We start from the raw sequence: 72,089 nt of genomic DNA, 5'->3' as shown, positions 1-72,089 counted from the left end.
TGTTGCCACTCTGCCCAGACCTACTCTACCAGGACCATGGCAGCCTCCTCCACGCCAGCCTGGCCACCCTTCATTTGACAGTGTGGCTGCTCAATGGCTAGATGCGGAGGAGAGACGGTGTTCAGAAGGGGTCAGGCGTGTCCTCCTAGAAAGTAGGAAGCTATCCACGCGCCGGGCCTACCTGGCAAAGTAGTCCAGGTTCTCCAGGTGGGCTGGTGAGTGGGGAAGTACATGCTCTGCCCCTCTCCAACTTATCCTTGAGTACCTCCTTCACCTTAGAATTCAGAGTCTGGTACCTTCCCCTGTCAGGGTGCACCTGGCGGCTATATTGGCATTCCATCTGCCGGTCCAGGGCTGCTCAGTTTTCTCCCATGCCATGACCGGGCATTTCCTCAAGGGAATAGACCAGTCCTTTCCGTATGCTAGAACCCCCGTTCCTCAGTGGGATCTAAACTTGGAGGTGTTCCGCCTTACAGGGCCCCCATTCGAGCCCCTGGCCACATGCTCCTGGTCTCACCTTTCATGGAAGGTAGCCTTCCTCATGGCTAACACATCAGCCCGACGGGTTTCGGTTCTCATGGCCCTGACCTGCGACCCCCCCCACTACACAGTCTTTCACAAGGACAAGGGTTCAGCTCTGCCCACACTCTGCATTCCTCCCTAAGGTGGTCTCTGCCTTCCACATGAGCCAGGACATCTTCCTGCCTGTCCTCTGCCCCAAACCTCATGCCTCTGAGGAACACCACCTCCATATGCTCGATGTGCGCAGGGCACTGGCTTTTTATCTGGATAGGACTAAGCTGTTCCACAAGTCTTCAACTATTTGTTGCTTCAGCTGAGCACATGAAGGGTCAACTGATCTCCACCCAGAGGCTTTCCTGGTGGATCACACAGTGCATCCACACATGCTATGATCTAGCAGGGGTTCCCTCACCACCTATTATCAGGGCGCACTCAACAAGGGCTCAGGCCTCGTCGGCTGCTTTGGTGGCTCATGTCCCTATCCAGGTCATCTGTAGAGCTGCTACCTGGTCCTCAGTTCACACGTTCACCTTGCACTACGCGATTGTCTCCCACGCCAGGGATGATGCTGGTTTCGGTAGAGCTGTGCTTCAGCCCGGGAATCTGTGAATTCCTACCCACCTCCATCAGACACAGCTTGCAATCACCTACTGTGGAATACACACGAAGAAGAAAGGACAGTTACCTGTTCCGTAACTGTCGTTCTTTGAGATGTGTTGCTCATGTCTATTCCACATCCCGCCCTCCTTCCCCTCTGTCAGAGTTGGTCCAGCAAGAAGGAACCGAGGGTGGGGGGAGTGCGCGGCTCCCCTTATAGTGCGCTAGAGAGATGCCACTCCAGGGGTCGCAGCAGCACTCCCCCTACGGGTACTGCTAAGGGAAAAACTTCCAGCACCAGTGCACGCGGTGAGTACGCACACCTACTGTGGAATAGACATGAGCAACACATCTTGAAGAACGCCAGTTACAGAATAGTAACTGTCCTTTTTCTTGCCCATAGTTTAATGAGCACCTTCAAAAAGCAGTTTTCAGTAGAAGTGCTAACAGGATCCTAAGTACATTGGAGCAGATTATGCTTTGTAATGCATGTGTGGCGTGTGATGTGGAGATAGCACTTTAGATCTCCACTCAGCAGATTATGCCAGCTGTGACTCGAGCGATAGCTAATGCATTAATAACAGAGGTTTTCTTGCTGCATTTTTACTGTTTGCTTTTTGGAATAAGCATATTGTCTATTCAGACTCGAGGAATAGTCTGAAAGCTAAATGCTTTGTTTGTCCTTGTCCCATCAGATAGATGTGGTAAAGCAAACTAAAACTGCATTGATCTTTACAATGACTATGAAGCCAGTGAACATGCAATGGGGTGGCATCGATCCCCTTTAGCACCATGCTTTTAGGCTTTGTACTAGCCCTCTCCGAGTGGCAGCAAGCAGAATAGCCATGCAATTTAAGATTGGTTTTATATAGCTTTTTAGGGGGAGCATGTGTGAATTTTTTTCATAATGGCTTTATTATTTGCCTTCCTCTTTTGAGGATTTGAAAGACTGGCAGCAGTCGTTTCTCTGGCTGGTCAGTGACATCTTTGGGGAACAGAGTGGGGTTAGATGTACCTTTTAAAATAACTGGGTGTGCCCTGAGTGGCAAAGTTTTGATGTAGCCCCACAGGTTTGGTGTAGTTCATGGGGACAATGGTAGCTACTCTAGGATATGATAGGGAGATACTTTTCCTCATTCCTTGTGCCCATCATGGGTGCATATTATAAACCAGCCCCATCAACTGTGGCCAGCAGTTAGCATAATAAAGTTACCTCTCTAGTACATGCGCTTTCCCACCAATGAGGTACTTGAGAGACCTGGCTGGAAGAGACACTGGGTAATAAAAGTAGTAGGTGACACAGGCCTCTTGCACTGCATCAAAAAATCGTCAAGCTTTGCAGTGTGGTAAATTACCAGTGAGCCAGTTCCAGTGGAGGCCTTCAGCCATCCATCTCTGCCACCTACCATCAGGAATGCAAACTTGGGCACAGACAGCAAGAGCACTCCTGTGAAGGGCAACTGAAGTATGGGGACGTAGGGGCTGGCTATCATTTTAGCCTGTGACTTGCCTCAGAGAGACACTTTGCCCCCTTCCATTAACTTGGAGTGGGTTTGGAGCCCATACACAGCATAGATGTGGCTAGCAGGGAGGGAAATGTGTTTCTGGGGCCAGATATATGTGGGCAATGACAACGATTTGAAGCTATCTGCTGGAGTCACTGTAACAGCTCATACTTGCTCCAGGGTAAGCCAAATAGCTGATCCACCTAAGGCCAAGATCTTGCATGAATGCCCCTTTTCCTGCCCATTCGGTTTCACTCTGCTTACACTTTTCACAAACTCATTCTCACAATTTCTCCTCATGGAGGACCGGCCACCTGCTTTATTACTATGAAGGTTGCTTTACAGCCTTTTTTTCTTTGATAAACAGCTTAGCACAGACTCGTTTTTACTGTAGTTTCACTCATTGCCTATTAGATCCCACATGACTTAGATGCATCTATCTCGCATCTATCTATAGGGTTTTAACCTTACCTAAAGCACCAAACACAGTAGTTTAGATCCGCATAGGGGACGTCTTAGCGGATTCTGAAACCTAGGAAAATTCTCACTCTGTTCCCTTAACGTTCTTGTATTGTCACAGCCTAGCCTCTCTGGGAATAAAGGGCACAAGGATAAAATGCAAATTCCTACCCTGGAGTGCAGAGAAGCTGACCACTGTAAATCTGCTTAGGAACCATCATGTTTGATTCTAAGAAAATGGGTCAGCCTGGACTAGGTAATTCAAGGAGATATAAATGGCCGCATGATAATGAGCAGACACCTATTTTAAGCATGATCTATGTTTTTAAGAAAATTCATTACAATAAGTCTTAGGATACCCAGCTCTTCAATGAATTTTTCATGTCTGCATACCAAGATATATATAAAATGATCATAATCATACACCTTTGGGGCAATGCTGAGCACCAGCTGTTTCACCGATGATTTATAGGTTGCCATGCTCAAGGTTAATAATCAGGAGAAACAGGTTACAGAATGCAATGTATTTATGTCAGGTTAGAAGTTCAGTAGTGAGGATCCGATGTTAGGAAGATGTACACTGTTTTAATTAGCTGTAGCCCAGCTTTCCGGCTGATCAAATGCACCAACTGTCGTACAAAGGTGAAGTTTAGCAACATTAACAATGTTACATTTATATAAAACTTCACTGAAAGTAAAACACCAGTTCACAATGGCACACTTTGTTCATGTGGCTTGTAGGAAATTATGTAAACTGTTCAAACTTTCATGTCCCATAACATTTCAATGGTAAAGTAAATGGAGATTCTACAAGAATAGAAAAAGAAGGGTGTTTTCAACTCTGAATTTAGTTACCCCTCAAATGTACAGTGAGGGACTTCTCTCTGTCAGGTACAGAAAGGCTGACAAACTTCAAATAAAAAAAAAACCACACAAGCTCAGGTTCCCATGAGAAGAATGATCCTAGCCATTTGATTGCCAGGATTTGTGTGTGTGCATGAAAAACAAAAGCTTAAACAATGAGCCCTAATGGGCAGGAAAGTTTTTGTAGCTGGGGTTTGCTGCCACAATAGAAATACAGAAACTTTCCCTGGTGGATTGATAGTCCTGTGAAACTTTTGCTACTTGTAAAGAGTTTGAAGCCCCCATACTGTCCTTATACTGTCAGAGGCTTTGTGAAAACTTTTGCTTCCTCCCATTCAGCTTACCAGTACTCCCTCCAAGTAGAATGTTCCTTCCTTGTATGGTCCGCCTTAAGGAAACTTGTATTTTGATGACCCTGGACCCCACTGCTTCCCCACGCATCCCTTTGGCCCCACTGCCTCCCTCCTCCTCCATAACCTTGCATCCCAGGGCCACCCCGCTTCTTGTCCATGGTGCCTCTCTGACCATGGTGCCCACCCCTATGGCCAGCCCCGCTTCCTTGATTCTGATTGTCTCTTCTAAGCCACCTTACCTAGCAGAGTCCTGTTTGGATAAAACAGTTGATTCCACTGTCTCTTCCCCATGTCTCCTACCATATCAGACACCAGACTGAAATTGATTGCAAGGCTGGCAGTGACCTTTACTCCAACTAAGTGTCAAATTTCACACACAAGTCACTGGGTGAAATTCATCCCAGTGTAGAGGGACAGGACAAGGCCAGCACAGGACTTCAATCCCGCTTAGACCCTATTCTGAAGCTTTACGGGCTGCTCAGGCTTGGTGCTAGCCCTCTGCCCAGGAATGAATTTTACTCCCTGGTCATTTTATTTTTACCCTCTGGGTTAACTGTCTAGTTAATAATGGTGTATGTTTTCTTAGGCTGTACACATATACTCAAGTCCAATGTTCACCAAGCCTAAATCCACTTCTCACTCTGTAATGATATATGCTAAACAATCGAACATAAAATAATGAATTCAGTCTGCCCTTGAAACAAATGGGAAGGGGAGGCCTGGATTAATAAAATCACCAGAGTGAGGGCAGAGTATAGGACTTGGAAAAGAGTGTGTTTCTCTTAAAATGCTTCAAATACACTTTTGAATATATTCAAAATGGGGCACTCCAAATAAGATAAGAAAAGAGGCTAATTCATTTAATCAGCATGGCTTTAAATTGCAGTCTGTACCAATACAACAAAATTGTATAGGGCCTTGATGGATGAAAGGGGAAGTTACATCAGTAATGAACATCACCATATCCTGCTTTCTCACAGACTAGAGGTATTCATAAATGTTGGCAAAGCAAAACAAGGAGCTACCAGAACACACATGATTTGGTGTATGTACTGGTTGCCTGTAGATGTAAGCAGAGTTATTGCAAACCTGTTTAAACGGTGTTGTGTCGTGGTGGATTTTTTGTTTGTTTTGAGTCCCAGAAATGCAGGCGACACCATTTAGGCAATTGGGCAGATGGTGGAAAAATGCTGGTCATAAGTGGCATAACAAATACTAAAGTTGAGTAACCTCAGTAGCAAGTAGTCTTAGGACGCCTACACTACCTGCTGGATCGGCGGGTAGTGATCGATCTATCAGGGATTGATTTATCACATCTAGTATAGACACAATAAATCAATCCCTGATCATTCTGCTGTTGACTTTTGTACTCCACCATAGCAAGAGGCGGAAGCAGAGTTGACGGGGGATTAGCAGCAGTTGACCTCACGCTGTGAGGACGTGAGGTAAGTTGACCTAAGATAAGTCAACTTCAGCTACACTATTCTCATAGCTGAAGTTGCGTATCTTGGGTCAATCCCCCCACCCCAGTGTAGACCAGGGTGAAATCCTGGCTCCACTGAAGTCAAAGGCAAAACTCACCTATACTACAAAGGGGTCAGGATTCTGTTTTTGCAATCTGTGTTGTGGAATCTGAGTCCTAAGCAAAAGAGAGGTTTTACCTTTGCATGATATTGGATTATAGCTCTTGCTTATCAAAAAGGCTGGTGTTAGTGCCTTGTTTCACTTGTGTATGAGTCCACATATGCAAAGACTAAAATAGATTCTGTGACAAAGTTCCTGTGCTACCTCAGTGGGTCTTGCGCTTATTGGCGGATTTGCTCACCTTGGAGCTTCACGGTAGCCCTCAGCTTGGCCGTTTTTCTGAATTTACAGTCCTGGTCGACGACTCCTGTGTCTGACCAGGAGTTGGGAGGATTTGGGGGGAACCCAGGCCCACCCTCTACTCCGGGTTCCCCCCAAGTACTCCCCTACAACTCCCTGGGCTACTTCCCCAAGACCTCCTCCCAACACCACCTTTATCCTCACCATAGAACCTTCCTCCTGGTGTCTGATAATGCTGATAATGTACACCTCAGTCCTCCAACAGTCCGCGTTCTCGCTCTCAGCTCCTAGTGCCTCTTGCTCCCAGCTCCTCACACGCACACCACAAACTGAAGTGAGCTCCTTTTTAAAACCCAGTTGCCCTGATTAGCCTTCCTTAATTGATTCTAGCAGCTTCTTGATTGGCTGCAGGTGTTCTAATCAGCCTGTCTTAAATGTCTCCAGAGGTTCCTGATTGTTCTGGAACCTTCCCTGTTACCTTACCCAGGGAAAAGGGACCTACTTAGCCTGGGGCTAATATATCTGCCTTCTATTACTCTTCTATAGCCATCTGTCCCAACCCTGTCACAATTCATTATTTTAATAAAATCTGTATTTTCTACTTAACTGCCACTGGTGTCCTCTCCAACATGCAGTGTCACCAAGCATAAAATGACAACTGTTTCTTTGTGAATACAAAGTTAAGCATACACTGAGAACAATGCAGTACAGCTTTCCACTTTTCATAGAGTAATCCTGGACGAAAATGGGCATCTTCTGAATAACTCTAAAGAGCACACATACATTTTGGTGCTGTAGTTCTCATACACATCATGGCTGGAGGTGGCTGGTGATTCATTATGGATTATATATTTGTGTTGGAATAATCTGAGATTCTGACAATTGAAGGCACAACTCCATCTTCTCTCTCTGACACCTTGATTCAGCCCTTCCCTTGGCTCCCACCATCCATAATACTGGCACTGTCCTTGACCTGATCTCTCTCCCTACCACATGTCTGTAAATCTTTCTCTCACCAGCTCTGCAGATGTGCCTCTGTATATCACTATTCTGAATATACTGTCTTCTGCCAAATTCTTCATCCACACATTCATCTCCTTTTACCTTGAATACCATGTTCTTCCACACTATTCCCAAGGTGCCAGCTCTTCAGGCTCCTGCCGTGTATTGACTGCTGCTGCCTTCTCACTTGTACAATGAAGTCGGACCACGTCACCCTTATTCAGATATCTACTGGCTGACCATTCATTTCAGGATCCAAATCATGACTGCTTTTAAAACTCTCCATGGATTTTTTTCCATCCTACTGCATACATGAAGTCTCTCTATTATCTTCACCACCATATCCTTTCTTCAGAGAGCACAGGCTTCACCCCTGTGGTTATTAAACTTTTATATAGTACCATAAATTTACATAATAGTTTACAGAACCTAGATAAGACTCTGTCCCTGCCCAGAAGAACTTGCACTCTGCTCCTTTCTGTTATCTTTGTACTCGTGACCGCATTCTTCTCCACAGCTCCTGCCTTCTCGAATAGCCTTTGAGTGTCTCCACCTCTTTCAACACACCTCTGCTCCATTGCTTCTTCCTCCTGGGGTCCAATCTTGCTCCTGTTCGAATGAGAGGAAAATGCTTCGAAAGTCCTGCTTAGGGTCACCAGATAGAAGTGTAAAAAATCGGGATGGGGGTGGGGGGTAATAGGTACCTATATAAGAAAAAGCCCCCAAAATCGGGACTGTCCCTATAAAATTGGGACATCTGGTCACCCTAGTCCTACTCAAGGCCTTTAAACCTTTAATACAATATGTGCATAGTCTTAATTATAACAAACTACATTTTAAACATCAAACTGAAATGAGAGACTTCCCTCCAGGTTTGTTCTCCCATCTCATAGAAAAGTAACTGATATTCTTGGACAAATAGTGCAGGTGAGAAGATTTCTACTGTACTGGAAAAATTATTTCATTCTCCAGTTCTCTGCCATGATCTGAGATTGGGGGTTTGCATTTCTTATGCATGAATTCATGATCTCCTCACTTACACATAAAATAGATCAAAGAGCTGCATGTTGACACTCCTTCACCTGCAAATGAGCTCAGCCATGAACACTAGCTCCCGCTTTTCTAAGCCCAGTGGCCCCTGTTGATTGCAGTTGCAGCAGTATTGCCCACATCGGAGTTCCCAACTCTGATAGGACTTTGAGTCAGTGCTATCATGAACTACAATAGCCATGTTGAATGACACAAGTACATTTGGTGATGTACTATGCTGGCCTTTTTAATTACACTTGCTAAGAGTTCTGATGCTGCAAGGTGCTGAGTGCCCTCAACTTCCATTGAAGTGAATGTCCAGTTAGGAGGTGGGAGACCATAAATCACATAATTCAGTCATTTGTAGTCTGCATCCCAGTCACTTGTGTGAGCTTGGTTCTTCCTGTATTTTGTTTTAAAACATATAGTATCAATTTTGAAGTGTCATGCATTTGGTTAACACCTAAGTTTAAGGTCACACACAGGTTTAGTATGTCTCTTTACTGAAAACACTTCAGTTCATCTTTACATTCTTTCTCCTCCTGATATTGTTCTTATGTCTCAATGCATGTCTTTTATGATGTTCTGTTGGGTAATGGAAACTAATGTGTATAAATTGGAGCTGCACTGGAGGTCTTACGTAAATATATTTTGTTGTGCTGAAAAAATAGTAAAGACACATTTGATAGCGAGTGAAAAAGAATTGCCAATATTTTCATAAGAACAGCCATAATGAATCAGACCAATGGTCCATCTAGCCCCGTATCCTGTCTTCCAGCCATGGCCAGTGCCAGGTGCTTCAGAGGGAGTGAACAGAACAGGCAATGTATCAAGTGATCCATCCCCTGTCATACAATTCCAGCTTCTAGCATCCAGAGGTTTAGGGGGCACCCAATTTTTGACTTAACTATCTTGAGTAATTTTGTATCAAACTTTACCACCTCATTGTTTACCCTTTTTTCCAGATCATTTATGAATATATCGAACTGCACTGGTCCCAGTACAGATCCTTGGGGGACCCTGCTATTTTCTCTCTCCACTGTGAAAACTGACCTTTTATTCCTATCCTTTGTTTTCTATTTTTTAACCAGTAACTGATCCATGAGAGGATTTCCCCTCTTATTTAGGTGTTTAAAGCAGAGCACCTAAATGCATCTGAAGGCATCTCACCTGGGGAGGAAGGAAAATATATACTTTACAAATTTCTAGGTTTTCTAGTCATAGCTAAAGTAGCAAAACTGGAAAATTTGTCTGGTAAGTCAACAGATTTTCAGCTAGTACGAGCCACGAGGGACGTCTGATACTTTGTTTTTCGATCACCTTTAGCTTTCTTTTTTTAAAAAGACCTAATCTCCGCAATGTGCAATAAAAACGTCCTAGCTGTTTAGTTACTATGTGCCGTGACATTCTCAGTACTTGCAGAGCTTCAGTGCCACTCCTGGTAACCAGAGTTTCTTTTATCCACCTGCTTTTTTTTTTTTTTTTTTTTTAAATAAGTGATAGGATTTTGGGTTGGGAAGGAGGTCTTTAGCATCTGTGCAATGTGCCTCAGGTGATGTGACCACGATTCATCACCTTGGTCCATTGACTGGATCATTAGCTTACCTGACTCGGGCCGGATACTGATGGGAGTAGGACGTGAACACTGATTCATGCCCCCCAGGAGGTCCTTGAAAAAAATTTAAAGCAGAACCTGTGATCTAAGACGTGATTAAGTTTGAAATTGGAAGGTAAAGGCAGGAACTGCGAAGTTCCAGTAGCAAGGTTCGTGAGGGTATAGTTGTGTAACTTTATATACCTGTAAACTTTGTGCAGTGTGGCTGAATTAATACTGCTGTGTGAACCTGAACGTTTACATTTCCTACCTTTTGTTTTTTATAGTTCAAATCCACGGCTTTCCATACCGTGGCTGTACAATGGATGCTTCATTAATTGAATATCTTCCTATTCTCTGAATTCCTCCCTTGTTTTATCCTGTCTCGGCAGGGGCAGGCTGCTGAACAGACTCCAGTGCCGCTCCATGTTTTACTTGATTTTTTCCATTAGCTGAGTCAGCATGTGTCTCTCTGTATGAGGGTATGTCTACACTCCAATGTAAGCTCTGGCTCATCCTCAGGCTTGAGCCCAACCCCCTTTCTGGCTACACACAAATTTCCCAGAGTCAGGCTCAGACCTAGAGTGCTAGGGCTCTGTGGGTGTGGAGGGTCCATGCCAGAGTCAAGCCAGGACCCAGGGTTTGAGCCCTATTTTTTAATGTAGATGCAGCCCTACTTGACTCAGGTCCTGGGAGTCCACCAAAAGTATCCCACAATCCCATTGGGTCAACTGCCTTTCTCCTCGCTATCCCAAGAATCTCCAACTAACTTCAGTGAAAACAGAAGCAACCCCCTTGGTGTACAGCAGCAGCTTACCTAGTCAGCATTAACCCTTCCATTGTCTTCTCATCACCGAGGTGCAAACACACCAGAGAGCTTTCTGTGTTTGCAATGGAGGCCGACCAGAACAAGCCTTTTGCAAAGCACACTCTTTCATGGTCACAGGAACACAGCCAGAATTGGTGAATTGATGTGAGGCCAGCAAGACTATGGATTTTAGTAAGAGTACCAGGAATGACCACACATACCAAAAAATTATGAAGAAGTTGTCAGTTTTGCAAATATACCAGACTGTGGCCAGTGCAGGGAGCGGATTAAGCAGCTTGAGAAAGAGAGTATCTGCAAACCAAGGATTGGAACTGCACCTTGGGTGACCCACTTGCGGCTTGGAATAACATCTCTCTTTGTCAGTAGGACACCACAAGAACAATTATGTCCTCCAAAATGTGAAAGGCCTGAAATGTATAGAAAAAGCTTTGGTTGCAAGGCCACCGACACCCTCATCCCAAATAGTTATACAATTTTTATAAAACTAAAACCACTTTGGATTTTTAACTTACCATTATCTCTGTACATCTTTAACTGTGATTAACCAGCCTGTGTCCAGGGAGAGTCTCTGAAGTGTATATATATACTGAAGTTCACTTTTGAAATGTAATGTTTTGTCCTTGAAAATCCACAAAAAATTATTTCTGTTCCTCCACTGAGCTATTTGAGCCAATCACCCTGTGTGTCTTGCCCTATTGTAGGCCCCTCTACCTCTACCGTTCCAAGAGGAAGCATTTCTATGAAGAAAGTTATAGTTGAAGCTCTGGAGAGGGCCCACAAGCAGGTCCAGGATCAGAAACATAGGGACTTGTGGCTAGAGGAAAGGCATGCCGAGAGGAAGAAGGAAAGGCTCAGATGCAGTTGGGCCATGAGAGTAGCTGGGCAGGGCAACTGAGCCCCATGCAGTCCTCCATCTTGATATCCTCTCCTGTGGATGCCACCGCCACCACCTCCCTTTCCCTGGCACCAAGTGGATGGAAAATGGGGGGCGGGAGGAGAATAGGGGGCTAGGGGACATGCAGCATAGGGGGTTTCTGTTTGCTCTTGTTCATGCACTTTTTGTTTTGCTTTGGGAAAGGTACCGTAGTAACTGGCGTTTTGGTATTGTAATAGCAGTTGACCTGTCTGCCAACGGGTGAAAGTTGTACTGCTTTAACTCCATGTTTATAAATAAAGCTTTTATGTCATCAAGAAAGTTATTGCTATCGCTGCATCTCATCATACAATCAGTATGTGAAATAATCTTAAATTCATGATCAGGAACAAATAGGAATTAGTAAGAAGACATTATTCCTCTATATAGTTAGGTACAGCAATCCACACTTCAGTCACTTCCTTGTGTGAATACATAATGTGAATCACCCCAAGCCCCATTTCACAAGTTGTTGCAATCAAGCCCCCTGCCCTATTCCAAGTACAGTATTCCCCCACCAATAGCCCCATCCCCTCCCCAAGCCCATTCATAAAGGTACTATTTCCCCTCTTCCACTGGGCCATGCAAGTCCATAACGTGGAAGCACAAAGCATCCCACACTTCTGTTGCCAAGGGGCATCCAGCTCCAGCTGTGGAAGGTGCACTTTCTGGCTAGCGGAACCGGTTCAGCAGTCCCTCGCTGTCACAGGTCTATTCAGAGGGAAATGGCTCAACTCTGGCTTCACAGAAATTGTGAAGAGCACAGCAAACCACAGTGAGGCAGACAGCATTGATGACACTGGAATCCAAACAAGTCTGTAAACATCTCCAATGGGATTTCAATCTGCCAAAAGTACATTCAACAACCATTCTGCACCTGCTGAGAGTGTAATTACACCTTTGAAATTAGGGTACGGTTTCATATGCCAAGGCAAAAGGGGGAACAGGAGGTCCCCCAGAATAATGGTGGGTACAGTAACTCCATTTATGACAGTCATTTGGTGGGAATAGTGTCCCAGCCTGTTCATGAATGTAGATTTCTGATGGGTGAAAACCCTTGGCATCATGAATTTTCCCAGTGCAGCCCACGCTGACATTCATAATTATAAGTTGACCATAATGGTCCATGAGGGCCTGCATAACAATGAGTAGTACCCACTGCAGCTTATGTACTCATGCTCCGGAGGAGGACAAGCTATGGGCACATGAGTCCCATCAATGACGCCAGTGCAGTTTGGAAACCCCAATCTCTCAAAGCAACCTGCTTCTGGACCAGCAAGGGTGACTCATGCATGTGTCTTTATGCTGGAGGGTGAGGGCAAGCTGTTCACAAAGCTCCAGAAATGTAGCTTTCTTCATGTGAAAGTTCTGGACCCACTGCTGGTTGTCCCAGGTCTGCATGATATGATCCCACCAGTCTGTGCTTGGGGCCCTGTGGTAGAGGCATCAGAAGCATCAGTCTACATAGGGGCATCAGCGACTCTGCCAAGTGTACTGAGTAGCCTCAGGCAGTGTGGGTCTGTCATACCTGTGTTCTCTTCTTCCTGCTTCATCTTAAGCTCTGTCAGATGCCTTTGGTGGGTCAGAAAATGCTGCTGAAATGTCCACAGCTGTTCAGGAAAGCTTTGCCTGTTTCCTGACGCAGGAGGGAAAGTGCAAGCAACAGAACTTCTTGGAAGGGATCTCCTCCATGTTGTGCAGCCGGCTGCGTTGGGGGCTGTTCAAGCTTCCTGTAATGTGAGGGATAGGCAGTAAAGTTTTCCCACAGTGCACCATGCTCAAAAGGCTCTGGTGGCCATGTTTTGGGAGGACATTAAGGAGTCTGGGCTATGGTTTGACTCAGGACAGTGTGCTGCAGCATGGGTGCCAGAGCCCCAGGTTTGAGCCCGGGTTAGAAAATTCTTTAACATAGGGTTAAGAATCTGTATAGATGCCCATGCCTCAAGTTTTCTAACATGAGTCAGCTGATTTGAGTCCCACGAGCCCAGGCTTACATTGCAGTGTAGACAAACCCAAAGATGGCAGCTCTTTAAAGCCCATAGTTATCAGGGAAGCATATTGCTTCCTTTAACCAGGCAGAGTGGCTGAGCTAAGCAATGGCAGTTGAGGGAATATTTGTGACTCATGAATACAACCAGTCGGGCTGGGAAATAATACATTTATTGTATGGAAAAGATTTAAACAGCAGCTCCTGTCCCACCAATTATTTGCTCCTGCATTGAAACCTGCTCTGGTAACTGTCCATTTCAGGGAGAGACAGGATCAGCACTGCAGAGGAAAAAGACCTGTTGCATCATCAAGTGCAGCTCTTCTCCCCTCTAGATAAGCAGGATATAATCCTTCTGTAGAGGATATTAAATTATTACTCCATTTAGCTATAACCACATGCAATGGTAAATGTTTAAAATGAGATTGCTCCTTTTAAAGATATGATGCATGCACCCTGTAGTGGGGTGACTGCCCCACTCCATGAGGAAAAAGGCTAGAATACGCCAGAGAGGCTGCGCAGACCAGCAGCCAATCAGCAAGGGCCTGTGGAGAGCCAAGCAGGGCTGGGCTGGGCTAGGCCCTATATAAAGGCTGCCTAGCGGAGGAGAAAGTAGTCTCTTCCTGACTAGCAAGGGAGGAGGACTGGCTCCTGATGTAAGGAGGTAGCATCTTGGCCAGAGCAGTGCTGGGGGAGCAGAGGAGAGCTCCGGTCCAGTTACCTGCCAGGCTGCAGCCTTTGCTAGAAAGGGCCAAGAAGGTGCACGGGGCCAAAGGGGAAGTGGCCCAGGGAAGCTAGGCAGACAAGAGGGGTGCGAAGGAGGGCAGAGAGAAGCTGCTGCTAGAGGGTCCCTGAAGAGGACACCGCTGAGTGGAGAGCAATGTGGGTCCCAAACCAGCAGAGCAGACGACGGGTGGGACACCACGCGCAGAGGGTGCTCTGCAGCTGACGAGCTAATTCCCAGAGCAGCGAGCAGGAGGTGCCATTGATGATGAGTCTTGACCCTGTCACACACCCCAACCATTCTAGAATAGTGAGAATTAGTAGGCTCATGAATTGAGGAGGTATCAAGAAGGTTCACTTGGGTGACTATTCATTTCTGGCCACTCTATCTGGAAGATATAACAGAAAAGGAAAAGGGTTCTGGGGCAGCTGATGAAAATGATTAGAAGTACAGAAAGCTTCCACACAAGGACAGTGTGAAAAGAGTAAGATCTGTTGCTTCATAGTTAAGAAAAGTGCAGAGGAGACCTGGCCTGTAAAATTAATAAATGGTGCAGAGAATGTGTATAGGGCACCTGTTTACCCTTCTCAAAATACAAGAACAAGAGGATGTCCAATGAAATTGAGACATCAAATTAAAAACAAATAAAAGGAAATACTTTCTTACATGATGCATAATTAGCCAATGGAACTCAATGCCACAATATATCACCGAGCATGCATTTAGCAGGATTCAGAAAGGAATTGGGAAATTTGCATATGAATCCTGAGAACAAATGTAAGCCAACCTCTAACTGGTGGAGGATAGAGGGAAATTTCCTCGATAGGTCAGAAATGCCCATTATGACCTCTTTTGGCACCTTCTCTGAAATATTTGTAACTGGCCACTGGCCAAATACTGAACTAGATGGACCACTCACCTGATCTGTGTGGCAATTCTAGATTGGAAGTGTCTGCAGTGCAGGTAACTCTCATGATTTTATTAGGAGTCTTGCGATATTTGTTCAAAGCCCCAGCTCCTGTAAGCAAAGATTATGTGAGACTCCTAGCTTTCATTTAAAAGGCAGAGTTTCTAGCTTGAAAACATGATCTGAGTGAGTCCAAAAAGGCTCAAAACCCAGAAACAAACCAACAAGAACCCAAGATGTATACATTGTTTTAAAATCTCATGATACACCTTGATTTTTGAACTCTTAAGGTGGGCAGTACTCTGTAATCACTGCTCTCCATGCTCAATCCCTGGAACCTGGTTTTTGTGCTGGCTAACTATGGGGATGCCCAGAATTGTTTAGAGGACACAAGAAATACAATTTAACAACTTTTGTGATACTAACATGATATGTTTGTCATGTCACGCCTGATGAAGCATGACAATATGCGCCCTCCAGGAAGGAGTGTGCCGCTCACCTTGCCTTTCTATTCCTTCTCTGATGTGCAAACACCTTGGTGTGAAAACTATTATGCTTTGCTGTCCTGAAAAATATAGTGTCTTTCTAAGGGCTGTATAATGCCTTGCCAGAGGCTATCTCAACTCAAGGACTAAGGGCCTCTAGAGCATTAGTTCCTAATCTCTTAGCTACTGCCCATCACGTTTTAGACTGCAGCCTGGCTACCATTTCTCTGGCCTTGTGTCCTTTTGTGCCATTTCGTGCTGTGTCATAGACTCCAGTTTGCTTTTTACCTGTTCATTCCCTTTCTGAGGCCTAGCTATAAGATACAGGCACTGGTAGGTGTGACATGTGCAGAACCTCATTATGGTCTGTGGGAACAAACAGCTTCCTCTTGCTTGTATGTGTGGTTTTGAGATGAAGTCAGCTCTATGTCTTAGGGCTTCTTTGTCCCTCTCAGTAAAACTCCCAGATAGTTTTGTGTCTTGCATATCAGCTGGAGGTGCCTAGACCTTGACCAGTCCCGGCTCGTTAATTACAAGGCATGGCATAGAATAGTTATAACAACAGCCCCGTGGCTACAGTGGGAATTGACTTCTACCATGTGTTGCGTGTAAACTCTTCTAATTGTGACCCATGTTATGTGATTGACGCCAGAAAATGAAGCTTCGCAGCCTGGCTTTCAGTACTTATGGCTCCTTTGAAAATTAGGCCACAGTCCCTAACCAGCCCTTGTGTGCGTGTCAACCCTTTATCAGATAGAGTTGTCATATAGTAAACTATGATCTTAAACAAAAGGAGGCAGGGAAAAGGATTTAAGTAAGGGAGCAGGACTGTTCACAGAGCAGGCTGCTACCGACAGGCAGCCTCCGCAACAACTTGCATACTTGATTCAGGCTGCGGATTATTTCAACTCAGCACCGAGGCTGTTCTGGAAACTCCCTAAAGACCAAGGACATCTGAGTAGCCACTTTATTGCACACGATGGGGGAGGAAACTTTATAATGTGCAGGAGACAAAGGCTAACAAGACGAATATCACTCTCTCATTTCCATGCTGAATAAAAGAGCTGGTTGAGGAAAAATTGCCACAATAAATATAGGCCCCTCTCTAAGCTGCTTGGAAAAAACAATGACAATTTTTCATCAAAAGTTTTTAAAACATTTTGCAATTTTTTTAATGCAAGTTCACAGTTTTTCAACCAGAAAACTCTATAATGCACTTGAGCTATAACAATTTGGTTACACACAAACTTATCAGTCTATAAAACCCTATAACAGCTACCTATGGACCCATCAGCATATAATAATAATATTGCACCAAGTACATATTTATGCAAAATACTTGGTGTAACATTTTATAAAATCTCACACAGAACGATATTCCACTACGTACTTCTGTTTTTCCCCATCTAAGCCATGCCTACGTGTGTACATAATTGTAAATATTCCTACAAAACAAACATCTAAGCAATATATTTTTTAAAGAGTTGATAACCCATTGATCACTGGGGAAGAAGGAAAACCAGACTTCAAAACTGTCCTAGGAAGGTTTGGGTGGGATTGTCAAAAGCTCTCAGAGTTGGCCCAACTCTGCTCCCGCTGAAATCAAAGTGAGTTTTACCACTGAAGTCAATGGGAGCAGAATTAGGCCAGCACTGAGTGCTTTAGAACATTCCATTTGTAGTTTTGTCAAATTGACATGCAATTTTCAAAACCATTCTAATATACTATTACTAACAAAACCCCAATGAAAAACATCAGAAAAAACTATGACCAGCACAGGTACCGCAGCAAATCACCTAGCTCAATTAGGTTCCTACTTCCCCTGCCAGACTGAAATCCTTTCACCCGATTGATCTTATACCCTTAAGAGATTTCCCAGTGTGCTTCACTGCTAAAGGGATGGATGGACGGACAGATGCCTCTTTTCTTGATGAGCCTTCCAATAGGCACAGCCTCTGAAAAAGAAGAAAACTGCAATAGAAATAGAGCAACCAATGTTTCTGATAGACCAAAAAAAAAAAGAAACGTCAAAGTGGTTATTGCAGCCCTGCTCCCTATCTGCACAGCAAGGTAACTAGTCAACTCTGGCTACATTATAAGGAAAAATCCAATAAAGATTCCCCAAAGAGAGCCCAGCCCAACCCTAGCCCTGAGATAATTCCTTCCATTCAGGAAGTGAGAAAAATGTATAAAAATAATTTAAGTTCACCCTATCACAGGAGATATTCCCAGAAGAAATAATGTATTCTAATATAACCAAAATGAAGGTTTTGCCAAAAATTGTGACAGCTGATGATATGAGATCAGCTATATCAAGGTGAGACTAGGTGTCCCAACCGAGGGTGAGTGTGAGGGAGTATTTTTTAGTGTTGTGAGAAAAGTGAAAATCAACAGGACTGAAGCATTAGCTGGAGCAGGAATGGTCCCGAGTCCCACTCCCATTCATACTGGACACTGGTGTACAAGTAGGAGTAATCCATCAAATCTGTTAGATACATTTTGGTTTCTTACAACTCTGTGAGCCCCAATGTGACTCTAGTTGCTTTTGGAGAAAGCACATCAAGACCAAAACAGGGGTGGCACAATGTTGAATATGACAGCATAGGATGCAAAAGCTTCATCTGTTTCACTCTTCAGAGCTGATACAGTATTGTCACTGATAAACAGGGATATGTTGTACTGGACATCGAACACAGAGTAAATGTTAGACCACAAATTTCCCAAAGAGGATATCCGTGCAAATTATTTTATGTGATGAAATTAGATAATTCCAAATTGAACAGAATATTTGTGTTGATGACAACATTCCAGTCATACAGAGTTGTAGAAAGATACCTTACAGTAACTATTGTTCGTTTAGAAAATATAGCACTTATTAAGACAATTGTTTTGCCACCAGTTTGGTTATACCTATAAAAAGAGCCTGGGACATAATGTGTGGTGTTTTTTTTAATTCCTCAGATTATTAATAAATGCCTTCACAGGCCACACTATCCTATATGAACTCCAGAAGTCTACTGAACAAAACAGATGATCAGATTTCTACAGAACTAGACAAGAAAGAGGGGAATTGGCAGTGAAATTGGACGAGAAATTCCCTGTTCTATCCACTCAATGCTGTACAGGTACATTACAAATTTTGCTGATTATCTTTTAGGATTAAATATTCTAGAAGTGATTATTCCTAGAGCATTTAGGTGCATAAAGTTAAAGTTGGGTGAGCAAGTGTATACAGCTGCAGCTGATGGGGATGAGTATGATACCATCCATATAAAGATAATGCAGTAGCAAGAGATTAAAACATTACATTTAGCAAAGATAAAACAGAGTACGAAGTTGCTGAGATGATATATGTGGGTCAGGAAGTGATTCCGTAAAGAGTTAAAACTAATGAAGCAAAGGTTAGAGTCATAACTCAAATGCCAGCGCCTGTAGATTAAAAAAAAAGTTTACACAAAGTAATGGATATGGTTAGACATACACTAATATATTCCAGTAGAGGCTGATAACCATTGAACCTTTTGAGAAAGCTTCTGTGTAAAAAGATTACTTGGTTATGGGGCTACAGCAAGGTAAAGCAAATGGATATCCAAAGAAAATACTCAGCAACACATCTGCCCTATGTTTTCAGTGCCAGTAGTGATAGACTTGGGAGCAAGGTTTAAGCAATACAGTTGCCTCCTAGCATATGCATTGTAACTGGATTGGTAGTGACCACTAGAATTAAGCTTGGAATGCCACTTCCATTGTAAGTCCTTTTTTCAACCTACTCTCTCAAATTCAAATGTGTGTGCATAAATTTTCCTTGCGTGGTCTCTACTCATAAGCACTGTTCCCTCTAAGCTGTGCTCGTGCGCATGCACACACAGATCCTAAACTCCGCGCACATGGCAAAACAACACACACACAAGAATTTGCACAGAAGAATTTTTTTTGCGCACATGGCCTGTCAAAAATTAGAGGGAACATTGCTCATAAGTGATGATTTTTTTTTTTTGTAGCTGAGATAAAGTTTCAGAATCTGTTTATTTTTGAATTTTGCAGGTACATTATAAAACAAATACTTGGACCATCTGTTCCAATCACACATTTTATGCATGGATAATTCAACAATGGCTAAATTAGATTTTGTTCAAACTTGGCATGTTTTGTAGATCTCATTGCTATCTGAAGAACAATCCAATTTTCTTAAATTGTAATGGAAGTTTCTTTTTATGCATGTACAGTAGGATTTTTATCTTAGTCTGGTTTTTATCAGCTAGCATAGGGCTATATGTATACACAACTCTGGAAATGCAGAACTTTGTACAATCCCAGGAGAAGGAGGTAGCACCATCTGAGAATGTGGCTTCCAAGATTGGGGAATAAGACTGAGGGTACAGGCTGCCAGAGTTCTGTTTCCATTTCTGATACATACTGGTCTTAGCAGGTATCATTTAGTTCTACTTCCTAATGTTCATATGACAGAGGTAAATATCATTAGTCTAATTTTCAGGAAGGGTAACTGATACTTGGTGACTGGACATAGCCATTGTTGGGACCAGGATTAAAATGTAGGTCTCTCAAGCAGATGTATGGCTTGATTTTTCTCCCAGAGAGTTGAACTCCAGTGTGAGATTGCCTAAGAGAAGGAAGAATAGAGACATAGAGGAAAACGCAGGCATTGCAGAGCCCAAGCGGACCGGTAGATAGAACAGTGATACAGAGAAAGAGAATGAACCTTAACCTGTTGTCCAACAAGGTTGCAACATCCCCAGACAGAGTGTGTTTTCCAGGGAAGTTTTGTCTGGGAGATGATTTAAAAAAAAAAAAAAGCAGATATGGTATCTCCCTGGGGGTACTCCTCAGTGGTCCCAAGGCACCTGACTCAACTGCTGAAGATTGTGCCCCCGGTGTCCTGATCCTGCAGAGTTACACCATGCTCCCTGTTACCATAGAGGCAACTACGTAGTGCCCCTGGAGGAGGGGAGACTGAGAGCAGCACATGGAACAAACTGCCACTCAGGGGCTCTCATGTGTTCCCTGGAGGAAGTCAGAGTGCCTCATTTTGGGGTACGGTGCTGTTCCTTTAAATCTGAAATCCCCAGTTTCCCATGGGAAGAAGAGCTCTGTGCTGTCACTGTAGGCTACGGGGGTTCCCTCTCCCGCTGTGTGTCCTGTCAGTCTAGCTCCCAGGTTGGGACGACACAATGTTTGCTGTTGCTCTGGTAACAGGCAGCACTGTGGTGGCTGAGGGAAGCTGTGCAATGGGAATAGTGGCAGTAGGCCTGGCAGGAAGTGGAGATCCCTGCTCAGCGACACTCAGCAGAGGAGGTGGAGGAAAGTGAGGAAGGGCTATGTTTGATTAGTGAGCCACAGGAGTGGGGCTCTACAGGGAAGCTGATACAACCTCTGGCTCGACTAACTTTCTAGTCTGTTGCACCTTGTATTTATAGCTGTGACACTGAGTACCTTTCCCACATCTGAAGAAGAGCGCAGTGTAGCTTGAAAGCTTGCCTCTCTTGCCAACAGAAGTTGGTCCAGTAAAAGATATCACCTCACCCTCCTTGTCTCTCTAATATCCTAGGACTGATATGGCTAGAACAACACTGGATATAACTTTCCTGTGACATTTCTACTGGGTGCAAGGGGAATAGGGGTGTACTCCCCAGCTCCTGAAACCAAATGCATCCAGACCCCATCACTCCCTTCTTATAACTCTGCAGAGAACCCTTACAGGGTCTGGGGAAAATAGGGGACATTGCCCTGCAGGCAGTCGGTTTTCTCTCTCAGCTTTTCTTTCTGCTTGCAGAGGGAGAGCCCCATGCAAAGGGGACGATCTGTATGTGGATTTCAAGAGCACAATCTGCCTCTCAGCATGGAGAAGGCCTTTATTTCCATCCTTCTCTGCTTTTATAACTGGGACCGAATTATTGATTTTTTTTTCATGAATCTTGGGTACAAATGTAATACAAGGTGAAAGAGAGTGTGCCCAGGCAGCTCGCTCAGCATCACTAGCAAACTTCATAGGCAAAATCCTGGGCCCATTGAAAGCAATGGCAAAACTCCCATTGACATCAATGGCTCTAAGATTTCACCCCATATCTCTGCCTATCCCCAAATCACTACACTATTAAAGGATGACGTGTTGGTTCCATTATGATAAAATACCCCAATCATCCTAATAAGCAATCAAATTTTTAATGCTGTGATGCTAAATCATGATGCTGCTAATGTGCACTGTATCATAGTCTACAGGTACCAGCTGTTACAGTGCTGAACAGCTGACAGCAGTATACTGATTCAAACACTCTCACACACTCCCCCCTCCTCCCTCCAGCCCTCACATCCCCCACCTCTTCCTGAGAGCACAAACAAAACAAAGAAATCTCACAGCCCTCTTTGAGGGCGTCCTCTCCTCCCATCCCTGCAAATGGGATTTCACTGCTGGCTTCCTGGGTCTGAAAAACATGCTGTCTCCTACTTTTCACCCCTCATAGTTTGCTTATGCAACTCTATTTTCTGCTTTAAAATAACCCTGGTCTGCATTTTGTTTTTCTCTCAGGTCAAAATTCACTTTCTTCCATACACTACAATAGCTATTCTCTTATCAAATAAGGTTTCTCCCCCTCCCTTTCATTCTTCCCCCCCCCCCTTTTTTTTGTTGAAGCTGATAATTAACCCTTCACAAAACAAGGCTTATGGCACAAATTACCACCCAGCAAATGTGGGGCTTTGGTAGGGAGGGGGGAGATGACACAACAAACATTAGACAGAGCAGCTTGTTCCAGACACAACATCTGCAGAATGAGTCCATTTTTCAGGACCTCTAATCTCATAATTCATTGTTTGTGTGGTATTGGTTACAGTAGCTGAAAGGGGGAATAACAGCAGGTCAATTTGGCACAGAGTTGCTTTTGAATCTGAAATGAGGGACTTGCCCTCCTTCTGATGACCAGCTGAAATGTTGCCAAAAACCCTGGAAATAAGGAGGAACGTGGTTTTAAAAAATTGGCAACCTCTTAAAATATGATCTTGATAATATCTATTTTTCTCTCTACACTCTCTCATATTCTTTTACTTGTGTTATTAACAAACCTTAGCACATGTCCTGTTAATTATTTTTGCAGTTTGTTTACTTTTGTCTCTGTCATGGAAATAGCTCATTAGTCAGCTTTGATTTTGTTTCCAGTCACATTCGCTTATCTGGCTCTCATGCACTAGCCGGATGCTGCAACATTTGGGTAACAAATGCTACAGCAGAAAGAGTGTTTAAATTAAAAAAAAAAAATCTGTGAAACTTCAAAAAATCACAAAAATGTTTATTAATTTTAGCGGGGTTTACTATTAATTTTTTTTTTCTAAACACAAAACCCAGCTTGTGAGCCTCCGTTAGCTAACAGTGAGGGAGTGTCAGTCTAGATTTGCCTGGGCTGTAGCACATCTGCTCTTTGAAGAAAGAGAATGAGCAAAGTAGGTTTTTCTTTTGCATCCCATTTGAGTGCATTCATAAATGTCCTCATGAGAGACTCTGTGTGTGTGGTGAATAAAGAGAGAGCGGGTCTCTCTCTGTGTGGGGGATGCCCTTCCTCCTCCGAGCACCATCTCCTCTTCCACCTCCTCCCCTCAGCATTTGACCTTGAGTTCATTCTCTCCTCCCTCCCCACCCTTTCTGCATCTGGCAACAAATGAAGACTAAGGTAGCCAGGGGTCCTAAAAATCCCCTCTCTACACACATTCTCCATTCTGCGGACCACAGCTTCCCACCTTGATCCCTTTAACCCTCGTCATTCCAGAAGGCAGTGGCCGTGCATTCTCTGGCGAGGAGGGCAGACAGGTGGCCTCCCCTGAGTGCATTGTGAATGCCATTCCATGGACTAGCTGGCAGGGAATCTTCTCCCCTCCCCCATCCCCTCATCGTGAGAGGTCGTTATCCTCCCTCTTCCCCAGGAAGCACTTCATCTTCAAAGTGCCTGAGCTCCACCAGCCCAGAGCAAGAGACAGTCATGGCTGCTCCTGAACCTGGGTCTCCTATGCTATGGTTGCACAATGCTGCTGCTACTAAGCTAAACAACCCTAATCCGTTTGTCTTTTAAACCAGTGTATTATGGAACAATAGCCAGCCTTGTGCTCTTCGAGACTGTGCATCCCTGTCCTTGCAGCTGGCGCTTCTACCAGTACTAAGCTCCAGTGAACAAGATCAGCTGAAACCCTCATTCTCCTTCATCCCCTGTCAAGGGCTTGCCTATCCACTGGGGCCACTATCAGTTACATGAAACATTTGGTTTCCAATGGCGTGTTTGTGCTGGAAGGCACAGGTCTATTTGAGCAGCAGGCAGTGATCCTAGGCAGAAAAAGCATGCCCTGTGTTAGTTTACAACAGTTTCACCCACACAGAAAAGTACAATGGAGACAGATCATGCACAATGACAGGCTGCTGGCGGCTCCAGGGGATCCATAATTTATGATGTTTTTCTTACCAATCTGGTTTTGGATTTCACAAGCAGGCTGGTTTCCTTCCTATTTGTTGCTTCCTTCCGCCCCTATTTCAAGAAAGTAAACTCCAAATCCAAAATGAGCAACAGCAGAAACAACTGCCAAAATCACCATGCACTATATTTGTATAGGGCCAGAGGGGGATTCCCAAACCTAACCATAAGTCTGTTTGTTTATTGCAAAGAAACGCAAATGATTTGCCACTCTTTAGTGAGTGAGCTTCCGCAGCAGCAGCCTCCTGCCACTGCCCTGAACTGCATTCAGGTTCATCAGGTCATCTGGGAAAAGCAGGGCTACTAGGATGTCAGCAATTGTCTGATTAAAGGTAAAGAGGTTAATAATAGCTTTTAAGGGTTGTCCTTGCTCAAATAAAAAAAAAATCAAAACTTAATCTTCTCCATCATTTGTAATCAAGCAATCTGACACTCCTGGCAGATATAGATATACCCCAGCCAAACAGAGGTGATCAGGTACCGCTGCTGTGATATATGTGGGTTACATTAGTTAGATCCAGATCCAAACTTCACAGCTTGGTCTATTTCTGCAATGAATCCAAAGAACCCTAGACTTTGGGGAAGTTCAGATCCACATCAGAATTTCACAGCTTAGGCCTGTTGCTAAGATAAAACCCAGTGGTTCTGCTTCTTACTTTTTTTTAATATATATATATATATATATATATATATAGTGAAGATCACATGCTGCCTGTTTCAGGTATTGCTGTGCTAAACTCTGTTACCTATTGTAGTGCACAGAAGTCACTGTCACAAAAGTGCCTGGAAGGCAGTGGAGGAAAGACCTGCCTGGAATGGGTTTGTAAAATTCCAATCAGTTCCAATCACATCACTGGCCCTTGCTGGAGGGGGCACTGTGAGTGAGCTGGTTTCAGTTCCAGTGGGTAGGTAATGACGAGACAGGCCAAGCTTCCCTCAGAGACTCAGGGGATGGGGCGTGAGCTCACAGACAGACACTGCCTCATGCAGATGGCTGGGTTATCAATGTGGTTTACAAATGACCAAGTAAGGTTAAAACCACAGTCACTGTGGTTACAGACGACTGTGATTAGTCACACAGTAAGTGATCCAATTATGGCAACCCCCTACCCCATTTCATCTGTTTAAAAGGGAAGCCCAGGCTTCCATTAACTTGATTTCAGGAAGATTTTGTGTGGTAAAGACAGCCATGCCTGAAGTTTGCAGGGAAAAAAGAGATATTTTCACAAGGTTTCATTTTCCAAAGCTGCATCAGTATAATGTTATAGTTTCTGCTTTTGGAAATGGAGTATATTGCTGAGGGCAGGTGTTACACAGTTTTAGCGTCATCGAAATGGGGAGCGTTTGACGCTCAGGTGCTGAGCATAAAAAGAAGCTGAGAACAAGTCTGACACAGTGCACTGTGTGATTCCTTTGCTAACAAAGTGCATGGACAGGGCGAAAGTGGCACAAGTTCTGGAGGAACTGGAATTGCTCTTGGAATCATTAGCTTTGTGTCTGTGTTTACAGCAGATTGTAACACAAAACTCTTGTCAAGATGGAGGATGATGCAAGGGAAGATATGATGTTATCAGGCTGAGTAACAAAACTGTGGAATCTAAATAAATGGTCTGATTTTCAGAGGTGCTGAGCACCTGCGTCTCCTAATGGGCTAGAGCCTAGCTAGTGCAAACTGGCATAGCTCTATTGTGTGGCCTTGACAAGCTAATCTTTGTGCCTCAGTTTACCCACCCTTAGAATTGGTATAATACTACTCACCAAAGGGTAGTATGCAATTTGATTGCCTAAAGGAATTCCCTCAACGTAAAGTATAGTCCCGTTTAAAAAGAGGAGTTAAAAATAATTTCAGAGACTGCACTTGAGGCCCCTTTCCAATTATTGTGCCTTCATAAACACATTTTCCTATTTAAAAATTTTTAATGAAAGATCCCTACAACCATGATGGGGAAACACAGTGACTAATTCATTATAGACGAGAAACAATGAGTGGTGCCAAATGCACCAAGGAAATAACCTGGGGGGAGGGGCGAGAGAGAAGATCCTTTTTCTCTGATCTCTTTCAGTTTGAGTACCCTTGGGGGCTGTCACTGGAATATTTTCAGGCAGAGTGGGATTTTGTGTTTTTTAATTGACTGTGTTTCTTTAATGAATTATGGCAAGACTGTGATCTCTGCCCACATGCATGTTCAGGGGCACAAGTGGATGGGAGTAAGCCCCCCGTTACATCCCTGTGTGAACTTCCCAAATCTGAACAAGGCATGCAGAGGCGAACAGGTGCTGTGCACCTCCTCCTCTCCCCCTGGAGCAGGTGAGTGGGGGATGGTGGAGAGTTGGCTTTCCCCCTCTGACTCAGTCTGAGAACCAGCAGTACTGAGTGAGTGTGTGAGAAGCAGGGGATAGTAATTTGCTGCTTCTCTACGCAGGTGGCATCTTATTACCCAACCTGGAGCAAAGGGGGATCAGAGATTCACTATTCCTTCCTTGGGTTACTCCTGGTAGTGCAGCAATGCGCTCCCCCATACTGTAACCATGCCACACAACCTAGCCTTTAGTATTTTTAAATCATGTAGAGATGCTTTGATAAAACACACTATATGGAAGCACACAACATTATTATTATTTCTTTTTTAAGCACTGAAGATATGCTTGGGGCTGTACAAGACACAATAATATTAATCGTATTTAAGGTCCCGCTCCTGTTCCCACTACATTCAATTGGAGTTTTGCTAGTCAGTGGGTAAATTTAATTACCTCAGTGCATAATGCCAAGGATAAGTCAACTTTTCTTTAGCAGTGTGAGGGTTAAGAAATGGCTAAATCAAATTTGCTTCAAAACAATAAAGCCACAACTTTGCTCCCATGCTGTGCTAGGCCAAGTTTCACCACAGTGCACAGTTTTATGGCCAAGTTGTAAATCCTGGGAAAACTTTCTAATGGAGAACCTGACAAATCCTTCAGTGTGTTTGTTCCAGCACCTGTATGGTGAGCTGTTATAGCCTCAGTCCTCTATCTTCTAGAAGACTGACTCACTTTGATTGCAAAAATTGGTTTCACAGCCCCCTCTCACATGTACCTTAATTTTATCTAGTTAAGGCTGATAAAACTCCCATATAATCTAAGGGCTCAATTCTGAAGGGGAGGGGATGAAGATTGTAGGATGGAATAGTTGAATCAACTGCAGGCAGCAATGTGCTAAATGGGTCTCCTGGGGGACCCGCGGGTGCCCCGTGTTTAAATTTCACTGCTTGATTTGGGGGTGTTGGGATGTGTTCCTACCTCTGCTATAGTCATCCCCTCTTTGGATATTGTTAAATCATCCATGTGTGCAAGGATTTTACCCAAGTGCTCATAAAATAACTCTGAAGTGCAATTTTTTTGTCTTTTGGAATGATCAGGTATCAGCTATGTTCAAAAATGTTTCCCAGGGAAGGATATCCCTGTACCTCTCTACCAGATTTACTCTCACACATAGTTTAGCTTCAGCAGGCTCTCAACAACAATTACAACTAGCATATTTTTCAGGAACAATGTATAAACACCTCCATCCGGCACCCTTCATCTCTGTTTGCCCAGTAGTATTGCCTCGCTATTTAGGATTGAGAGAGCAGTTTTTGTTTACATGGGGAAACAAATGAATCAATTCCACACAGTCCCTCACCCCTATTCTTTGCAAGTGCACACACTCCAGTACATTAGATCGGGCACAGGCGGTAGTTTCTGAGGGAGTTCCCTGTTCAGATACAAGCAGTACATCAATGCCCATGAGTGGGACTGTGGTGCTTTGGGCTCACAATCCATTCAGGTGAAGTAAGTCGAGGAGAGTGGGTGGTGCAAGGTGAAGGGATGGCCAGAACACTGTGTCCACTGCCCAGCATACATCATGTGGCATTGAGCAGCTGGCTGTGAGAGGTACTGTTTCACGGAGCTACTGGAAGCATCTGTGTCTCTGGCCTCGGCTTCCACTTTCTCCTCATCTCAGCTCTACCACACACTCAGGTAAAGCAGGAGGACCTGGAAACAATGAAAATGTTCTCCATGTGCATCATTAGCAATGTGTCCACCAGACTGTGCTTAAACCATAAGTGCAACTCAGGCTGAATACTCCTCTGCGTTGGAGCTTCTGTAGTTACTCACACCTGTACAAAGTGCTACTAATCTGAGTTGGTTGCTTTTTGACATCTACTTTGGACAGGTGTAGGTGACTACCCAACTGAAAGGTAAGGGGAAAATCGGACCCACCTATCTCTACCTCTTCCTTGCCATCCCACAATTCCCATTCAGCCTCTCTCTTCCCATCCTGCAGGATTGAGCCTAAAGTAGCACAAAGTTTATTTTAGCAAAAGTTAAACAAAGTTTAACAGTTAAAAGATACTGTAGCCCCTTCTTCCCACAACGATGTCCCATTCTGACACCAGCATTGCCCTTCTGCCTATCGGTAGCAGGGGGCTTGCAGGTTGGTTTCCCAGTGAAGGAGAAATCAGTGACATCGAGCATTAGTATATTCTAAGTGTAACTCATATTTTAGTTGCACATGTAAAACAGTCCTGGAACAGAGGTGGTCAAACAGCATGCAGGACAACTCCTTTTTCCACAAATCTCAGCCCAACACCAATGCCTGCTTCTTAGAGCAACTCTGCCCCAAGAATCAACTGTAATCTGAGACCAAGGCAAACAACATACTCTCCCAATGCTTGCACAGTTTCCTTTCCAAAGATCAGTGCCCCTGCACAGAACCTTGTTTAACAAAAACCAACAACACAAACATCATATCTTCCTCAGACAGAACCTTTATGGTCTTGCACACAAACTACTTGGAAGACAATGTGTAACAGCATCACCAGGTGACAACAGCCATAACAGTATGTACCTTCCTGGGTTATGAGGGATGCCATTACTACTATCATTATCCTTATTTATTATTTGCACTGAGGTAGTGCCTAGAAGCTGCCCATCGTGGATCAAGATAGCATTGTGCAGTTACATCACAAAAAGATGGTCCTTGCCAAAAAGTATTAAGAATCATAGGGTCTGATCCAAGATCTATTGAATTCAGTGGAAAGACTCCCAATGACCTCAGTGGAATTTGGATCAACTTCTTTGTGGGTAAAGGCGGTGAAGTAAAAATGAAATTATTTTCTTCAATGGATGCATGGGGATGTGTTCTCAAATAATGATGCACTTGTTAGCAGTCTGACTCCCAATGACTGTATGCTATTTTTGTAGTGCCTGGGACGGGTGGGTTTTATATGTAAATCATAATCAGTCCATCAATACATAATACTCTTGTCACAGAAGACACCAACTCTAGTTTCTCCTTCTGGCAGTGCAGGAGAGATCCCTATATCATATTTTCAATGCTCTGCCCAGTCAATCAAGTTGTTGCGCTTCTACCGCTCCCCACCACATTCAGTTCAGATCTCATGTTTGTCATGAGCTGTCACAGTAGAGGAGATTGGGCACCATTGAAACTAATGCAAAGGTGATTTTTATTGGGGCTGCTAGATAAAAAATATAGACCTTATAGTTCTCCCTGGATCTCTAGTTCCCAGACTGACTAGCACAGCCCATGGGGCCTAATGTCACCACACAGAGGCTCTGTCTAGACTAGACAAATTAAGTTGTGTTTAAAATGTGTGCATATACACATCTGGCCATACCCAGGGATTCTGTAAACCCAGGCCTGGCCTACACAATCATGGAAGGAACTGCCATGTGCAGAGTTAAGTGTTACTTTGCTTTATTTTATCCCATTGCTCCTACTTATGTCACTCTGGAGCCTTCTGAGCAATTTCTCTCCTGCCTTCCTCTCTGCCTCTCACACACAGCACTAAACTCCAGAGCAGCACATAGACAATGAGGACCAGCTCCTCTGGCAGCATGAAATAGTGCAGATTGGGGTAGAAGTTCTGCCACGTGCAGGATCAGACTCTGAATGTGAGGGCAGTAGATTTGCATGTTCAAGCCCCAGCTCAGTTCCTGTTTGATTTGGTACTTGAGTGTTACCACACTGTTGGCATGAAACCTGTTCACTGTTTTTTTTTTGTGTTTTGTTTTACTTGATTAGACTATAACATACCAAAGCAGAAACATCTTAGTACATAGGATGGCTTGTGGTTTGGAATATGATATATGTTTTAACAAGTCACTCTTGATTGGTTTCAGAGTAACAGCCGTGTTAGTCTGTATTTGCAAAAAAAAAGGAGTACTTGTGGCACCTTAGAGACTAACCAATTTATTTGAGCATGAGCTTTCGTGAGTGAGCTGTAGCTCACGAAAGCTCATGCTCAGATAAATTGGTTAGTCTCTAAGGTGCCACAAGTACTCCTTTTCTTTTCACTCTTGATTGTGAGCCCACCAGGGGATCTAAGAGACAGCATTATTTTGGATTTTTTTTCTTATTAAGGGCCTTCTTAAGGGACAGCTTCTGTCGATCTGCCAGTTGCTCCAGATTTACAACTGGGCAATGAAGATCAGAATATGGCCTTTTATCTATGATTTTAGAATGACTTATGAGCCAGTGGAATACAGAACCAAAGCAGGCAGAGAGTGAAGCAGCAGGGTATGACAACAAATTTCATTTGGGAATGTGGAGACAATATTTTTTAAAAGTTAGAGATAGTAAATGCTGTGGAAAGGTCACACCACCAATTGCAGCTTTATGAAAAGTCATGTAGCATCTATTTTTTGTCTTTTAAAGTGCATATTCAAAAAAACTTATTTTGGGGGCCAAAATGTGCAGATTTGGAGCTTCAGAGAGCTATATGTCTTTAAGAGCAAAATTCCTAAACCACACAAGAATTCCAACATGAAGCTTTAAATATTTTTCATGTCAGCTCTGTTCCTGCTACCTTTGTTTCCCCCTGCTCTTGTCTGCCTTTTCTTGAACAGCTGGACTCATCACTGTTCCATTTTTCTATTGGTTGTGATTGAAGTAGCTTGAGGTCAATTATTTCCCTAGCAATTGACAAAGAATCTTGACTAAGAGGAAAGTGACATTGTCCCTTAAACACACACACTGCTTCCACCCCCCACTCCAGTGTTAGAGGAGGCCATTCCTTTTCCTTTGCCTGCGGCCTAACATAATTGTGTCAGTGGATTCAGTGGAGTACATGTGTAACATATGGTAAATCAGGAAAACATTTATATTCACTGTAAAAGAGCAAAAGATGATCCTAAAGAGTTCACCACAGAGAGGATTCTGGGCAGATGTATTAAGTTACCAATACATTGTATATTCCATTAAAGGGACATTATCCTTGCGTTTTTGTGACAGATTTCACAAACTTCTAATATTTCAGCAGTACAGTTAATCACTTTGAGGAGTACAACAGCGGAATTTTGAAAAGAAGAGCATGCGTCCCCCAGCACCCTTTTCTTTGAGGTGCATTTCTTAAAGTAACCACATCAAAAACTAGTACATAGATCCTACACCACGCAATATGCGTCTCCTGAGACTAATGTGAGCTGTGATGGCTCAAAACTGTTTTTCCCCTCCCCCTCTTCCCTTTCCCTTCAGACCCACAACTGAAAGCTGTAGTAGGCAATCCTCTGCTCTCAGCCTGTTGGCATTTCTTTCCCTTATTGTTTTGACAAGGAGACAAGGTAATGCATTGCACACATGCAGAGTGTGCATTTTGGGCCACAACTTCTAAGGAAGATATAAATAATTAATCCGTGTTAGATTACTTTCTGATGATTCACATGAAACTGCTAGTTGTTTCCTTCAACTGTCTCCTCAAATGTATTATGCAAAGCTGTTTCTGAAGAAAGTTTTAAAAGATCTTTTGTTTTCAATTAGGGAAAAACAAAGGGACCCACACATTCCTACTCATGCTGTCCTTAATCTACACATACACTAATTTTCCCCTTCTACAAAATCTTCGCACACATCATTTCTCTTTCTCTCGCTCTCGGACACAAGTTCAGCAGCTGTTCACATTTATTCACTCTAATCAAATGGCTCCCTCTTTTTAAAGGTATTCGATGGTACCCATCAACACAGTATTCAAGGACCATGTTCTCAAAGGTACTTAGACGCAGATATGTGCCTAGTTGGACTTAAAGCACCTAGATGCCTAACTCCCATTGATTTCAGTTTTTGAAAGTCCCACAAATCACCTGTTTGCATCTTTAGACACCTACTTACCTTTGAGAAATCTGGTCCTAAAAGTACCTATTCTTCTAGCAGCAAATCCTCATTGGAGTTGACAACTTATACCAGCTGAGGATCTGACCCCAAGATTCTTTATTGGATGTGTTGTACAGAGCAGGTGAGGTTAATATCTTCATTAATAACACAGGCTGACTTTGTAAATGAATCATTTTGAGATTCTCTTATATGCTTCTTGTGGCATGGCAACAATACACGATAGGGCCTACAGACGAAAGTTCAAATCAGCTTCATACAATGGAATGCACATTGTGAAATCTGAGTGGTAATTTATGAGATGCTCAGTGATTCCTGGTGTGGCAGCGTGCGAAGGGCCGGTGCAGATGGTAAAAGCACACGGTGTTAGCTGTCTTGTTCCATTCTTATATTTTGCTATTAATTTGTTGTTGTTTCAATGTGCCAAATCTCACAATTGAATCATCAGCCTCATGATATTTGGCATTTTCCTTTAAGCCTCAGCTCTGGGAGTCATATGATTACATGGGAATTTCAGATTTCATTAAAAATTAAGAGTAAGTTTCTAGCCCTCCTGGTTGCAGAGTAATGCTTGAAAATGTGAACTGTCAGGGTTTAAAAACCCAAAGGCAAAGAAAGGGAATCCAAAATTTTTTTGTTTTTTAAATCTCATCACTTGATTTTCTGGGGCCCGAACTCACGATTTTTGAACACTTTGGGCTGGCTGTACTGAATTTGCATTCAGTGGACTCGCTCTGGCAGATTTCTGAAGTGTGGTAAGTAGATAACCATGGAATAGTGTGTAGGGGTGAGCTGATCACCAGGCAGGGAAAAAACTCTTAATGGATTCTTTCAGATAAAAGAGCCCCAGCTACCTTTCTTTCCTATAATGGCCCCTGAGGCTAATGTCTTAAAAAGGAAACAAAAGGATTGTTTTACATCACACAAGTGGGGCAGGAGCACAGTGGGTGAAAGAGGCACTTGAGTAAGGCAGTACTGCTGGAGCTGTTCAGTGGAAAGGGGGAGGACTGCAGCAGCAAAGGGAAGGATGGGGGAGGGGCACAGCTGTGTCTAACTTCTGCTTTGCTGTGTGGCCTCTGCTATTAGACCCTTTAACCCCTTTTCTGCTGTTCTGATGGCCATGTGTTTCAGCAGGGATTTTCTACAGCATGCCTGTTCAAACGAATGGGGCACCAAGACAGGCCCTGTGTGTCTGCCATTAGTGCCGTGTGTTGCATGGGTGTATCCAGCAATGAAGAGGGGAGGTTTAAAATTAAGAGGGCAGCTTAAAAATTAAGCCACACAAAGACCTTTAGAATATAGCAGTGGAAGTAGCAATAAACATGATGGCGTTTAAAGAAATGGGCTAACAAAAAGGGTGACAGTGGAAAAGACCTTCCTCTGAAAGAGGAATCGTTTGGCAGCTGTGGGAATGCAAGTGAAAGAATACTGTGTGGCATGCTGCTTCGAATGGCTACATCCGTGCTGCTCATCCTTTGTCTGCTGTCTCCATTGTCAGCTTTCGAGAGGGTGGGTAGAGAAGGTGTGACAGGAGCAGAAGGAGATGGCGAGGCAGAAACTGGAATCAGACATGTTGGCCAGCACCTGTGTTTGTTCCAAGAGGATACCGCTTGTGTCCTGCTCATTATAGTTAAGACTGTAAAACAGTTTCCATTGTAGTCTTCTGATTTTATGTTTGTAACTTTCTGAAACATTCACTTTTTGGGCTGAAATTTTCTATGTTTGGTCTCTGCCCACGCACATGCCCTACAGCTCATATTTGAGTAATGCAAGAATGAAAGAGCACTGTGAAAAATGAATAGGGGAGAATAGTGTGAAAACAAAAATAAAATAAAAAAACAAAGAAAAGAAAATTCCAGTCTTTTGAACATCACCATAGGAATTGCCATACTGGATCAGACCCATATCTAGTCCAATACCCTGTCTCTGCTAGTGGCCAGCACCAGTTTCCTCAGAAGAAGGTGTAAAAAATAATCCACAATAGGGAGCTGTGGGATAATCAGCCCCCAGACAGTTTTCCTCCTAACCCCCAAAGTAGAGATTGATTTAAATTCAGCAGCATGAGGTTTTGTAGCCCTTCCCAAACTCTGTTTGAAAGAGATTTAAATCCTCATGCTTCAGGGCTTAAATCAAAATGCTACAGCAAAAATGGGTGAAGTCACCATGGACATAGTCCTCACTAAGGATTGGTGCTTTGCTTGGTTTGAAGAGGACACACAAATGAAAGAAGCTGTGACTGAAAAATGACTCTGACTATGCTTGGTCTCATCTGCTAAGATTTTAACAACTCTACTGAAGGCCAGCCTCCTTGATGGCTTTACAAAGGTCATAATTCCCATCCAGTTCTGGCAGCTCCTGGGGCTGTTCTGGAGACAGTTTGCCTACGGAGATCATCTGTGTGTCATTGAAGCGCACACAAATAGAGCCCTGCGCGGATATACATTTTTATCCATGGATATAAATTGGTATCTGCGGAACTGCAGGGCAGCGGTGAAAGGAGCAGATCGTGGGGCTGCCGTGCTGCGCTGGCAGCTCCTCTGACATGGCTGTACCGCCCCCGTCCCTTCCATGCAGCTGTCTGTGTCTCCTGTCTGGGGGCATGCGCGCTGCTTGAACACAAGAGCGTGACCAGGGACAGCTGCTGGTGAGCCTGGTGCCCACGCCAGTGGGCGGGGCTGGGCCCGTACTCCTGTGCTCGAGGAGCTGCCAGCGTGGGGCACTGGCTCTTGGGAATGGCAGCCCACGATCTGTTCCTTTCGCCACTGCGGTTCCTGGGAGAGCCCTGCAGTTCCACGGATACCGATTTATATCCGCGGATATCTGCATCCGCGGATATAAATTTCTATCTGCTCAGGGCTCTACACACCAGGGCACAAAGATTTCAAAAAATGATCAGGATGCTCAAAAATCTTTTAACATCAGCAGTGAGGAAACTCATAGGTGCCTACAAATGATGGATCCCTCATGAGATCAATTCTGCATTCAGATAGGTGCAACTCCCATGGACACACTAGTAGTAGCATGCATGTAAGTCGATTTTAGGTTTGGTCTGCGATGTTCACTTTAATCTACAATATTCCGCAGATCCTAAATTGTTGTTTGTTTTTCTTGTTTTTAAAGGCCCCCCCTCCCACCCCAGCCCCATTGCAAAGGCCCAGCTATTTCAGTGAAAGCCAGAGTGCTGATGTCATGTTTAATCCAGTCTTGCAGGAAGTGGCCTCTGTCCAATTAGCAGTGTGGGTATTAGTGGGAATTCATAGTGGGAATTCATCATTCCCCAACTTCATTCACCTCTGAGAGGCATGAACTTCAATGCTTATTTGGGATCGCTGAAATGCTAAAATTAAGCTAACATTTTTTAAAAAAATTTTTAAACCAAGGAAATTACATTCATAAAACTATATTAATAATGCCTTGGTAATGGCAAACAGTTAATATGACAGAAACTTAGGAAATGTAAAATTTCCATCAGCAATCTTAAGTCAGAGGCATTGCAGAAAAGGTATATTTTCAACGCCTGTTTTTCTGGCTTAATGTGTAGATTAATATTATTGTTTATCTTGTAAAATGTACAGGGTTGTCAACTCTTGCAATTTCATAATGAATCTTATGATATTTAGTTATTACATAAAGTCCCAGGCCCTGGAGTCATGTGAATATGTAAGAATCTGTTTTCTTTGTTCTAAAATAAAATAAGTTTCTAACCCTCATGGTTGTAGAAAAAAGCTTGAAAACATGACTGAAGTGTAAAGTAAAGGCTCAGAAACAAAGAACCAAATTAAAAGACCCCCCCGGGTTTATTTTTTTCTTAAAAAAAAAACCCCTCACAATTTTTAAACCAATCTTATGAGTTTTGGGGGTCCCAACGCATGATTTTTGAATGTTTGGGGTTGGCAATAGTGAATATAGGCCATGAGACCTATAAAAGAGCAATTTGGCTGATGTAACCTTATTGTTGGAAGTTTAATTTTTGTATTTCCTAGCTTTCAGCTTTTCACAGTGCAACTTTAATGTTGCATCAGCAAAGTGTATGCATTTATACTGTAGTGCATATTTGCGGTAGAGAAGACATAGGACTCCGCTGTAATGAATGTAAAGGAAACTTTTTATTTAGGCTACTGGACACAGACCAAAGCTGTAGTTTTTTTCTAGCAGTCCAGCTCCCACACTGACTCTCACAGTGTGGTGCCGAGTATCCCCACAATGGGTCTTTCTAAACCCTGGCCTGGATTAGACAGTTATAGAATGGAATGGAATGATGAATTCATTACATATATTTTACTTAGTTATGGTCACTTGCACAAGAGGCATTTGGTCGTCTGTAAAGTATATATTCTTAAAAGTTTACATCTGTAAGCAGCTCAAGGTATAAGAAAATGAATTAGTGTCAGTTATATCTTTTTCTGTCTTTTTGTTCATGATCCCAGACAAAAGCACACACTATTACTGTTATTATTTAATATTTACATTACTCAATTAAGATCAGGGCCCACTGTGTTGGACATGCTACAGGAGTATTTGTAGACTCAGTGCCTACGTAAGTTATGAACCACAGTTATTAAGAGAAGCTAATGGAAAATGTAGAATAGTTTTTTTAATCATATTTATTTACCCAAAAAAGAAATGTACATTGTGAGAGACATCTAACCTGCTTCTACATTAGGCTTCAAAATTGTTGGATACGCTTAATGTATTGGGAATCCTTCCAGGAAGTCCAGCTTCTTTGCCAGAGGCACCACTGGAACAGGTGTGTGTGTGTATGTGTGTGTGTACATGTATGAATATAAATCCTTGTAAATATCAGTATCATGTTGTATCTCATCTCTAGATGCAAAGCCTGGCCTTCTCAGACATGACACACACAGGGGCTACTCCTGACTTTCCCTTTGATTGATTTAAAATGGCCCACTCCAACATCTATGCCACAGGATCCAACTTCCCATATCTGAAGTGGGCAACCCACAAATCTTTAATTTTTACTGTAGAAGGAAGAGTCGAAGAAATAGGCTGTGTGCTTATGCAGCTACATGAATGATATGATGAACACTGACAACATAAAAGCTTTTATTGGGACTTAGGCTCCTAAGTCACTTGGATACTTGAAAATTGTACGCAAGGAGTTTACAATCATGTAACAATAGAGAAAAAATTACGGGGGGAGGTCATATAGTTAGGCAAAACAGAATACACTTCAGTATAACCCAATGGGTCAGTAAGATATAAAGAATATTTAGCTGGGCAGTTTGGTAACCTAAAAGTACGTCTAGACTGCATTGGGAGCACGGCTCCCAGCCCAGGTAGTCAGATGCCGTCTAGCTCAGCTGGCGCTACCATGCTAAAAATAGCAGCGTGGACATTACACACTGCCAGAGGCTGAGGCTAGCTCCCTAAGCTCGGACCCAGAGGGATCAGGTGGGTCCAAGGTTGGGTGACTAGCCTGAGCCTCCACTAGTGCTGCAACGTTCACATTGCTATTTTTATCACGTTAGCTCGAACCAAACTAGCACGAGTCTGTCTACCTGGGTTGGCAGACTTGCACCCAGCTGCAGTGTTGGTATATTTTAAGAACTCAAAATAACACAGTTGAAAAAATGATAGCCAGAATGCAAAATATCGGCCATTCTTCTAATATAACAAGTGTAGTAGCAATTGGGAGAAAGCCGAGGGAATCAGCTTTTTGTGAGATGTGTGAGTGAGGACAGAGTACTGTTTCTTTCCGTCTGTAGTAGGAATCCAAGCAGAAGGGCTCTGAGAAAGATTCCAGGCAATATCCCTATAGTGAAAAAGTGAGAGACAGAGTAGCTTTAGGGATTATACTGTTTTAATACAGTTCCTTGTTCAGTGTTAGAAGAAAGTGGTTTTTGCTGCAGTTCTTTACCATTGACACATGACAATGGGATGTTATCCAGGCCAGGCAAAGCAAGAGACATTTTAATGTGTGTAGGGGCTCTAGGATCAGGTTGCTTTCTCTGAATCTTTGTTCCCCCAAATCTGGACTTGTTACAGTCCCACCACAACTGTTTAAAAGTGCAAACTACTAAGTTACAAAGCCAGCCTAAACTTGTATCAATGTTCCCCATTTTAAAGAAGTTTTTCAGGTGTTAGATAATGTTATTTTGTATTGCAAAGGAAGTTAATTATTACAGAGGCTTGTGGCCTAACCTTTTTCCCCACGGTATTTTAAAATTATTTTCTTCCAATCAAAAGTCTGTCATCTATTATTCCCTAAATTATGGCCTGATGGGTCTCAAGGAGCCTGCTATCACCTTCTCTTCCCCCTTTTATGGCCCATATAATAACTAGACACAACTGCAGGCCCTAGTTCCCTGGGTTACCGATGTGCCCCAAAAGGGGGAAGGAAAATAATCTGCCTTAAATCCATGAAGGGGTGTATGAGCAGATGTGCCCTGCGTGAGTGCAGGAGAGCTCGGGGAAGATTCTTCCTGGGTGAGAATTCCTACCCGAGCTCCTCGTGGGGTGGAGTGGCTCTGCATCATCCCTTATTATAGCCTCTACCTAAATGGCGGAATTGGGCTCTTAATTAATTAGCCCTGGCCTGTGGTTATGCACTGGCTCCCAGTCATTCAAATGAAGAGAGATTTTCTAACAGTGACCTTGAACTAACCCGGAGGTGTCAATCATAACAAGACTGTCTTGTAACAAAAATCATCTGCACCGCAGTGTACAATCGCTGCTGCCATAAAGGCAGACAACGCAATTTCAATCTCTGCTACTGTGTCCCATGGTCAGTTAAAGGAAACTCCCAATCCAACCCCAGGGTGAGGGGAATTAGGCTCTCCATGGTACCTGGCCTCCCACTTTGTCCCTAAATACTGGGGCCGAGGAAGGAGAAATCCCTTATTATGTGGCATCAAGAAACAGTATTCTCTTCCATCCTCCCCAAACTTCCCCATGTCATGGTCTCCCTCATCTCTCATCTACTCCCATCAAAGCCTCACTCTGACCCATTTTTCTAGTCTCCTTGGCAGGCCGCCTGCCTAAAACGTCCATCTCACCAGCAAGCAATACTCACAGCAGCAATGCCTAAGAGAAGAGCCCCTGGTGCACAGTGCTGGGTTTCTCTCTCCTGCGTCCTCTTTTTGTTCTTGCCTCTGGTTGTCTATTTCTGAGATCACCTCATTATTACAAGTTGTCTCTTTTCCTTCCTGGACTCTGCAGGAATCAGCAGTACTTCCCTCTCCATCTGCTGCTGCAGAAGGCTCCTGAGTTGCAGACTACCCCTCCCCCAATATTTTGATCTCTCTCTCGCCCCACCCCCACAAGCACTTCAAGAGTCAGCTGTCACTTGTTTTTATTTTTTCATGGCTCCTTTAACATGGTCACGTCTGACTTGCCTGTGCTATTCCTTCATGGTTCAAAGAAAATGCGGCCAACTTTTGGCTGGTGTCAGTTTATCAGCCTGTGTCTCTTGCTCCTCCCTCAGGGTCCTGAAGGCTGTTACTGCACTGTCTCCATCACTGGTCTCTCCATAGCTCGACTGGAACTGGCATGGCTGTTTCAAGCAAATCTGAGTCCCCCCTGTGAAGCATCTCAGTTCAGCCCCTGCAGTTGCAAGGCCCCAGGTTTAATGTGCGACTTTCTTTTCCCACCACACCTCCTGAAGCTGCTTTGCTATCACCTTCTGGGAAGAGGGCATCAATTCCATCAGATGGAGATGTCTGGTTATGGAAGGAATCTTCAGTAAGGGATGGAGGTTTCTAGGAGGAATATATGGAGAGACAACATGTTTCATTAGGAGGACTTGGTTTCTGAGCCCCTCTCAGCACAAAGCAGCTCATGCTCCACACCATGTGCACTACTAGAGTACAAACAGCAAACATCACCCTCATACTTCAGTAGTCCCTGGTTAGGTACGGCCCCCATGACCTGCCACCCTTTGCAGCTCCAGGTTTGGTGACTGTGTCTGAACCAGATCTGGTGGTAGGGCCTCAGGGGCAGAATAAGCCCTTGGATACCCTGGAACTCAGAAGCCTCAATATAGCCAGTATTAGGAAGGAATTTAAGGGGTTCCTCTGCATTGGGAACAGCTTAAAGAATTGGCCCCTTCCTGTTTCCACATCTTTATATCATTGCCCTGAGGCATGGCTAATTTTACTTCCCTTATGAGTCAAAGGGGTGCAGTTGGAGGCTTTCCAAGACTAAGCATCACATGGTTGCTGCATCTCTCTACCCTTTTCTACAAGCTTAATGTATTTGCCACCAGAACTCTCATTTAGTGTCTCATCAGTTCTGTTGCTGACATTCCCTCTCCAAGGAACTGTATCTTATGCTGGCAGAGAGATGAACTCAGTGAGCACTATAATATATTCCAACTAACTCACATTGCCTCTCCTATGCCCTTCTTTTTTTACCCTTATATGGGAATGGAGGGTGGGTATAAGAGGCTTCTTTCTTTTCAACTTTCACTCTCCAAATAGAGACTATGAGGTTATACTGACCCTCAAACTCCCTGATTTTGATTTGCATATAGCTAAAGATCAAACCCTGAATGTCTTAGCTTTTTTGTTGTTTGTTTATTTGTTCCTTGTACTAGGTCAATTGAGACTGTTCATTGTTAGGAGCTGAGACGCACACAGCTGCTGCTGGGTATGCTCCAATCCTAAAAAAGGAAGTGTGTGCTTTAAACTATAGTGTAAACAATAATACTTCTGGGAAGCAGACATTCCCATTTGCTGCAGGTGAATCATACTGCACTAGCTAGATGACTGTGAATCACTGGAGTATTCGACATGTCAGAGTGGTAGAAAATGATCTACCAAAGGTTTGATCCCTGGAGAATGTTTCCTGCTGAAGAAATTTGAGGGAACTGTATTTTTTTCCCTTTCTTCTGCAAAATGGGTGGATGGAGATAAAAATAAATAATCCTATTGGAAGGAAGAAAGAAAGAAAATGGGGTTAGGTGATTGGAAGCAGTTGTCTTTCACTGCTTGTCCTAAGCTGCCTCTCAGCACAGCTGTATGAGTTGTGATTAGCTGGCAGGAAGGGAGAAGCAGTTTAAGAGAGAGGATGTGGTTAGTCTGCAAGATAGCGTGCCCAAATCAGATATAAAAAATGAAAGTTGTAAAATGCAACTTACCTGCCCCGCTAGTCCTTGGAACACTACTGAAAGGCTCTGGGAGAGAAATGTACTTGTATGTCTTAGTATCTGACTTTCCACAGAAGTAAGTTTCAGCCCAATATTGTTTTGTGGTTGGTGCTAAAATCATCTGGTGAGAAGGCCTTCCATTTACAGACTGATTGTATTCTCAGCCTTAGTAGTCGTAAAACATGATATGGCTCTCAATGCAGCAAAAGCAGTAACGTCCTCATAAAAATCCTATTTATGCTTGAATTTGAACAAGGTATTAGTGATATAAAAGGTGTATGTTAGAAGCATTCCAAGATTACTGGTCTTCTACTGGACCTAACCTTGTTTGCTTACAATTGTCAATATTAATGGCATCCCTTTTTCATTTGCTTTTTTTCTTCCCTCAAAAGTATCGTTGAGTTGAAAGGTGCAAATGAATGAGTCTGGCACTGGGAATTTGGTCTGTCCCAAACTTGCATGCTTTGACACAGAAGGGACAGATGTTTGAAACTTGTTTCCCCATGTATCCCATAATTATGCAGATATAATTCATGGGTCAGCTTGTGTGCCACACCTCCCAGGGGCGCTGTCTTGAGGGATGGTGGCTTTGTCACCTTTGTGCCCTACTAATTCTGTGTTGCTGCAGGAGCTGAAGTGGTGGCTGGACCCAGTCGTACATGCCTCAGCAGGTAGAAATAGGACTACTTGCTGAATGTGGTACTACTCAGTGTGTGACTGGGAGGCAGAATCAGATCCTATGCTTGTGGACTAGAGCCTTATATTGAAAAGCATCTTCGGACAGACAGCTTGTCTAATTTTCTATTACAAATTGGCATGCATAACAATGATGCTAAATAAATACCAATAATGTATAGTTTTTATTTCTGTATTTTTATTATAATAGTCAATAAGGCGATGTGCACAAGCTTTTCATACAAAATTAAAATTATGAAGTAATAATAGACAATAGGGGAGCCCTTTTGTCTAATTGGCAAAAGGAAACAGCAATTAGTGCAGCTATCATTAGCTCTGTGGACCTTTCCAAGGAGAGTGGAGAGCTACTTAAACTGAGGTTGGGAAAGTGCAGTTTAAAAAGCCTATTAGGAAAACACTAGCACCAAATTGCTTGGGCTCCCCACGTGTTTGTCCCGGTGCCTCGTTTCTAGAACAGCTCCACATTTCTGATTATTAATTTGAAATATTTCCCCTTCTTTAACCTTTTCTCCTTTGAATGAAATATAAAATCTGCTCAGCACCAAGAACCCTCACCCCCCCACCAATAGATTATTACCAGTAAGAAAAAAGAATACTTACGACCATGGCTACCATCTCCCTCTTTGTCCAGGAGGGTGCTGTGTCTGACAGTATATTAAAAAATATATAAAGAAGCAACAGAAATCCAATTTCTGAGGAATCTGGTCATTTCAAAGTTCCTATATGGATTCAAAGATTTTTAAGGCCAGAAGGGACCATTATGATCATTTAAACTGACCTCCGGCATATTATAGGTCATAGAATTTCACCCAGTGATTCCTGCATTGAGTCTGTGATACACATTCACCTCAGCTGCAATTTTCTGCCTCAGACATCCTCCTCTTGCCCCGCACACACACTTGCCTGGTAAGTGTATGTGTGTGTGTTCGTTTAGTCTTTCTAAAAATAGCCGTCCAAGTATAGTACGTACCGCACACTAAATCAGCACAGTGAGATCACTTTAACCCAGACATATGCTGCACCTGCTAGTATTCAAGCCGCATTTATATCTGGCTTCCAGGAGTTGGCAGATTCTGGGGATAACCTTCCTCCTAAATCTAATCATTTTCTCTCTAGAAGCCTTTACCAAATGTTTTGGTTTGGGGGCAGTTATTTCTCATGAAAAATTTTCTGCTTTCTATTTTCAGGATGTAGATGTGAAGCTTTAGGACAGCTGTTTCCCCAGAAGATCATTCTTAGGGATCTTCTGGCATTGGGATTAGAGATAGGCGAAATGTTTTTGGTGAATAGTTTATTTGCTGGAAAATGCAGTTCTGGGTCAACTTAAACTGTTAGTGAATTCAGGTCTCTGAAGAGCTACAGCTGAAAAAAGAATAGAGAAAAAATTCCCAACAATTTGAAACATTTTGGGTCAACATTTTTGAAACAAAATGTTTTAACTTTCCATTTCCAAATGTTTAGTTTAAAAATGTAGCTGGATTTAACAAAACAAAACAAAAATGCCACAAGAAAAGGATTAAAAATGACACCCCAAAATTAAACTAAACTTTAGTTTTGGACCAAACTGATCATTTAGTTTATCTGGACACTAAATGTTCTTTGGTTTTTCATTTCAGCATGAAAAACTGAAAAACTCTCATTGCAGGCTAACCTGAAACAATTTTTTCCCCTCAATTCTGTCAGTTCAGTTCCTGAATCAAAAAATCTATTATTCACCCAGCTCTAATTGGGACACTGTGCCACTCAGAAAAGTGAGGAGGGAAATTAGAATTTGATACATTTCCCTTTAGTTATTCATACTTGTGCTCCTGTCTACACAGAGCTCATCTCCACGTTCCATTAGGTGGCCACAAAGCAGCAACAACAGGATGCCATTGGGCGACATAGTCATAGCAGGGAACAGAGAGACACTTTGAAAACTGCCCTTGTGGAAGGCCAGTTTGTGGCTCCCTTAGTTACTGTGCAGTGAGTAGGGAGGGAAGGAGGAACCCCAACCCCCACAATAAATCCAGTGAGAATTGCGTCCCCAGTTCTTGAGGTGCACCAGGACTGCTTCTATGTTGCTACTCTCTAGAAATGACTTATCTGAAAGAGGTTAGGGAGGAAAGCAAGCGGGGTCATGATTTCCCCCTCACTGGCTTGCCAATGAAGGAAATACCTTATTTGCACTAATTCCTTTTCATTCTTTGCATCACTCTTTCTTCATTTGGTGAATTTCTTAAATATCGAGGGCGCACAGTGCTCATCTCTCATTAGTGGTATGTAAGCTTCCCTGCACTATTGAGTCTTTGCTTCTCAGTCGTGACCGGCAGTGATCTCATAGTCATTCTGATAAACTTGGGTCAGGTTTGGTGATGTGGCCATTGAAAACAGTCTCTCTTCCTCTGGCTAATTTGGGCTCTTGTACTGTATCCTAGTATGGCTGTGATTTAATATAATCCCAGTATTGCCAACTGCAAAAGTTTGAAAGTCATAAGCTGGTTCCTAAAATCATGAGATTTTTCTTTAAAACAAACAAAAAAAAAATTAAATAATGTTTTGCGAGCCATTTTCTGATTTTTGAACTTTCTGTCCCCAATATGTGTCTGATGATTAATTTAGCCATTATATAGTGAGAAATAAGAACATAGGAATGACCATATGGGGTCAAACCAATGAGCCATCTAGCCCAGTATCCTGTCTTCCCACAGTGACCAGGGCTAGATGCTTCAGTAGGAATGAACAGAACAGGGCAAGTATTGAGTGACTTCCTGTCCAGTCTGAGCTTCTGGCATAAGAGATTTAGGAACACCCAGTGTATGGGGTGGTGTCCTGACCATCCTGGCTATAGTCATTGATAGACCTATTCGCCGTGAACATAACTGTTTTTTGAATCAAGTTATACTTCTGGCCTTCACAACATCCTCTGGCAATGAGTTCCATGGGTTAACTGTACATTGTGTGGAGAAGCCTTTCCTTATATGCTTGCTTTAAACCTGCTGCCTATTAATTTCATAGGGTGACCCCTGGTTTGTGTTTTATGTGAAGGAGTGAATAACACTTCTCTATTCACTTTTCCACACCATTCATGATTTTCCCCTACTCATCTCTTTTCTAAGCTGAACAGTCCCAGTCTTTGTAATCTTTCCTCATATGGAAGCTGTTCCATACCCCTTGTCATTTTTGTTGCCCTTCTCTGTACTTTTTCCAATTCTAATATATCTAATAGCTTTCTTTGACAGGGTAATGACTTGAGGATTGGGGGGAAGCACTAGATGTGGTATATCTTGACTTTAGTAAGGCTTTTGATACTGTCTTGCATGACCTCATAAACAAACTAGGGAAATACAACCTCAATGGAGTTACTATAAGGTGGGTGCCTAACTGGTTGGAAAACTGTTCCCATAGAGTAGTTATCAGTGGTTCACTGTCAAGTTGGAAAGGCATAAGGAGTGGGGTCCCGCAGGGATCGGTCCCAGGGCTGGTTCTGTTCAATATCTTCATCAATGATTTAGATAATGGCATAGAGAATACGCTTATAAAGTTTGCAGATGATAATAACCTGGAAGGGGTTGCAAGTGGTTTGGGGGACAAACTGGATAAATGGTCTGAAGTAAATAGGATGGAATTCAATAAGGACAAATGCAAAGTACTACACTTAGAAAGCAACAATCAATTGCACACATACAAAATGGGAAATGACTGCCTAGGAAGGAGTACTGTGGAAAGGGATCTGGAGGTAATAGTACACCATAAGCTAAATATGAGTCAACAGTGTAACACTATTGCAAAAAAAAAGCAAACATAATTCTGGGATCTATTAGCAGGAGTGTTGTAAGTAAGACACGAGAAGTAATTCTTCCACTCTACTCTGGGCTGATTAGGCCTCAACTGGAGTATCGTGTCCAGTTCTGGGCACCACATTTCAGGAAAGATGTGGACAAGTTGGAGAAAGTCCAGAGAGGAACAACAAAAATAATTAAAGGTCTAGAAACCATGACCTATGAGGGAAGACTGAAAAAACTGGGTTTGTTGAGTCTGGAAAAGAGAAGACTGAGAGAGGACATAAGTTTTCAAATACCTAAGAGTTGTTACAAGGAGGAGAGAGAAAAATTGTTCTCGTTAACCTCTGAGGGTAGGACAAGAAGCAGTGGGGTTAAATGGCATCAAGGGAGGTTTTGGTTGGACATTAGGAAAAACTTCCAAACTGTCAGGGTAGTTAAGCACTGGAATAACTTGCCGAGGGAGGCTGTGGAATCTCCATCATTGAAGGTTTTTAAGAGCAGGTTAGACAAACACTTATCAGGGATAGTCTAGATAATACTTACTTACCTTGAGTGCAGGGGACTGGACTAAAAGATCTCTCGAGGTCCCTTCCAGTCCTACACTCCTATGATTGTATCTTTTTTGAGATGGGGCAACCAGAACTTCATGCAGTATTCAAGGTATGGGCATACCATGGATTTATGTAGTGGCATTATGATATTTTCTGTCTTATTATCTATCCCTTTCCTAATAGTTCCTAACATTGTTGCTTTTTTGACTGCTGCTTACACATTGAGCAGATGTTTTCAGAGAAATATTCACAATGACTTCAATATCTTTCTTGAGTGGTAATAGTTAATTTAGATGCCATCATTTTGTATGTATAGTTGGGATTATATTTTCCAGTGTGCATTATTTTGCACTTATCGACATTTAATTTCATCCACATTTCATCCAATTTAGTGAGATCCCTTTGTAACTCTTTGCAGTCAGCTTTGGTCTTAACTATCTTGAGCAATTTCTTATGATCTGCAGACTTTGCTACCTCTCTGTTAACCTCTTTCTCCAGATCATTTATGAACATATTGCACAGCACTGGTCCCAGTAAAGATCCTTAGGAGCAGGGCCGTCCCTACCTATTCTGGGGCCCTACGCAGCCCCCCCACGGGGAGTGTGTGTGGGGCCCCAGGCCTCTGTGGGGGAAGGGGAGGCTGGCTTGGGGCGCGGGGGGAACCGGCTTGGGGGGCAGAGGGGAACAATCCCCCAGCACTCACCAGAGGTGCAGCTGGGGCCAGGTGGCTGCACTTCCTGCTGCCGGTGAGTGCGGGCCCAGCCCTGCTGCAGTCCTCAGGGGAGTGGGGGCGAGGCTGGGGCAGAGCAGGGCGGGGGCTTTAGGGAAGGGCTGGAGCAGCACGCAGCTGTGTAAGGCACCAGGAAATGTGGTGCCCAAATTTCCTGGTGCCCTACGCAGCTGCGTACTTTGCATATGGGTAGGGATGGCCCTGCTTAGGAGACCCAACTATTTACCTTTTCCCACTGTGAAAACAGACCTTTGTTTCCTATCTTTTAACCAGTTACCGACCCATGAGAGGACCCTCCCTCTTGTCCCATGACTGTCTGCTTTGCTTAAGAGCCTTTGCTGAGGGACCTTGTAAAAAGCTTTTTGAAAGTCCAAATACACTACATCCACTGGGTCAACCTTGTCCACATGTTTGTTGACCCCCTCAAAGAAGTAAGATTGGCAGGCCATGATTTTCCTTTACAAAAGCCATGTTGATTCTTCTCCAACATATCATGTTCATCTGTGTCTGATAATTCTGTTCTTTATGATAGTTTCAACCAATTTGCCTGGTACTGAAGTTAGACTTACTAGCCTGTAATTGCCTGAATTGCCTCTGGAGCCTTTTTAAAAAGTTAGCTTTACATTAGCTCTCTGCCAGTCAACTGGGGCAGAGGCTGATGTAAGTGATACATTGCATACCACAGTTAGCAGTTCTGCAATTTCATATCTGAGTTCCTTCAGAACTCTTGGGTGAATACCATCTGGTCTGGTGATGTATTACTGTTTAATTTATTGATTTGTTCCAAAGCCTCTTGTATTAACACCTCAATCTGGGACAATTCCTCAAATTTGTCACCTAAAAAGAATGGCTCAGGTGTAGAAATCTCCCTCATATCCTCTGAAATGAAGACTGATGCAAAGAATTCATTTAGCTTCTCCTCAATGGCCTTGTCTTCCTTGAGTGCTCCTTTAGCATCTCAATTTTACAGTGGCCCCACTGATTGTCAGGCTCTCTGCTTCTGATGTACTTTAAATAAATTTGCTGTTAGTTTTTGTGTCTTTTGTTAGTTGACTTCAAATGCTTTTTTGGCCTGCCTAATTATACTTTTACAGTTGATTTGCCAGAGTTTATGTTCCTTTCTATTTTCCTCGCTAGTATTGGACTTTCAATTTTAAAAAGATGTCTTTTTTTTGTCTCTAAGTGCCTCTTTTACTCTGTTTAGTCATGGTGGCATTTTTTGATCCCCTTACTTTTTAAAAAAAAAATTGGAGTATACCTAGAGTTTGAGCCTCTATTATGATGTTTTTTAAAAGTTTCCATGCAGCTTTCAGGCATTTCACTCTTGTGACTCTTCCTTTTAATTTCCGTTTAACTAGCCTCCTCATTTTTGTGTAGTTCCCCTTTTTGAAGTTAAATGCTACTGTGGTGGGATTCTTTGGTATGATTTTGCTGCTGCACCCTTATGTTAGTTAGTTTTGTTCCCCAGCGCCCATATCAATCCTATCCACCAGATACACATCAATTCTGCATCCCTGTTTGCCCTTCAGCCCCACATCTGCTCCTCTTGCAGCTGGGGAGATTCTTCACCCCCTTCCTGGGTCTGATGTTGCAGGGTTGGAGAGGGGAAGTGGAGCAGAGAGCAGACTGACCCATTGTTCACAGCAAGGGAGGGGGAAGAGGGAACAGACTGCTTCAAGCTGTTGGGATCTCTCTGCTCCCCTCCCTCCTGTGACAATGGTGTCAGCTCTTCTCCACCACCGCCCCACCTGAAAACTCCTCTTGACTCCTAAAGCAGAAGGCGAGTTGTATCTGCTTCCTGTAGCAGCTCTGAATGGCTGCTCTTCACCAGGAGGCAGGAAAGAGGGGAAGACAGCCTGAACCAGTCAGAAAAGGTTTTCCCCTGGACAGAGCTGAAAATTGGGTGAAGGCTGATCAGGTGTTGTGGTGAGGCTGGCTCCCACAGGGACCAAAATTATGTTACTTGCGATAATTTGTGAGTTGGAAGTTGAAATCCAGTCATTTAACTTCTGAGCTACGCCACATTTGAACGCAAGCCTCTGGTGAGAAGAGGTGTGTCCAGAGAGACTCAAATACCTCACTCAAGGGATGTGCACCAATGGCTATGCTTGACTCAATGCCACTTAAATCTACCTCCTCTGCTCCTGTTCAGGATCTTCATTTACCATGTCAGTTGCAAAGCTGCCATGATTTTTTTAAGAGACTCTCTGTGTTTCTGTTTGTGGATTCTGTAAAGCCGGGTACATGATAGACACAAAATATGAAGTTGCATAGTGGCTAAAGGCTTGCTCTACACTGAAAGACTTTGAAAGACTAAATTGTGTGCAGCCTGTGATTATTATAAGAGGTGTGTAAATGGCAGTCTGGAGTCTACGTCCAAGGTGCATCCCTCTAAGAATAGACATTCTGGGACTTGTGGTTCTCCAGATGGATCACATGACCAAGCTGGGAGTAAGTCCTGCTGGGAAATGGAAGGTAAGTGATTGTCATGTGCCGGGCCCTACCAAATTCACAGTCCATTTCGGACAATTTCACAGTCATAGGATTTTAAAAATCATAAGTTACGTGATTTCAGATATTTAAATCTGAAATTTCACGGTGTTGTAACTGTAGGGGTCTTGGCCCAAAAGAGGGTTGTGGGGGAGGGGGGTCACAAGGTTATGGGGTTGGGGGGTTGCAGTATTGCCACCCTTACTTCTGCACTGCTCCTGGCGGTGGCGCTGCCTTCAGAGCTGGGCAGCTGGAGAGCGACGGCTGCTGGCCGGGAGCCCAGCTCTGACAGCAGCAGCGCAGAAGTAAGGTTGGCATGGTGTGGTATTGCCACCTTGACTTCTGCACTTCTGCCTTCAGAACTGGGCCCTTGGCCAGCAGCTGCCACTCTCTGACCAATCAGCTCTGAAGGCAGCAGCGCAGAAGTAAGGCTGGCATGGTTATGGTATCGGCACTGTTTTTTTGCACTGTGGCTGGCGGGATGCTGCCTTGAGAGCTGAGTGCCCTGCTATCAGCTGCTGCTCTCTGGCTACCCAGCTCTGAAGGCAGCACAGAAGTAAGGGTGTTAAAACCACGACCCCCTCTACAATAACCTTGCAACCCCCAGTGACCCACTTTTGGGTCAGGACCCCCAGTTTTTGAAACACTGGTCTCCCCTTGAAATTCCCTTTCAGGCACTAGTTTTCCCTTCCCCACCAGAGTGAATGTTGATCTCTCTTGTTGACACAGGACAAAGGGCAGCTCCCTCGCACCCTGTCCAGACAAGTGATCAGTTTCTTGACCCAAGTGTCATTCGAGCCTTCTCAGGCTCTTGGTCCCATTGTTGCAGAGATTTCTACACCATTCTTCTGGGTGGCAAAACAAGGGTAGACCTCTCCCCACCCTCTGCTACAGGCCACTAGTTCTGGGACTTCATACCACAGGCTGTCCACACTCAAACTAACCTGCTTTTTTTTTCCAGAACCACTTGTGGTTGTCTCTTCTTCTCTGGCTTCCCCTTCACAAAAAATCCTCCTTCTGTAGTCTGCCTCTCCCAGGCCCTCTCCAGGATCCTTCACCACAGGTCCCTTATGGCTGTTTCTCCAGCTCTATCCCTCCCTGGTCTCTCTAGACAGCAACTCTCATGGCCATCCTATTCCTTTGAGTCTCTGAGTCACAGGCTTGTATTACTATATACTGTAACCCTGTCACATGACTAGGGCCCAACCAAATTCATGACCATGAAAAATGTGTCTCAGACTGTGAAATTTGGTCTTTTGTGTGCTATTACCCTGTACTATACAGACTGGAAAATGAGAATTAGAATGAGAATCATCTACCCCCCACTTTTCTTTCTAAAGATTGTTTTCTAGCCCTTCATGGTTGTGGGGGGGAAAAGCTTGAAAGGGTGAACCCCGAAGGCTCAAACCGGAAGGCAAATAAAAAGAACCCAGGGTGTATTCGTTTTTAAATGCCATGATTTTTAAGTCAATCACATTTCTTTTTTGGACCTGCCTCACGATTTTTAGACTGTCTGGTGTTGGCAGGACTGGCATTTTCAAGTGTTCTTCAGCCAAGCTACACTAGTAGCCACTGGCTACATAGGATTATTCAAATGCATGTACCAAGGGAAAGACAGCTAGTCTGTGCTTCAGTCATTTTAAAGGCAGCAGCCTTATCGCCTTCAGTATTGGTGGTGCGTGTGCCTAAAAATCCCTATTATCTCACACTGTGCCCTCTTTCCTACAGCTGCAATTCACTTGCCATACTAAATGATGCGACAACTTAATTCTGATGGGCTGACTGAGATGTTTTAATGTGCTGTATAGTACAAATTTAGACAGCATGTAAAATAAGCTTTTCCTGCCATATGACACAAACCACAACTGTCTGGCATGAGCACATAAGCCAGAAGCTGAAGGGAAACAAAGCACAAAGCCAGACATGATCTTTGATCAGATGTTGTTTAAAATTAATAGCACAGATCATAACCACACTTAAATAACACATCTGTCTAGAGGTTAGATAGTAACATACAATGTGTTTTTTTAAATAATTATTGTTTAATTATGGCTTAAAATTCTTTTGAATCTCTCCCAAGTAACAGGTGGTTTTCTGACGATGCTACATGCCAAAAAATGCCTGAGAAAGGTCTAGCTGCATGTTACCCTCTAAGGTGAGATAGCATCCAAGTTCCTTGATTAGCAACAAGCTGCTGATGCCTGTTAACTCTTTTGCTGCTGTTTTTTCACAACCGCTGTTTGACATAATCTGTATAATATCTATATATTTAGTATATGTTTATCCATTGAGCATGCTTCACATCACAGAATCACAGAATATCAGGGTTGGAAGGGACCTCAGGAGGTCATCTAGTCCAACCCCCTGCTCAAAGCAGGACCAATCCCCAACTAAATTATCCCAGCCAGGGCTTTGTCAAGCCTGACCTTAAAAACCTCTAAGGAAGGAGATTCCACCACCTCCCTAGGTAACCCATTCCAGTGCTTCACCACTCTCCCAGTGAAAAAGTTTTTCCTAATATACGACCTAAACCTCCCCCACTGCAACTTGAGACCATTACTCCTTGTTCTGTCATCTGCTACCACTGAGAACAGTCTAGCTCCATCCTCTTTGGAATCTCCTTTCAGGTAGTTGAAAGCAGCTATCAAATCCCCTCTACACCATAAATGAAGCCTGCGCAAGGAAAAAAAAAAGCCATTCCCTTAACAAGAAATTTTGCTTACTGTTAACTCTGCTTTTTTTCCTCCAAAAACTTATGTTGAATCTCAGCATTTTGATGAGACAAAGATGACCAGATAGTGGCTGGCATAGGTTTTAGGATCCCTGGCCTAGTTCTCTATCTTAAAAGTTGAACTTCAGTGCTATCTGTACCTGTCCTGGGCTCCTGCGTGACACCTCCTTTCTAAATGGCTGCGTGCGCACTGGGGTCTGAGGCATCACAAGTCCTAGCTTCCACAATTTGGTAGGTTCTGGGATTCAAAGGGTTCCATGCTCCATTGTGAGCCAGGCTTCCCAGCAGCACAAAAGGAATGTGCTCAGTATTAGACCCCAAGTTCATTTTTTCATTTATGAGACAGGCAAGGAAGGGGCATCGTTTCAGTCGTCTTGGCCCAAAAAAAGGGCATCAAGAAGCAGAGGAATGAAGACACCTTGCCTGAGACACCTTGCCTGCTTCTTGTACCCTCCTATAACCAGACCACAGTCATGCTCCCCTTTCACAGTGATATATGCATCTACATCCAACTGCGTATCCTTTCCATTCCCAACCCATCCAACTCTCTCACAGTTCCACACTTTCCAACAAACCCTGGTCTCTACACGAGTTTTTGTTGTGGCACTAGATACTATTGCAAAACTGCCCCTGTGCTGGTTAGTATGGATCATCGCTCTCCATTTGTGAGCAGGACCTACATTTAGCTAAAAATCGACGGCCGAATTCTGCTCTGCTACATGCATGCAGCTGCCACTGACTTCAGTGGGAGTTGGGTGTCTGAGGGCTAAATTGGGCTCTCAAGCAGTTAGTTTAATTGTGTCATTTTTAATTTGTCGAGTAGATGGTTGAATTTTGACATATTATCAACAATATCTTAGGTGATGTCCAAAGAGAAATTACCATGACTTTTTTTTTTAATTCTCTGCAGATACTTTTCCAGCCACAGGTGAATTTTTATGAGTCCCTGGCCAGAGATTGTGTGGCTAATGGCTGCTGTGTGAATCTGTTCCTCTTCCCAAACCAGTATGTGGATGTAGCCTCCATGGGTCTTGTCACAATGTACACTGGAGGAACTCTTTACAAATACAACAATTTTCAGGTAAGTGCTAACAAATTTCCTATCTGTCAGATTAGTTGCTAGGAATTTACTGTTTTCTTTCCATTATAAAGGAATATCTAGTCTAGTCTAGCATAAAAAATGAGTGAACCTGAGGAGAGCTTGTGTGTGTCCACTAGTGGGCAGAATGCAAAACTTGGAAATGACCAGTCAAGCTCAAGTTAAAGACTTTCAAAAACATGTTCAGTCTCTGAAATGAGCTGGTTAGTATCTTAAAATGAATCGTGCTTACTTAAATACATTAAGACATTTGAATGTATTGACTTCTGAGAAGGTACAGCAATCATTGTTGAACATCACAAATGGAAATACTTATGTCCAAAAGGAAATGGACATTCTTTGGAGAAAAATGAGAATCTAATCATTTACTCAAAAAGTTGTGGGTGTTTCCCAGCCATGACAAGACCAACATGCTCAGGATTCATATCTTTCCAGTAAATCAGTTTATAGGGTGAAATTCATCCCAGTGTAGAGGGGACCCATATTTGAGAATTTCTGTAGGCAAAAGGGGATTTTCTCTGTGCTCAAAACTGATCTGCACGTGCATTTTCTTGCTGACCAAGCAAGAAACACACACAATGCACACAGTCCTGGCTGGGGCCTTAAAATCCATCCTCCAGGCACACATCTGCCAGGAAGGTAATGTCAGTGCATCCTCTACTGGCATTGGGTATGCTGATATGGCACAGAGCATTGTTAGCAAATTCTATGCGTGCACTGTAAACTGTCAGAGCTGATGCTAGGGTTTGAAGGAAAGATGACCCAGTGGTTAGGGTTCAAGTCTCTAGTCTGCCACGGGCTTCCTGTGTGACCTGGGACAAGGCATTTAGGGTATGTCTACACTGCAATTAAACACCCACAGCTGGCCCAGGTCAGCTTACTCTGGCTCATAGGCCTCAGGCTGCGGGCTGTAAAATTGCTCTGTAGACATTTGGGGGCAGGGCTGGAGCCTGAGCTGTGGGACTCTTTGAGAGGGGGAGAGTCCCAGAGCCCGGGCTCTAGCCTGAGCCAGAATGTCTACACAGGCCATTTTTAGCTCCTTGAGCCCATGTCAGCTGATCCAGGCCAGCTGCGGCCATGTTGCGAGTCTTTTATTGAAGTGTAGATGTACCCTCAGTCTCTCTTTGCCCCAGTTCCCCATCTGTAAAATGGGATAATAGTGCTTCCTCACAGCACTCTGGGAAGGTCAGGACAAATATATGAAAGATTGTGAGGTGCTCAAATACTTACAGTAGTGGGGACCATATAAATATCTAAAATAGAGAAAGTGTTCAGTGTGAGGGCCTCCAACTCTAAAGATTTCAGAGTTACAGGAGAGGGCAAGGTTCCAGAGCAACCTGTGCTTTTTGGGATGCTGCCTTGTATTCATAGACACTGTGAAATGGCAACACGCTTTCGGACTTGCTATATGTGATCAGACCATTGTTCTGTCAAGCCAGGTATCCTGCCTTCAGCAACGACCAATGCTTCTGAGTAAGATGAGAAACCTACTTCATCTAGCCATGTTACATGAGGAGGAGAGACTGTGCAGACGATCGGATTACAGCAGAGGCATGGGTATGATTCACGGTATCTTACTATTAACGACAGCAAATGTTAGGTTATAAGATTAGCAAGTTCTTTTTTGAAATCTAGCTCTGGTGTCTGAGTCCAACATCCTGCACTAGTGAATTTACAGGCTGACCACATGCTGTGGGCTCAGTCGAGCTGTGGAGTTTCAGTCTGAGCAAATCATGGTGGAGCGCTGCATTGCCCCAGGGAGGTGGTGTCTCAGAAGGTGCAACTCTTTCTGGCTCTTGCTGCTATGCAGGGAAGCGTGCACCCTGTATCATTCCTCTAGCTGGTGCAGAGTGTTCTCTATTGCAGGGCGGGCCAGCTCTGCTGGCTGATGCAGAGGGAGGGAGAGCATGCTATGCCTCCCTCCTTTTCCCTGCCCTTCACGATGGCTTGCTGGGGACTTGCCTGGTCATTAAACAAGGGTGGAAGATCAAGGGACATAAAAGGTTCCTTGTTCCAGTCTTAGCACTGCCGTAATGGTCAGGCACGGTCTCACCCTGTATGCTGCAGTTTTTGTTCTGTATATGTTCTAATTATAACTACTATTAATTTTCATCTCATGAACTCTGGTCCTTGGGACCGCTCCTCTGGGAGGAGGAGAAGGATAAAAGTGTGGCTCCCTCCAGGGACCATTAGTGCTATTCCTTATTTTGGCCAGGCAGGCTCACTAAAGAGTGATTGAAAGTGCTCCCTCCCCTCTAGGGGCCGAATGTGCTGACTCCACAGTGCTTTTAGCACCTGCTGGCCTGGGAGACAGGGACTGAGCTGGGGACCTGCGCTTGGATCTTACATATGGCAATGCTTTGCACAGTCGCTGATTGATTGGACCAGCCTCAAACGGCCTTTCTAAGGAGTTCAGCTATTTAAGGCCTTGGCCAGGTAAGTGCAGCCTCGTACATCTGGTGGGCCTAGGGCTGAATAGAACATGTGCCTCCCTACATCAAGGGGCCTTGCACCATCATTAACTTTGAGGGCCCTAGATTGTTCGTGGCTTGTTCCTAGAGTTATCTTGGTTTATGGTCTCTCTAGAACAGCGTTCCACCTACAGCAGTCAGTGTGCTGAAATGAAGTTTATTTAAACTACTAGTTTAAACAAACATTGTGAGGTTAAATAGAGTCCACTGAGGCAGAAGTCACGGCTGGGAACTGCATTACAATTTGATCTGGGCAGATCTTCAGCCAAAAGGATGCTCTTGGAAAACTCCCATAATCTACCAGGCATTTAGCAGGCTCCAGAATGACAACACAGGACTCTGAGAACTTCCTTTCCTCTGCTACCTTCTGTTCTTCTTCATCCTCCTAGCCAACCCCCAGTCTGTTTTGTTCAGTCTGACAGGTAAATTCGCTGGGGGCAGGGACTGCCGTCTTCACTTGTCAGAACAGCACCTAGCACAATCGGGTGCTCATCCTTGTGTGGAGTTTCTAAGCTCTGCCATAATATAAATCATCATAATGTCGAGAGGCCCCTGACATAAGGTGAGTGTTTTAGGGTTTTCTTGCATGTCAGGCCAATGTGGCCAGCAAATCCTGTGGGGCCTAGGCATTCTCTACCTGCAACCAGTGGAGAGGGGAAGACATGAATATCATGTCACTGGGAAAATATTGTGTCCACTAGCAGAAAATAATTACACTCAGCCTCTTGCAGATTCAGGGACTTTCACCCCATTTCTGAATTGAACTGATGAAATCTTTACCATCATGTACAAAAAATTCAGCCTCCACAAGCAAAACGCATGATTTTCTGGTAGGTACCTCACCCTTCTCACTGTACACTCTGTGGCCAAAGGAACAAACAATGGCGCCTTGAAGCCTTGGGAGTAAAGCACTTTACAGCACAGGAAGAAGTGCCCCTGAGTAGTAACCAGACACTTGGAGAGGAACATAATCACCTGGACTGAGAGAAGGAGAAGAGAAGCTGCACACCTATTTAGAAAGGGTAATGTAGAGAGAGAAGAAAAACAAGGATGCAAAATCTGAATCCTACCCCAGGTAAAAAGAAATGAAATATTAAGAATGTTCCATGAACAATGAAAAGCAAATGTTCCTGTATCTCTGATGCAGTGCAATATGGACACTGCTTCTAGAGAGGACTTTTGATGATGGCAGGGTTCATGAATGGGGGGTTAACCTTCACTCGGCTTCTCCTTTTCCATCCTCATGGAAAGAACCATAAACTGGCTGCTTGGGAGACCTGGGGCACAGTTCCTCCGGAAAGGCAGTCTCCATCCCAAGGGCACAGGGCTGGGTTAAACCGCAGGATGGAGTAATTCTGTTACTCTTCTATACTTATTTGGATTTCTGGTTGTATCCCTTGATGGAAAAAACAATTCTTGACTCCACCTGTTTTGTTTCTGTGGACTCTACCCACCAGCTCTCAGGGCGTTAGCACAGTCTGATGTGCACAGTAACATGCCTTCAGATTCATTTTACCCAAACAGTCCATGGCCAGTAGTAATGACCCACCTAGTGGATCTTATTGCTTCTGTTGTAAGCCATATGCTGGTTTCAGGCACAACAGGCCCGAGACCTCTCAGAGCTGTGCTGTTGTTGTTGGGTGTACTGGCGTCTATAGTACGTGACAACTATTCAGTCTGTGATCTGTCTCCTTTAAGAGAGTAGACAGGCTCTGTGAGTCCTGTGTTACTCCCACCGATTCCTCTCCTCTACCAGTCTCAGAGCGCAGCACGACAGCAGAATGCAGCTGTCAGTCAGCGTCCTAGGGGAACAGTCCCTATGTTTACATGAATGATCATATGGTAACCTCTTCCAGCTCATGGGCAAGTCGCACGGTTACCTCATCTGCAGTCAAATTACCTCATCCATGTGAAATGTAGCAAGTGCAAGACAGGAGCAAAGCAGACTACTCTCTAGGGTACGGCTTCCTCATTAGAAGACTGTGGAGGAGCTGTCCTCAACTGGACTACTCAGGAAATAAACTTGAAATCTGTTAGTTTATAATTATCTTGATTCAAGAGGCTCTTCATAAATCAACTGGGTTTATTTTATGACAGGAGAGGGATGTGTATCTACATGTGGTTGCCTGTGAGGCAGTGGTGTGTGTGGATTTAACTTTATCCCCAATCCCAAAGAAGTCCACTGAACCACACTGCACTGGCTCAAAGTCACATTGGCTATGACATTCATGTACCACACTTAAGAGAAGAGAAAAATGTAAAGGTATAAATAGGATTATACTGTATCACAGAAGGGTAGTGAGATCTGAGCTATCAAACTTCAGTGCCAAATTTTCACATCCTCCTGTTTTAACATTTTCCTTGAACCAGATTTCTGTCCCCTCCTTTAAAAAAAAATACATTGCATGTGATGTCTAGGAATATAAAATAAATTATCTTTGCCATAGGTGGCTGGGTTTATTAGCTTGTGTCAAGCTATTCACAATGTAAAGGACATGCTGACCTACAGTGATCTCTTCCTTCCAATCAGCATTTAAACTGTAACAAGAGGAGCTCCAGTATTTGTTCATTTATCAGTTTAACCCTTTGAGGTACCTTGGTTGACATTTACTGTACAATTTTATTTGCAGTCCCAACCCTGGCAGGCCATACTTATTTCTATTCAGCTTTTATATTGATAAAAGACATTGTGAGCTAGCCTCCACCCCCTGTAAATAAACATGTTTGAAAACCCTACGAGAGAGAGAGAGAGAGAGAGAGTGTGTGTGTGTGTATATATATATATAACATATATATATATATATACTAATTATCATGCCAAGTTGGACACATTGTGCAAGCATAGCTGCTCTTATCTGGAATGGGGTAGCATATTAAAAGGAAGATTAAGATTGCCATTTTGCTTTTTTCTCCCCTTCTCCATCTTAGCTATTTGTGTGCAGTGTCTCAAGGCACTGGGTAATGCACACCTGGAGTTTGCAGTATTCTGGAGATAGTTACTCAAATCCCAGAAGCACCAGTCAGGCTGGGAATGGTAGCCTGGTATCCATGGTGAGTTTCCCTATCTCACAGTGCCAGGTGTGTGCATGTATGTTATTTCTTGGAAAGGCTGTCCTCAGGGGGGAAAATGAGAAACCAGGAGAGAGGTAATTAGGAGCTACCTTGCACCACTGAGCCAGCTCATCAGGGATAGGTATTGGAAGGACAGCACTGGAAGCAGGTGACGTGTGGAGGCTTCACACAGCCTGCCAGCAGCAGGGTCATTGTTGTTTTGTTTTTCTTCTTTCTGTGGGCACTGGCATTGAGGGGAAGAAATATAAAGGTAGAAAATCCAGGCTGGGAAATAATACTTGGAGCCTGGTTTGAGACCCTCAGTGCTAGTTGTTCACTAACTTGAAATGAGATCTATATTCAGATCAAGATCTGTCCAGAGAGGAAGGGTTCCCTGTTATTTCTTTGTCATCTCAGTGTGGCAGAGAGCTGCTGAAAAGGACATTCTCTGTACGCTGCTAACATGCATTTAGTTATTAAAACAAGCCCTTTCCTGCTAAGCTCTGTGCACACATTGTGTATTTCCATAATATCTTATGCAGCGACCTCGAAGTGTGGCTGGAACACAGACCTACTCTGTTCGAGTCCTGTGGAATGAAAGAAGCTGCCATTTCACATCTGGAAGTTTGAATCTGAGCCTCTCGGATGCTGCCTGAACTTTACAGCCTTCCGTAACCATGACAGGAGGATTGTGGTGCACTAAGCTCACAACAAAAATTGGGTGAATATGGTTCATAATCTTATCTTAAATGGATTTATGGAGTGGGAAGGGAAATCCTCCTTCTGTTCAGTGTTTCATAGCATGGTCTGGAAAGAGTACTGGTGAATGATTGTATTAACCCCTCTCCATTGCAAGCCCTCAGACAGGCTGAAAACAGGCATGTTCCTTCAAGTTACTGAACACTAACTCCCAGGCGGTGGCTGGCATTGCACAGGATCAAGTCCAAAGAGCAGGCCTACACTTAGCTCAAAATGGGCTGGAATTTGCCTGTTTTAATCAAACATATATGACAAGGATCTATCTTGCCCTGTCTAAGTCAGTGGAGTCCAGATTCTCAATGGATTTCCATGGAAGTTAGGAGTCTGTGAGAATCTGTGCCTAGGAATTTTGTTGCTGTCATCAATAGGAGTGGGATAGTGGCTAAATTTTATGAGGGGTGGACTTCTTTTTGCTGGGGCAATTGGCAAACTTGCAATGCTGCAAATCACACATGCAGATGAAATTGGAGAGATGAGTACGTTCTCTGGGTGCAATTTGTGCTTGCCAGCTAGGTGTCAGCCAGCTGAAAAATATACCCCCGAGGCTGATAAGAAGCAAACAATTTATAAGCAGAGCTGTGCAAACCTTTCAGTGCAAGCTGAAGCTCAGGAACCGCAAGCAAACCTGAGCAGAGTTATGGTTTTGAATCAAAGGCATACAGAAATCAACGATTGCAGCTGCATTTTGCTCTGAATTGGTTGAACCTAAAGTTCAAAGCAAAGTTCAGTGACATGACCTCACAAGCACCTCCAAACAATAGTAAGGTGGCATAAGCATGCTGTGAACTGAAACACAGCTCTAGTTAGAAATAATCTCAGCTCAGAGTTACACTGCCAAATATGCCAGCAGATGTTCACTCTCCTTCTTGCATTTCAGTCTCTGCCTGACTCCTGACACATTCGTTAAAAAGGATGCTTGTTACAGGAACTGCACCAAATGACTGACAAAGCTGTCAACAACGGGGGCCATTTTCTAATGAGTCCATCCTGCAAAACACGTAGATCTCATGTTCAGCAGTGGTAGGCAGAGCCTCAGGAGATTAACACTTGGTTATTTGGTTCCTATAGGCATCCCCAAATTTGGAAGCTTATTTGAACTTGGACTAATCCTTCTCCTTCCGTCTGTTTCTAAGCATTCAAGCTTCTCCCTACCTTCTTCCTATCAGATTCTTCTTGGTTGCCCTAATCCATCCTTCTCTTTCCCTCAATTAACTTTTCCAGATCACGTAGCCCTCCGCTCTCCTTTCCTTTTCCTCACGTCCCTCTCCCTTAAGAGCAACAGGTACAATAACTGCCACATCTTTCTGTTTCCTTGACTCCCCAGCAGTCCCTTGTGTTTGATAATTCATGGTGGAGGCCAGCCTCATATTTGATTCTCTGCTGAGGTCTGACTGGCTGCTCTTTTAAACTCTAGCATACTATGTGACTTCATCCACCATGTGACTACAGGGAAGTGCTGAATTTGAAGACAGCAGATATCCTCCTAGCAGAAAGCAATGGACTTAGTGAGGCCCCACAAAGGATGACAGTCTTTTGATCAGGAAGAGGGAGGGTGTGACATACCCACGTACAATCTAGACTAACGAGCAACTGTGTCACCCCTGTTCTGCAAATGTGCATGCTTTACAATGCCTTGCTGAAGGAGCTCCCATCTGGGCAGCTCACAAGGAGCCTTCCAGCAGTCAAGCCACACCCTGAGTATTTGTGTGCAACTGTACCCTGCCAGCCATACCTGGGTTACATTCCAGCCTTGATTATACCGCAGGGTGACTTCCAACACACCAGTCTTAGATTTTCCCTCAGAAACATATGTCCTATACTGCCCAGCCCTCTCCTGGACAATACAAGTTTATATAAAGTGTGTTATTTCTTCAATAGAAATAATATGTACACAACTTGCCACCCCAAATGGAGTTTCCCAAACACTTAAATTTAAACATACTAGATTAGATAAAACAATAAGACAAGTTTTTTAACTATAAAGAGATTTTAAGTGAGTACAAATAATGAGGCATAAAGTCAGAAATGGTTACAAGAAACATAAAGATAAGACACAAGTGGTACCTAACTTAACAAACTATGCTAAATTAAAAGCAAAGCTTTCTCACCACATGCTTTCAGTAGTCGTACTGACCAAAGTCTTTAGGTCAGGACCCCTTCTCCAGTCAAATGGCTGCTTCCTTTATTCCTTCAGATGCAGTAGCGCAATGGAGAGAGAGAGGGTGTACCTTGGGGTGTTTGTCTTTCCTCTTTATAGTTTCATCCCCATCTTGAAAAACATTTCCAGCTAGGTACCAGGGGACAAAAAGTCTGTGGGGAAGGATGTTCCCTGCTGCTTTTTTCCTCACCTGTTTGAACTTCCTTTGTTTCTGTTTACTCTTAAATACAAATTAAGCAGAACACATGTTCCTTTGTTTGAGCCAGACCTGTTTGCCAACCTCTGTTTGGAACATGTGTTCGTAACATCATACAGGGAAATCTTATAACTTCACATACCATATTGTCAGACACATTTGATCAGGACAATAATGACCAGCAAATTATGAGTTGTCAAATGATAAACCTACAAGACATGCCTTGTACAAAATTATGACAGTAGTGTGTACACAAGGGTACATTCTGTTGCAGAGGGATACTTTTTAAAACTCTTTTGAATTTACAGAAGCATTGGTTCAGTTTTAGTTTTTCCCAGCTAACATTTCTAACATTCAGACCTAAGAGCTTTCCCAATCATTTATATCTTTTCAGTAAGATTCCCCAGACTTTTTAGCGATAGCCACAGACACAGTCTACCGTTTACAAGTTCATGATTTCTAAGTCTTAGAACACTTCAGAAGTTCACTACAAGGTTTGTGATTCATTTAAGGATGAAAAAGAGAAGACAAGGGATCAAATTTAAAATGTACCGTCATTTAAAAAAATTTCTAAAGGTCTTGAAACATCTGAATTCATTGGATTTTTCCATTCTTACCTCTGTCCCCTGAGAGGAAAATACTGTCCATCTCGTTATTGCTGAGATCATCACCCTCTGCTTTTGCCAGCAGAATTTTTTTTTTCTGACCCTCACCAGGCAATGAGATACAAAATCAGATCACTATGTCCATCTTCTTTTTCTTTTTCTTCTTCTTGATGAAGCAGACTCACTTACTAAGTCTATGACTGCCAAGCACTGGACACCATAGATAACTCAAAATTGAAGTCTTTCACCTTTCCCAATATTCTTAAAAAATTGCAATATGGCTTCTTTATAGGGTCTCATTTTCCTGATGCTCTTACTAGGTGTTGCAGTGAAAATTTTGATACTTGAAGGCCTCTAAGTTTTTCATGTTAATATCCCCTTTCAATGGTACATTCTTTGCACTCTCCCATGAAGGGATCAATTGTTTCCTGGAACTTGCATGTCCCACATAATCCATCTTTGTTTATTTGTTACAAATTACTATTTAAGCCACAATAGCCAGTTACATTTCTAAATAGAGCCACTTCACTCTTTCTCTCGGAGCTCTGGAGTACATCAGCATTATTGATTCTTCCCTCCAACCCCCTCGAGATCTCGTGGAAGCCATTTTATGGTAAACCATGGGAGCTGAGCTCGGCTTTGGGTTGTCAGGAACGGGAGGAGGAGCAGCTTTCTATGGTCTTCATCTATGATTACATGGAAGACATCTGTGACTGAGATAATGCTGCTTGAATCAGTGTAAATTGTGGTTCAGAGAGGGGGGAGGTTTCATAGGTTCAGGGTGGCCAGAGCAGGAGAGGAAGGGAGGGAAGGGGCTTCGGAGAAGTAGTACAGAGCAACCAACCCTGTAAAGGGATATTAATGTCCACCTTCACAGCTCTCTGTAACCTCTGCCCAAAAGGGAAGGTTTGTGGGTGACTTTATAAGGTTGCCTGGCACTCTTCCCATAGGTAATTTCATAGGATTTGCCCCTAAATGTGAGATGCATGGGACATGGAAATACAGTTAGAAATATTACCTTGCTCACTTGATCTTTTAAACATCCTATGTGAACTATATAATCAGATCATGGTCAGGAATGGATCCTGTACAATAGATTTTAAGGCACATTACAAATCAATAGTGTAATTGTTTTGTTGCTTAGGGACTGGGAGCTTTCATTAATTAAGAAAACAGCTAAACTGCAAAGATGTCATGTCATTAAGAAGTTGCCTTTAGTTTGTAGATAGGTCGTATACAAAGTGTGGGAGCTCAGAAAGCCAAGCAGGCTTAGCAGGGTGTCCTTCCATCTTCCCCATTCCATTCATAGTCACAAACAGCTCACATAGCTGTCTTTGGGATAAAGTTTGCAAGCAAATTGGACAGTGTGTCAGGCCAGATGGGAAATATGATGACTTAGCAGCTGAGTTTGCTAGTGCCCTGGTTACACTTCATTTAGAAGTTATATTGCTAGAAGCTTTTTATAATTTGTGATGATATTGATAAGGATACATTGCAAAATTTGGGTAAAACTTTCACCAGTGCATTCCTGATGCTGAAAATTAAGGTGGAAAAGGGAGAAGAGATCAGGAAAGCTCTTCCAGTTAACGTCAGTCCCCAAATGAGAGAAGCTCTCACAATAACAATAAAATGCTCAGCCATTGAGCAAAGTAATTAAGCCAAGCTAATTAAATTACAATGAACAATTATTTAAATTTTTAATGCACTGATTGAGCCTTATATGGTAATGATGAAGCTTTCTGAACAGTAATCCAGTTGGGTTAGCATGAACATCAAGTTTGAGGTCACTGCTTTGTGATGGAGTTAGTCTTAATAATAAATAATGGCCTTTTACATCCATCTTGCAAATCTGACATGCCAGATTTCTCAGCCTTTTGAGGGAATTAGAATGTTTCATGTTTCTTTGTGTTGAATGAATTTACAAATCATAATACACTCAGTGCGTAGTAACTTGAAAGGATGTTGCCTTGATTGGTGAACTAAATTTTGTACACAGTTGAAGAGTCTTACTGTGCCAGCACCATGGAATTGCTTTAAGCTGCTATAACGGTTTCAGTGGAGTCATACCAGCGTAAAATGGGCAAACTGGAGTAACACTGTGGTGAATTGGATGCAATATATAATAATACCTAACACTTAGAATTTCTAACAGTAGCTCTCAAAGCTCTTTACAACGGAAGTAGGTATCATTATCGCCATATTACAAATGAGGAAACTGAGGCAAAGTGACTGGCACAAGGTACCCAGAGCCAGGAATAGAATCCAGGTCTTCTGATCCCTAATCCAGGCTCCAACCCACTAGGCCACACAATTCTCACTTTTCTCCAGCTGTTCTTGTACTTTAGGAAACACTAGTAATTCTTCTTTCTTACTACTTGAAAAGCTCCCCAACATCTGGGGGACGCAAACACAAAGCAGAAGAATCTTGGAGGATCTTCTCTCCAGACTTACAACTAGGTCAGGTCCACACTAGAAACTTTTGCTGATATAACAATGTCTGGGTTTTTTATGATATTTATATACTGATAAAAAATGTTTTTAACCAGTATAGCTTATTTTGTATGGGGGAACTGGTACGGGCTGTGTCTCCACTGGGAAGGTTTTCTGGTATAGCTATATCAGCAAATCCTTTCTAGTTTAAACTAGGCCTTAAACTATGATTCCAGCTTTTTTATTGTCCCTGGTGTGTCCTTTAAGTGCTTTGCACTCTGCGACCTGCCTCTTATATGCTTTTCAGTGCAAGTATCCAAATGAAACTCAGTAGGTTTCTCTTTCATCCATTCTGCAATGCTCTCATTACCAGTGACTTGGTGAACTACTCCAGTGCTGCCAACTTAGGTTCCAAACATGCAAATGCTCACAGATATGCTTTAAGGATGTGAGTAGTCCCATTGATTTGAGTAGGACCAGTCATGTGCTTAAAGTTAAAATAGTGTATAAGTGTTTGCAGGGTGGAGACCTTAAAAAACAGATCTGCCTTGGAACTTTAAGTCCCCATGAGAGTAACCACCTCACATAGGAAGCAGAAAGAGATCACTCAAAGTTAAGATTGCTGACCGAGCCCTCAAGAAAATAAAAATCAGACCGTCTGCCATTGACACCATGGGGTTACTTATGATCTGGCTATCTCTTCTCCGTAGTGACACACTAGACTGCTCAACAGTGATGGCTTTGAGTAAAAATGAGAGGCCTTTGATATAATAAAAAGTCTCATAAAAGTCATTTAAACAAATTAGGGTTAGGACTGGCTGTGACTGCGTTATAGGCTACTTTTCTGTAAAGTAAATTAGTTACATGCTGTGCATTAGCATCAGGCAAAGGGCTTTTGTCACTGGAGGAAATCTCTTTAAAGGTTTGATTCAGAGACCAGAGCAAATCCCTAACATTGGTAAAGTAGCTGTAATTCCTGATCTCCCACGCATGGCTGATTTCCACAGGAGCAAAGCTTTTGTGATCCATGCTTTAGAGATAACTGGCTGCCGCTACAGTAATTAGATGATTTAAAACTACCATCCCATGTAGATTTACCTTGATTGCTTTCTCTCTTCCTTTTCTTGTTGGGGGTGTGTGTGTTAAAGACATTGACACTTCATTAGATGCTTTGCCAAACAGTACTGTGTTTCCCCAGCTACCTGTTGGGTAACGTATCACTTAAAAATAATCAGAAGATATGGTATTTATTGGCATTGAAACTAATTGAATTAATGAAATAATGTTCTTAGGCTTTTAAACTGGATCCATGTAATTGCAGGTTGCAAAGAATACTAGCTCATGCAGAGATACCATTTTGTGCGATTCTGCTAGCAAGTTCAGGTTAATCCATTGGGTTTCATAGAATTAGAGGACTGCTGTGAGAAAAAGGCATGAATAATCATCTGGTGGTAGAACAGTACTGTCGGACTACCAGGTAGCGACTAATTTTGCCTCTAGCCACTGTACAATAAGGGCAGTCACTGGAGCTGGTGGAAAGAATATTGAACTGTAGACATGGGATGTTTCTGTTAAAATTGACCCTTTACATTTCATCTTCATGGCCTAACTTATCACAAACTAGAACCAAAATGTATCATTGTCCCTTTGTCAAGTGGCAGCATATCTGGGGATCTTGCAGGTCAGTCTCCCATTTGGAACAGAAATTGGTGATGTGGAATCAAATATTTTCTTTGTTTATAAATGCACCCAGGTCCTGCTTCCTGTCTCTCTGACTCTCACAAGTTTCAAAGCTTAACAAAACAGTTTTCTCCTCTTGCCCCAGTCCCTGGGCTTTTCTCCTGGGAAACCCCTCTAGCTCAAAGCGCCTCCTCTGGAACTACATGATTTTCAAAGATGGGCTTGGACCCTTCTGTGCAGCTGCAAACAAACCTCAGAGCATTACCAGCCAGACAAAGGAGAGTGCTTTAGCTGACACAGTCACCTTCAGGAGGGTCATTTATGCTTAAATGACCCCAATGGGCAAACTATTAGCAACTTTCAGCATAACAATATTAATGGATAAGTAACAGCACAGAGCAAGGTGTGCACGTTATACGTGATGTCTATGTGCCTTTGGTACATTGCAGAGGAAAAGAGCAAAAAAAACTAGTCTTCCCCAAAGAGAAGGGAGGGTAGCCAGTATAAGTGCACTACTTGAAGGGTAATAATGCTTTTGTCATTTTTTTTAAATAAAGAAATCAAATGTTTTAGAAATGTGTATTTAATTAACAAACAATTCAAATGTATTAGAATTATATATGACCATCCCCCAACTATCCGGGTTGGAGGAAATTTTTAAAGTAGGTAATTTAAAATCCTTACTTTATTTTCAATGATCTGATGTTGATTTCCATGGAAACAGAAACGGAAGCAGGAACCAAACACAGGAAGCTGAATCAGAGCCCCTGTTAGTTTCAGCTGCCCATGGCTGCTTTTGGCTTCTGTAGTGCTGAACTCTATATTTTCTACTGACTTTCTTACTATAAAATAGTAGGGAAGGAAAATATGAGATGCAATGCTCAAAGGCTCAGGAACTAGCAGCAAGGGAATCCTGTGATACATGTTTGGTTCACCTAATCTGAAAATTTAGGAGCTGTACTAAAAACAAAGGCCTCAAAGCAGTTCTATGACTTATTAATGCCATAAAGACTGCTTCAGTTCTGAGAAGACAAATTCAGCACATATTTTAATTGAATTATTACACTTAGTGCTATGAATTTAGGGGTAAATCTGCTCTTGATTACATCAGTGTAAATCCAGAGTGACTCAATGGAAGTCAATGGAGTTAGCAGGGGATAACAGAGCAGAATCCCAGTGTGAGTGGTTGCAACACTGTGGGTGTATTTCTGTAGCTGCAGAGACAATAGCTGCCAGATAGTGGCAAAAATAATATAAATGAATGGTCTAATTTTAGTATATAAAAAGCTGTGATGAACCTAGAAGGCAACAGCTGTTTGTCTCTTACTGTACGGATGGGCCAATGGTTTCAAATGATAAAATAAAACCTCTTTGGATTCTGCCCAGAACTTAGGTCTAACTCTTTTTCCAGGTTTCAAAACTGGTTTGCTGAGATTTGATGAAAACCAGAAAGTACTAGTTCCCAGCGATTATGCTTCACTAAACCTCTGAACCAAATATCCAGGCCTACTGAGGTTCACCTATTACTTATATGCTTTCACTGCTTACTGGCTTCCATCTTGTATCACAGGTACTTTGCTGGTACAGTACAGCTCATTGTAGCATAACAAAAGCCTGCCTTGCAGAAAGAGGCTTATTGTAAGGAGTTTTGTTTCCTTCTTACAGACTAAAATATTCAAATAATCCATTTTCAGTATTGCCTCATAATGTGGAAAGGAGGAAAGAAACAAAATAAGGAAAAACCCAGCTCTGTTGTAAAGGTGATAGATTCTAAGCTTTGGGACAAGGTGGAATATAGGAATAACAATCCCTTCACATCAGTTCTGCCGCCATTCAGTCATACTCCCTCAGAACACTACCAGCTGCTGCCACTTGAACACCACTTATTCTACCTTCCCTGCCTGCTGCATCCTTTCGATAGTACCTTTCATTTACATGCCACATTTTGATTGGCTAGTCAGTGGGAGGGTATGAGTGAGCTGTCAGTCAAAATATCCCACCAGCGAGCGTTAAGGGAACAACCCCTTAAAGAAATACACAGACCCTAACTTTTTTTTGTCCCATTAGATAATTTTAATCTTAGGAAGTTTGAGTGGGTTCAGACTTTCCACCAAAAAAAGCCCTGTCACCCCTATTTTAATATTGTATTGGCTACTGTAGAAAGAAAGTGTTTGTTTTTTTAAGATGGATTGATCATTTGAAGCTTTTGGAAAAGCCCAGTTAATTATCTAATTTTATGTTGTTTGATAGATTGGGCTAGGGTTGTTTCAGGTGCACAGAGTAAAAAGATCAGGTGTGAGTGGTGAGGGGAAGATGGACTGCAGCTGGAATACAGAGACACCAGATGGCTTGCAAGGAAGGGAGTTAGAAACCCAGGGAATTCTAATGACTAGAAGCGCTTAAAGTGTCTTGGGATGCAGACAAGCTAGGACTCCTGGGAAGTTTAGCAATTAGCATCTATGAGGCAATTGTAGGATATTCTTGCATATAATTCTTCACTCTACAGTATGGTAGAGTCATAAAGTCTAGAGTATGTGCATGAAATTAAACTATAACAAAAATGTCCATCCCAAATCATTGTACTTTTGTTAAGTCTATGCTGATTAAAATCAGATCAAAGGAGGGTATAGCCCACTGTCTCCTGGGCTCCATCTGTTCCAAACTGTCCTATGTAAAATAATGAATGAGTTAGCTCTCTGTATTTAAAGAGAGTGAGCTAGATGGATGAATACCATACAAGAGAAAACGCTGTTTGGCTTGCTGATAGAAACAGAGGGCCTGATTCTCCATTGTACTGCAGCTCCTGTGTTCATTCTGAGCTGGTAGCGTTTTATCTTCTCTTTGCACTGATTTAAATGATTACATGTGGTGCAGGGCAATGGAGAACCAGGTCTGGAGGATAACTGCACTTAAGCTATGTCTACACTTGAAGCTGGGGGTGTGATTCTCATTGAGCTAGTGTGCTAAAAATAGTGTAGCCACAGCAGCATAAGCAGCAAGACAGGTCAGCTGCCCATCCGAGACTTTGGGCATCTACTCGGGACAGCTAACGTTCCCTGCTGCTTGTGGTGCCGCAGCTGCACTCAGTTTTTAGTGCATTAGCTTGATAAGCGCTAACATGAGTATGTCTTCTCAAGCTGGGAATGCTCCCCCAAAACTCTTAATTCTATGTCAGGTTAAAACAAACATCAATGGGACTTGGTTCTGTATTGACTTGAGTTGTATTGATAGATCAGTCCTAAGATTCTGGATAGACCAGGGCAGAGGTGGGTTATAAAAAGATTTATACATTATTTGGGACCTGATCTTGCAAACACTTAAACATGGGCATGCGGTCTCAGTAGCCAAACAGTTACAATGTAATTGAACTTTATAGAGTGCTACCCATGCATATAACAGTTCATATTGAATCATCTTCTTCTCTTGCATGGCTTAAAAATGGCAACATTAGATGTTCGGGTCTAATTAGGCGAGCCAATTGATTCCTTTAGGTCGGGGTGGGCAAATTTTTTGGCTCGAGGGCCACATCTGGGTATGGAAATTCTATGGCAGGCCATGAATGCTCATGAAATTGGGGGTTGGGGTGCAGGAGGGGGTGAGGGCTCCAGCTGGGGGTGAGGGCTCCGGAGTGGGGCTGGGGAAGAGAGGTTGGGAGTGCAGGAGGGTGCTCCGGGCTGGGACTGAGGAGTTTAGCGGATGGAGAGGGATAAGGGCTGGGGCAGGGAGGTTGGGGCATGGGAGGGGGTCAGGGGTGCAGGCTCGGGCAGTGCTTACCTCAAGTAGCTCCCAGAAGCAGCAGCATGTCAAGTAGCTCCCAGAAGCAGCGGCATGTCCCCCTCCGGCTCCTGTGCAGAGGTGCAGCCAGAAGGCTCAGTGCACTGTTCTGTCTGCAGGTGCTGCCCTGGAGCTCTCATTGGCCACAGTTCCTGGCCAATGGGAGCTGCAGTGGCAGTGTGAAGAGCCCCCTGGCTGCCCTTATGCATAGGAGCTGAAGGGGGGATATGCTGCTGCTTTTGGGAGCCACATGGAGTGGGGCAAGCCCCGGACCCCATTCCCTGGCGGGAGCTCGCAGACCAGATTCGGCCCCTGGGCTGTAGTTTGCCCACCTCTACTTTAGGTGTTGTGGAGTGCATGGCAGAGATACCACGAGGATATGATCATTTGGACGTTGGTTGACAAGATGTTCCATAGTTTGAATTCAGTTTCTGAAGTCACAAATAGGCTTGTGTCTCAGTCCCCATTTATGGAGGACGTAGGCACATCTGCCATGTGAGCTGCAGAGGCAGTTCAAAATGGACCATATTTTCCATGGGAGAGGATAAGCCACATATTGAATGATGCTGTGTTTTCATTTTTAATAGTGGTTACAGCTGCTTTGTTCTATCAGATTGAAGAGTGGGAATGCACTGTGAATGGTGAAGCTCCCAAACAGGAGAGTGACTTGATTTCAAACTGAAGAGCAGGTACCTGTCAATATCAGGGCCTGCAGGTTAATTGGGTATCCTGACCCAGAAGAAACTCAAAGAGAAAGCAGGTCAGGCCTTTCGTCTGGTGCATGAACAAATGCTGTTTTCACTGCACCGAGTTCAGTTTAATCAGAACTCTGAGCCACTGACATATCATTCAGGGGATCGCCCTTTCCTAGGAAGCAGGGGAAGATCTAAAAAAGATAATAAAAAGATGGTAACTTTTTAAAAAGTGAATTAAGTGATATTAAAAGCACTTGATTAACAGCACAGGAAACTGAACTCCTCTATTCATCTACACAACAAGTACAGCTTTTGGCTGCAGCCAGCTGTGCAGCATGGATGGCGATAACTCTGCAGAGGAACCCAGGCTGGGCCCTGCATAAGGGGAAGGCACAATGTTGTTCCTCTTCTCTGAGGCTACCTTTCTTCCTGTGCCAGATATCCATCCAGCTCCGGGAATGCATAGGAAAAGTGGGTGAGGGAAGGAGCTGTACAAAGCGGCATGGTCCTCCTAAAAACTGTAGCTGATTCACAGGTAAAGAAGAAAAACAAGCAGTCCCTTGAGTAGACCCAAACCCTGGTCTCTAGCACTGAAAAGATTGTAGGAAAGAAGAGACCATCAAAACTGGCACTGACCATGTTGAGAACTACTAATTACCGAGAAATCAGGGCCTTTGGCGCTGGCTGCTGCTACACCAGCAGTGGTGCCAACAACATCATGGGTGCCAACAGACTTGGTACTGGAACCAACATCATCATCAGAGCTGACCCCACCAGCCCAACACAAGGAGTCTGAAAGGCAGAGCCCAGAAGCATAGGGAGGAGGAGAAGCATTACCCTTCAGAGAGAGAAAGTGCTAAATCCTCCACAAAGGCAGGAGTGATGTTCTGCAATC

The 72,089-nt window shown here is 43.4% G+C and overlaps 1 long non-coding RNA gene across 2 annotated transcripts; it reads right to left on the bottom strand.

Annotated features, from left to right (window-relative positions):
• Window positions 1-37,255: 37,255 nt before the first annotated feature.
• Window positions 37,256-42,725, bottom strand: LOC140905903 (uncharacterized). 2 transcript variants are annotated; one of them, XR_012156979.1, is made up of 3 exons: window positions 42,611-42,725; window positions 39,242-39,926; window positions 37,256-37,981 (listed from the first exon to the last, which is right to left on the bottom strand). It is a non-coding gene; the product is annotated as an uncharacterized LOC140905903 (long non-coding RNA). The 2 variants fall into 2 exon arrangements; XR_012156978.2 differs by having other exon boundaries at window positions 37,256-39,926.
• Between the last annotated feature and the right edge of the window lie 29,364 nt (window positions 42,726-72,089).

This window comes from Lepidochelys kempii, chromosome 2 (assembly GCF_965140285.1).
Source record: "Lepidochelys kempii isolate rLepKem1 chromosome 2, rLepKem1.hap1, whole genome shotgun sequence".
NCBI lineage: Eukaryota > Metazoa > Chordata > Testudines > Cheloniidae > Lepidochelys > Lepidochelys kempii.
The sequence above is the reverse complement of the archived record's forward strand: the minus strand, read 5'-3'. Positions and strand labels throughout refer to the sequence as shown.